A 70,983-nucleotide genomic window follows, 5' to 3' on the forward strand; every position below is an offset into this window, starting at 1 on the left:
TAGAAAGTGGGATGCCCACTGGGGTCTCTTGCACTACCTGCCTTGTCCTCCTTGTCTGTTTGGCAGCCTGCAGTCCCTCTCTGCCCACACTCTCTCAAGCTGCGGGGTGACCACCTCCTGAAACGCGCTACATACATATCTCTCAGCCTCGTGAGTGCAGCTCAGTGACACCAGCTGCTCCTTGAGTTTCAAGATTTGGCGCTTGAGTTTTTGCATTTGGTGCCACTTTCTGCACATGTACCTGGAGTTCCCACATGGTACAGGATGTGCATTCGACGGGTGTAAGCAGCCCTGCCATGCTTCAAATTATTTACTGCACTAAAATTAGAAGTTAAATAAACAATAAAATGGTTATAAATAAGACGAACCAACAAGTAACCACCTACTGACTGCTGGTATTTCAACTTCTACTTGGATAGACTTAAATGTTGGAGAAAAAATAAAAATGAGAGAAAAGAAAATAAAGTAAGAAAATACCCACCAGATACTTACTGACTTGGTCCCTGTGCCTTGCCGCTCTCCCCTCTTGCGCTGTTTGTCACTCTGAAGTCTCGCCAAGCCAATCACCTACCTGCTTCCCTCTTATGTCGCACGTCGATTTTTTTTTTTCCAATCACGTGCTGTGCTGTTGGAGATGTGGAGATGTGCTCTGCTGCTGCGTTTCTGCCAGTGGTTCCCGTGCTCTTTTTAAACTCCTCTCCTTTGCTGTGCTCTGCTGCCGTGTCTCTGCCGGTGGTTCCCGCATTCTTTTTAAACTCCTCTCTCCTGATGTCATATTTAGATGTATTGCGCTTGAGGGTGTAATTCATTTGTGCCCTAAATTTTGTAATCTTTTAATCCATGGATTTGAGATGTGCCCAGATTTCTCTCATTTCTGGGTACTAGTATGGAGGAAATGCCAAGCTTGAATTTACACAGTCAAGATTAATGCACATGCAAAGCAGAAATAGCTTTCACAGGATTAAAGTTCCAGTGTAAATCCCCCGTCCCCCAATGAGTTGAATGCTGCGCTGAAGCTCAGGTCATCATTGTGTTTATAATTGAGATGTTTCAATTGACCACCTCCTGTCCCGTGCTATGTACAATATACTTTGTGTAAGTTGATTTTTTTTTTGTGTGGGATTTTTTTTTTGTCTAGGGTGGATTTAGCTGTAAGTTTTAAATGATGGATGTCAAAGCTTCAGGTGTTCTCATAACATGAGGGAAATGGTACATGGAGGCCAAGGGAGATCAGGGTCTAATCAGGGCGAATCAAAATGAGCTAGAATCTCCTGAGGAATCGATAACTAACTATGTTGCAGCCTAAATTTTTCAAGAGAAACAAAAACTTGAAAATTGTTATGACCGTGAATCCAAGCTTTGGGTCTTCCTTACAACATATCTAATCTTAATATTTTAATGATGTTAAGAAATACAATGTAGGAATTCAAATATTTTCCATATCCGTAGGAATCCTGTTGCCACCATTTATTTGAGTAGACAATATTTATCCTTCACATGAAGATGGTGTGTACACATGATAGAAAAGATTAAGTAAATGGGTCTTAAACTTCTGAACCCATTGCTCTATTTCCTTCTCTATCATATTTGACTTTATGTAAGTTTAACATGCCAGGGTTTAACACCTCTGCTCTGGGTGTTCCTGTGGGTTTTTCATGGAGAGGAACGAGACAGAGTGGTGCAATACCCATGGAGAAAGTGAGTGCAAGCACTTGTTTAATTTTTTTTTAGGTGTAGTAATTATGTTCTGCCACTTGAGGGAACTCTGAACATGTGTATAGTTCACTCGAAACACTGGACAGTTGCAGGACATTACTCATGTATATAATGTTTCTGTTTTGCTAATTCCTGATGAGGGGTAATCTTAGTTTTCTAGTATACTTATTTTAAGCAAGATTAATGCTCTGTAAGATGACTGAAGTCATTCACTATAGCTCATAAGTTATTTACATTTCAGGGTTTTATCCCCCCCCCTTGCAATCTATGGTAAGAACTTTTAGAAAGAGTAATGTACTTTTAGATTTGGTTTCTGGTCATTTAACTTTGCGCTGTACATATTAAATGGAGTTGTTTTTGTTAAAGTGTAAAGGAGGTGCAGCTAGAAATGTGGGCTAATTAGTAGCAAATTTATTTTTGTTTTGAAATACTTTCTATTTAATCTCCATAATAGAGCCAGTCCCACTTCACTAGCACCGATCACCATGAGTTGGAATGAAGGATACAGTGGCCTCCTTTATTGCATCTGTCACTGTACCTCATCCTGCTATGGAAATGAGATCAGGCAGACAAGAATTGCTTTTCTTATTCAGTACATTCCCATTCAAAATGGTGGTACTGATAGATTTTAAAAAAGTACCCTGGATGTGGGTGACACTGAGGCTGATTTTATTGCTCATCCCTAGTTTCTCTGAGCAAGTGATGGTGGACAGCCTTAGTGAACTGCTACAATATTTGTGGTGACTACTTCCACAATGTTGCTAGCTAGGAAAATTCCAGGAATTTGTCCCGGCGTTGATCAAGGGTGGCAAGAGTGATACAGTACTAACAATTCACTTTATATTTGAGAGTATAATGATGGTTGGATTGTGATATCAAAAGTTGTAAAGTATGTAATGCCTGCCACTTTGATAAATTTACTGTGACTTATAACCATTTTCTATATTAGAATTTTCCACTTCCATTAATTCCAATTTATCATTACTTTCCCTGGTTGATTTTTTAATTTATCTTCCTCAAACTTCTGCACATTGCCTTTGTATGTCTTTGTTTGAATAACTATAGAGTAAACACTGTAATGCCATCGCTCTCCTTTCTTCCCCTCAGATTTGCATTGGTGCAGACACACACAGTGGAATTCAACCAATTGGCAATGGCCAATTCAGATGGCTCTGAAGCCATGCTAAATCGAGTTATGACAAAAGATAACATTGGGGTAGCAGTGCTCTTAGAGGTCAACAAGGATCTTTTTGGAGGTACATTTTTACATTCTTAAAGCTGAAAGTGAAAACAAATGAATTGACATTTTTTTGGTATGATTTAAAACATCTGGTTGAGAAAAAGTAAAATACTTTTGCTAGCCTACTGATTTTGTTTTAAGCTTAATTTTCTGGGTTTTTTTCGTCTTCCCACTTACTTGAGAGCTTTTATTATACTTGTGTATGGTGCATATAAAAGGCAAGTTTATGTACTTGCATTTCTTCCCCTCTTTACTTTCCTCCAGTCCATTCCCATTAAAGGATGGATTGTTGGCCTCTTTTCAGAAAATTGGCTGGATGTGAGCCAGTGTGGCCTGTAGTGACTTATTGTTTATTTTTCTTACAGAATATGCTACCGCTTGATATTGGTTATCATTGAGCACATTGTTGTATATTAACGTCTGTGTGAGACCATGTACACATTGATCTCCAATTGTCTTGGAGCCCCTTGCCATTGAGCCGAGGCCGTGTGGCAGCTGGCATGCACCAACCACCTCACGTTAAACAAAACACGCGCAGACATCTTCCATTCACCAAAATGAAGCTTGGGACTGGCACATCAGGACCTTTATGGAAAACCCCAATGGCAACAGTCCTGAGAACCGCACCGCCATTGTAGCTCAGGAACTCTAGTGCTTCGACATCAACATTGCCACCCTAAGTGAGACCTGATGAGCAAGAGAGGTTTAACTGAAGGAGCAAGGTGGCAGATGCACCTTTTTCTGGAAGGGTCTCCCAGAAGAGGGACAACGCCTCCATGGGGTGGGCTTCGCAATCAGAATGAGCTTGTGTGACATCTCTCCACTCCCCCCTGTGGGATAAGCGAGTGCCTCGTGACTGCCGGCTCACCCTAACTGAAACCAGCATGCTACAGTCATCTGTGTATGCAGTGTTAATCTTGAGGCAACAGGTAAGGCCAAGGAGGGACTCTATTCCGACCTTGAGCAATCCTGAGCCCAAGTCTCAGCAGACGACAGACTGATTCTCCTCGGAGACGTCAGTGCCAGAGTCCAGAAGGATGCAAATCTCTGGAAGGGGGTGATTGGCAAGGAAAGAAAACTCCAACTGATTCCTCCTGACAAAATGCCTTGAGCATGCCCTTGTTATAACTAACACCCTGTTCCACCAGCAGTCCAAACACTGGCACCTCTCGACTACGTCATCTAGCGAGGGACCGCAGAGATGTCTGTGACGGGTACTGACGACTGCTGGACAGACTACCATCTCCATCAGCCTAGCTCCCAAGGAGTGGAAGCAACAAAGGCAATGCGCAAGGAAATTAACATTGAAGACCACAAAGATCCTGCTAAAGTGACCCTTCTCAGTCAGCACCTTACCGCTAACCTCCAACCACCAGGAGCTGCTGTGTGCCCTTAGTGCCTGGTTGACTCTAGAGACCACCATAACAAGCACCTGCAAAAGAGGTCTTTGGCTTCTCCACCAGGAAGCATTGTGACTGGTTTGATGAGAACAACCAAGAAATACAGGATCTAATCGAGCATAAGTGCAGGCTGGAAACATCACACACACAAAGTCAAGCAACAATCCTCAAGGCTCCTGAACACAAGAACATAAGCCTCTCAAGCCTGCCCTGCCATTCAATAAGATGGTGGCTGATCTGCCCCAGACCTCAACTCTTTTTTTCATGCCAGCTCCTCATAGCCCTCATCTGCCTGATATTTCAAAAATCTATCCACCTCCTCTTTAATTACTTTAAGTGATCTAGCCTCCACAACTCTCTGGGGTAGAGAATTCCAGACATTCACTACCCTCAGAGAAAAAATTCCTTTGCATCTCAGTTTTAAATGAGTGTCCCCTTATTCTGTAACTATGTCCCCTAGTTCGAGATTCCCCCACTCGTGGAAACATCTTCTCAACATCTACCCTGTCAAGCCCCCTCAGAATCTTATATGTTTCAATAAGATCACCCCTCTTTCTTCTAAACCCTCCTAACCTGTTTACCCATTCTTAATAAGTCAAGCCCTTCATCCCAGGAATCAGCCTCTAATGTCAGTATATCCTTTCTTAAATATGGTGACCAAAACTGTACACAGTACTCCAGGTGCTGCCTCACCAACAGCCTGTATAGTTGTTCTTGAGACTTCCCTGTTTTTAAACTCCAATCCACTAGCAATAAAGGCCAAATTTCCATTTGCCTTCTCAATTACTTGCTGCACCTGCATGCTAACATTTTGTGTTTCATGCACAAGAACGGGCAGTGGTGCAGCTTAAAACCCAGGATATTAAAAACAAATGGTAGGTGGAAAGAGCACAAGAGATCCAGCAACTTGCAGACACCAAGGACATTTTACGGTTTCTTCAACGCTGTCAAAGCGATCTATGGTCCAAGCAGTCAAGGGCCCACCCCGCTGAGAGCAAAGCATGGAGGAGAACTCGGCAAGGACATGGAGGCAGTTGGTGCTCGCTGGAGAGAACATTTTGAAGAATTTCTCAACTGTGACTCTGTCTTCGACTTGAATGTCCTCGTCTCCATCCCGTAACACCCTGTCTGGCTCTGTCTCTGTGCTACCCCAGCTTGGAGCGAGGTCGAAAAAGCTATTCAACAGCTAAAGAACAAGACCTCTGGAGCAGACAGAATATCTGCCAAACTCCTGAAACACGGCAGAGATACATTCCTGGCACGACTGCACAACATCTGATCCTTCATCTGGGATGAGGAGTGTTTGCCAGGGGACTTCAGGAATGCTATGATTGTGACAGTATTCAAGAAGAGAGACGAGACCGATTTGCAGCAACTACAGAGGAATCTACCTGTTGACTGCCACAGGGAGGATCATTGCAAGGATCCTCCTCAGTTGGCTCCTCCCAGTGGCTGAAGAGTTCCTGGAGTCGCAGCATTGGTTTTTCCCATTGGAGCGACACCACTGACATGATCTTCACTGCACTGCAAATCCAAGATAAATGCAGCGAACGATGCCAAACGCTGAAAATTGCCTTTTTTCGACCTCATAAATGCCTTTTGACTCTTTAAGCTGCAAAGGCATATGGAGCAATCTGCTCAAGATTGGCTGCCCTCAAAAGTTTGCCACCTTCCTCCGTCTACTCCACGATGACATACAGTGATCCTCACCAACGGAGGCACCGCAGACCCCATCTCAGTCAAGACTGAGGTCAAACAAAGTTGTTTCATTGCACCAACCTTCTCCATTTTCCTCACTGCAATGCTACACCTCACTACCAGCAAACTATCCGCAGATAATCTTCAGAGCTGATGGGAAAATGTTCAACCTATGCTGTCTTCAATCCAAAACCAAAATCACTCCAACCTCAGTTGTCAAGCTTCAGTATGCAGATGATGCTTGTGTGTGTGCTCAATGTGAAACTGAACTTCAGATCATTGTTGATTCCTTCTCATAAGCTTTGGAGAAGATGGCTCTTTCACTAAATGTTTGGAAAATGAAGGTTCTCTTTCAACCAGCTCCCACAGCACAACACCTCTCCCATCAATCAAGATTAATGGCGACATCCTGGAAAACGTCTTGGGAGCCTTCTCTCAGCGAAGGCAGACATGGACGACAAGGTTCATCTTTGCCTCCAATATGCCTGCTCAACCTTCAGTCAACTGAGTAAGAGGGTTTTTGAGGATCAGGATCTCAAACCCTAGATTAACATCATGGTTTACCAGGCAGCAGTAATCCCTGCGCTATATGCTTCGGAGACTTGGACAACCTACAGCAGGCATCTCAAAGCACTGGAGAAGTATCACTAAAGGTGCCTCTGCAATATCATCCAAATCTGGTGACAAGAAAGGTGGTCCAACAGCAGCATCCTCTCCCAAGCTAACCTCCCCAGCATCGGGGTGCTAATCACCCAAAACCAAATCCGCTGGCCGGGACATGTCGTTCGCATGCCTGACGCTAGACTCTGAAGCAGCTGTTCTACTCAGCACCTGGTTGTGGCAGGAGACTCCCAGGAGGATGGAGGAAACTCCTTAGATGTGTCGGAGGAAGCGCACAAACCTCCAAACTACTCATCTACCTGACCCTTCTAGCACCACTGGCCCCTCGTGTCGCAGAGTCCGCAGATCACACATTGGACTTACCAGCCACCTCCAAACCCATCAAACTGGAGTGGAAGCAAGTCCTCCTCGATCCCAAGGGACTGCCTAAGGAGGGTATTGTAGATGCTTCAGAATGACCGATTCCAAATTAAAAATAGGATTCTCTTAACAAGCTGGTCATTCCCTTTTGTTCCCCTCTGTAAAACAGAAAAGTGTGTGCGTGCGTGCGTGTTCCAAAGTAATCATCATGTTCAAGATTATAGTCTGGTTAGCATTGTGGGAGGCGAGGTTAACCAGAAGTGGGGTACATGGCCATGGGTTGCTTTTGTATTTACAAGGGATGCTTTTGTTCTTCAATGTAGGGCTTCCCAAATTATAATGCCAACCAGGGAAAATTGGCAGCATCCTCTGCTAAGCACTATCCTAAGGGTAGTTCAAAAACTATAATGTACCAATTATCATTGTGCCATTTGGATTGGAGCTTAAGGTACCACGTAGGAATGATGTATGTGTTTGTGTGTATGTATGTATGTAGGTACATGCACAAGATGACCTCTGGGTTAGAGACTGACATTTGTTATGAGCATTAATAAAGTGTGTTCTATTCATGATAGAATGAAGATGGTACAGCTAGATTTTCATAACATGCGTGTAACTGATCTGAAAAAGAGGTTGAGATTTGTATTGCCTAATGCTTATACATAACACTATTTGATCTAACCAGTGTATAGGAAGTTAATTTCAAGAGCCCTATGAGAAGATCTTTTGCACAATTTCCAGCCCATTTCTCAACAATTTTCCTTGGTTCTCTTTTGCTGCGGTCACTTAGATGTTCAGGAGTTTTTCTGGCGGATCCAGTTCCCCGCCACCCCACACCCTCCCCCCACCACTGTCTCCCGCCACCCCAACAGACGCAATGGTGTTTCAGTGGTTCTTCCATGCGAATCACCCATATCATGATTTTTGTAGGAAGAGGAGAAGCATCATTGGAAGGATGAAAAAACGGTCAGCCTGAACCAGAAGTGCCCGATGGTCTTCTGCTAGTACACTCATATCACATTTACTGGTGCAGACACGATGGGCTAAATGGCCTCCTTCTGTGCTATGATGATTCTGTGATTTACAAACCCAGACCCAAATAACTAGGCTGCAATTCATAATCTAGGCTGTAAAAGATTTGGCGTATCCTGCCAAGTGACTTGCAGCCAAACTTGTCTACAGGCACAGTGATTGTGAAGGTCATGACAATCAATGACTGCTGTGCCTTGGATCTGAGTCAGAAGGTCACTGGTTCAAGTCCCACAGCAGAGACTTGAACAAGTAATCCAAGCTAACACTTCAGCATCATACTGAAGGAGTACAGTACAGTCAGAGGTGCTGTTCCCTCAGATGAGACATTAAACTGAGGCCCCAGACTATCCTCTCAGATGGATGTAAAAGATCCCAAAGAAGAACAAGAGAGTTTTCCTGGTGTCCTGACCGATATTTGTTCCTCAATCAACACCTGAAAGATAATCTGATCATTTATTTCATTGCTGTTTGTGGGACTTTGCTGTTTGCAAATTGACTTGTGTTTCTGACAGTACAACAGTAACTACACTTCAAAATTGTTTTGTTGACTAAAGTGTTTTGGGATGCCCTTAGGTTGCAAAAGGCCCTACACAAATGCAAGTTTGTTTGTTCTTTCAATTGATACATACATTAAAAGCATCATCCCTTTCAGGTGTGAAGACACTCCATGGAATAGAAAAACAGCTAATTTTGGTGGCCAATGCACACATGCACTGGGACCCTGAGTATTCTGATGTGAAGCTCATCCAAACCATGATGATTATCTCTGAACTCAAAACTATTCTTGAGAAGTCAGTTGCATCTCTTAGGCCAAGTTGCCCTTCTGCAGACCCTAACTGCATCCCCTTGGTGCTGTGTGCAGATCTCAATTCACTGCCAGATTCAGGTAAGACCTTCAAGGATGAGATACAATGACTAGTACCTGTACTGTGAATGTGAATTTTGAAAGGACATGTGTACAAATTTTATTAGGATTAGGTCTACTGTTTGTTCCTCATAGTTGAAATATGCATCCTTAACAAGTCCAGTTCAATTTAGTACAAGTGTTTGTTGCCTCTAATTGACTAAGTGCCTTTAGGGAAAAGAAAACTAATCCAAATGGAATTACAGGTAATGTGTTCAATCGACTACAATATAATTAGATACAGCGTTATTTTAAGAAGCGCTTTATGCAGTTCATGTTAAATTGCTGTGTGTATACGACGTCACACAGTACAGAGGCTATTGTAATACAAGTTGCAAACCAAATTTGCTGGCATCTCCAATCTGTCAACTACACATTTTGTGGTAACTGATTAGCAATAGCTTAGGTACACCCCACTGACTCCATTTGTTGTATAGGTGTTGTGGAATACCTGAGCACTGGAGGTGTTGCACAGAATCACAAAGACTTCAAGGAGCTGAGGTACAACGAATGTTTAATGAACTTCAGCTGTAATGGGAAGAATGGAACTTCTGATGGCAGAATTACTCATGATTTCCAACTCAAGAGTGCTTATGAAAACAACTTGATGCCTTATACAAATTACACTTTTGACTTCAAGGTAAGTGGTAGGCTGCACTGTGGTTTCTGTTGTATTTGCTTATGGAACCTGCAGATAATGCTGACCTTTTTCACAGTTCATTGTTGGCTACAAAGATGATATTTTAACCGTTCTATTTTGATGTGTTTCTGGTAGAGCTTGTGATGGTGTAAAATGAAATTCTGTATTCCCTAATAAAAAACAAGGTGTGTGCATTTTGGGAAAAGATTATGCTCAAAATAGTATTTCTGAACTGTCATCATCTAGCTTGTTAACTAAATGGTGGGTGCACAATATACCTGCCTGCATCCTCATGTTTCAGGCCTCAAACAGCTTTCCCATGCATTAAGAACAATTGTGGTCTGAAGCATTGTTTTAATTATTCTTGTCTTTTAATATTTTTAATGCTATTCAGCTCAGAAAACTTTTAGAATTGATATTTTAGTTCATTAGACCATTTCAAATATTTTGTTTCTGTTTCTAATCTAGTTTTTTCGCACTCTTGCTATTTCCTGTATCATGTGCCGTTGGCTGGCTGAGGGTTCAGGCAGGTGGCCTGCCCAGCAACTTTGCAAATGTAACTCTAAAGCTAACATATGCAACCTATCCTGATGTTGCACCCTTCCCTGTCCCTCTCTGTTTTTCCAGATGGATAGTTCTGAGATACTTGCATGCTGATCTATTATCCATCCATCCTTCCCACGTCTGGCTGCCCTTCCCTTTTCCTCCATCGCCAGCATTTTACCATGCAACTGTATCATTTGCAAAACCTGTTCATATGCCTCATCCCAAAGCCTTGTCCAGGGTCATAACTGTACCTTTACAGGTGAGACAGCAACTTGCACATGCTAGCTTCTATCCGAACAATGAGTGCAGTGTATCAGTGTGGTGGTCTTCATTTTGGGTGACCTCCTATGCTGAATAGCTCTTCTCTATTTTGGGCATCCTCCTGACCTACCTGCGGGTCACCCCAATATCTCTCCCTCCCAATTCTACTCTGACTTGCTTTTTTGGTTTTCTACTTTATTTTAACCAAACTTAATGCAAGCTTAGTGAGCACTATTTCATCTTTCTCCATGGTACTTGGAGCCCACTGCTATCAGCATTAACTTGTATATTTCCAGCATTTTCCATTTTTATTTTAGATTTCTAACATTTGCAGTTTTTCCTAGTAAATTTGCTAATTTCACACTATGAATTGGCCCGGTGTCATCCTTTGGCATTGTGCCTTATAGCTTTGGTGCCTGCACTACTTTTGTCAAGTACTTTTGCCTCACACCTCTAACCACTAACCTCTCCTCATCAGTGAAACCTTTCCAGCTGTCCTATATTAATACTCCAATGGTCAGTTTTCCTCTCAACTTCATTCTCTCAATCATTCTAAGTAGCAAATCTATGTTTTGATGTGTGGGCCTTATCCCGGCATCCTACTATCTTGAAATTGGGACTCTTCGAAATTACATCACAGAAGGAGTCCATTTGGCACATTGTACTTGCATAACTCACCACTGTGTCCTTTTCTAACTCATTTTATTCTCAGATCATGAAACTGTAACCTTTCTTCTGAGGGTTTCTCTCCTCACTTAGTTAACCTTTTGAAACCCAAGCTGGGTGTCAGCTAAATACTATTTCCTGCTTCACCTTATCTTTTCTCTTTTCAACTTTGGTAATTTGTCGTATTGACCTGACGCTTCATTTTAGTTTCTCAGTCAAGCATGAATTACCTCTTGCTGTAGGATTAGCAACACCACCTGTAGCCCTGCTGTTTTACTTTTTTTTTTTTTGCATATTGTTGGCATATCTGACAAAGGGACCTGCTTCACGCGACGGCCAAGGCCACTGTAAGATTGTCTAGGGTTTTGAGGAAGTGATTGACCGTCCCTTCTCTCTAGTAACCACCCGACTTTTGCTTATCCCTGCAGTAGCATGGCTGAGTGATGAGAACCTCAGTGTGAAAAGATTCATCAGTGTAAATTCATGTCTCTCCATTACAGATATAACATGTCAGAGTTACAGCACCAATTCGAATTTCTGTTCTTGAAATATCTTCTCACTGATATGAGGAAGATACCGTGGTTATGATAGTTCATAGGGAGAAGCTTTATGGTAGTACACTTGTGTACATTGAGTTGATACTAATTGTAATGTACTGACCAACCCAGTTTTAAAAATCAGTTTGGTATGTACGCTACCTTTTTTTCCCCCAGTTTTTCTTACTGAGCTTGTATCGCTTGGTACTGATCCTTGCTAAAGCCACATCATTTGGTACTTTATTGTTTTGACATGTGGCTGCCAGCTCATGCAGTGATTTTATTTGGAATTGCCTTTGCATCAAGCCAGGTCTATGGAAGCAGTTATTGGGTTTTTAAAAAGAAGTTTAGGAGGCACAGATGCTGTATGGTAGTCAGTGCATTTATTTTTAGCTACCCAAAGGAGGACTACACATCCAAGTCACACTTTTTTTTGTGACTAGGCTTTACATTTTGGTTTTACAATGATACAACATAGGAGGTATAGCTAATTTTTATGAAAACCAAAAAGCTACAGAAGGATATTGTTGAGCTGTGTGAATGAGCTTAAAAAGTAACAGATGGAATGCAATGTCAGTACATATGAGATGATGCATTTTTTTGGGAAAAAAGCCTCCATTATACTGTGGTGCGGTGGAAGAGCAGAAGGATTTGATGTTGCAGGCTGGAGCTGGCGACAACTTTAACATTTCAGTTTGCTGTGCGTCACTGTATCAGGGACGCTACCGTGGCCCTGTACGGAAGCAGATGGGACTTCATTGTCTTCCCTTTAAACAGAGAGAAGCAGGAGGAGTGGGCTTATGACTTTGCCAGGATAGCGAGTTTCGCAATGGTGCAGGGAGTCATTGACTCGGCACGCGTGTAACTCTGCGGATGCCACAGTGCAAAGAGTTCCACTTCATTAACATACAGTTGGTGTACGACCATGCAGAGACTATCATGTTGGTGATTGTCTGAATGCTATCCTGGCAGCACCCACAATGCTTTTATACTGCGCTGGTCAGCCATTCCTCCCATATTTGATCCTCCACTTCGAATCAAAGGGTGGCTGCTTGGCGGCGAACTACCCTCTTTACATGTGTCTCATGACTCGCCTCTGCCATCTGACCACACGTCGACTGCACTCATACAAGAGCCATACTGTGACCTGAAACGTTGTGGAGCAAACCATCGATGGTTGTGTTGCCTGGACCACTCAGTGGGAACAAGTGGGGGAAGCTGGAAGGTATCTCCAAATTTCTAGTGGCCTGCTGCATTTTACACAACCTTGCAATCATGAGGGTGCAGCCTTGCCACTATCCCTCATAAATGGGTGTAGCCCTTGCCACCAGGCTTTCGGCGAACACCTTGGGAGGAGGAGCAGGAAGGAGGCATCCAGGATATCATCTCTCCAGACATGCTGTTCTTGACCAGCTAATCAGATTGCAGTCCTGCTAAAATCTCATCTGCTCCACACTGCTGCTCCACAAATTCCCCACCTATCCATCCCTGTGCTTTGGACCATCACAGTGTCTTGGCCAAAATACTACAATAAAAGACATCACAAATAAAAATTCCGTAACAGCTTCATCCAACAACATTTACATTTTTACATACAAAACTGAACTATTTGCACTTGTGCACTATTTCCTTAGTGCCTGTCTTTTGGGTGCCTTTGCCTGTCCTAGTGCTCCTACACAATGCTACCCAGTGGATGCAGCATGGCTGGTGGAAGGCTGTTGACTTTCAATGGTGGAGACTACAAGGCCAGCTGTGGGCCTTGAGGGCCTAGCTTCAGGATGCAGCACCCCAGCATGGCGAGCAGCAGTCTAGACTAGCTGGTTGAGAGGCATCAGCAGGGCATTATTGGGATGACATTGGTGGGAGGACAAATACCATCCTGAAAGAGGACAGCAGGTTCATGCACCACATAGCTTATATCTCTACTACCCAACCCCCCCCCCCCCCCCCCCCAGATGCTGGGGTGAATAAGTTGGAGTAGTCTCACACAACTTAAAAACTATCAAACCCACTAACCAATCACTGATTTCCAGCCAAAATCCCATCAGTCAACCATGGCAGGCACCTTGTCAGCCACTGGCCATGCATGTCCACCTGGTCCACTGGGGAAATGGTCTTGTTCCAGGAGTATGTAGATGCCAGCAGTGACCTGCCTTGAGAGTCTGGACTTCCTGAGGCATTTGTGCTTGCATGTCAAGAGAGCTGAACCTCTGCCTTTAGACCCTGTGTTGGGGCTCTCGTCTCCTTCCAGCTGGATCTCTGTGTCTATCCGCTCTGCCATGTGACTGAGGAGAAGGCAGCTGGTGCTGTTAGCGTTGCTGCTCCTCTTGTTCCTCACCAGAGGTTCAAAGTAGAGCTGCATAAGCTGCTCCCAGGCTGTGGTGAAGGCTGGCAGCAGGGAAGTGCAGCTGAAGGTGAGTGAAGTGCAAAACAGGTGAACTAACTTCCAAGAAGTTGGCAACCAACTGTCAGACACTGAAAGCACTCTGAGAATGAGTGATGTGACCTGGTCATGGCTGCAGTTCGACAGTTTCACTGATCAAAGGCTTCCCAGCCTGTTAGTTTCACTGAAGAAACTCTTCCCGCTGTGTACTCGCCTCATTGATCCTGGTTAGTTGCTGATAACTTGGGAAATAGGTCCATTGGCTGTTAAAACCAGAATTCAGGGTTAATACTGTACTCAATTGCATGTTAGAATATTAAAATGCCTTACCTAACTGCTCTATGGGGGTTTCCTGCTGGCTTTCAAACCTGCTTGGTGAAACCTGGAAGAGGGTGGGATGATGTTGGAAACCTGACCTGATGTCACTTTTTGGGGATTTAACATCCTTGCGTACACAAACCCATCCCCCCTTGCCTTTTAAAAAAAAAAAAAAAAAAAAATTCAGCCCTATTTCTTAGAACCAAGAAAACAACATTCCGAGTCTCCTGAGAGGCACTGCCATCCTACTTCGCAGGAGATAATGACTCTTGGCTATGTGTTTACAACATACCAAGCAGGGGCTTAGCCTTGTACCTAGCACAGTCAGCTCTGCCTGCTTGTATGTGTCAAGTATCAATTTTCAGCTCACTTTATGACCCTATTAACCCTTTACTAGCCTAATGCCTAGTGCTGCCTCACCACCCTAGTAACCTAATTTGCTCATCTACACGTTCCAACAGGAGCCACTGCCACTCCCCCAGGGCAATCCTAGTAATCTGCTGGAGCACAGATTGCTGGACTGCTGTGAGAGCTTGCGTGTCCTTTTTGTGCACTAGTATCCACAGCCATCATGGCAGCTGTCTGAGTCTGTTTGGTACTAAGCTGGGTTTGCATGGCATAAAACTGAGATTTCATGATCTCAGTCAGAGCTTCTATTCCAGCACTCAGATGTTGGGTGGCTACTGCCTGTGCTGCATTGGAAGCTGAGACATTTGCCATCAGACCCTGCATCATGGCTGGGTCTGCAAGGCTGTCCAGGAGTTGGCCAGCATTTCCATGTTGGAAAGGATGGGCTGCAAGCTCTGATGCTCTGTGGTAAGTTGGAGCCAGACCCCTCTATAATTTTTGAGTGACAACAGGTTCTGTGGTAGGTCTGCCAGTGCACCAAGTATCTGTGTTCAAGCTCATCAGCCTTTTCCTGTATGCTGCCCCATCGAAGACTTCATCTCAACCTTCTCTGTCAGAAGTCTTCTGCAACCTCACCATTCAGGGAGCTGGCATACGTGCTATCTTTTTTCCGCATTGTCTTGCTGCAGCCCAGTCATACCCAGTGACCCATCAGATGCTGATCTCGCCTCTATAGTTCCCTTAAAGTACCTACAGTGCCAACATCTGAGCTGATGGCTGCGAGTACCAGATCAAATGACAGTGCTTCTTCATAGATGTCTACCCTTGTTCTCTTCACTGATCTTGAGGCCACACTGACTGACCAGGCAGCAGTTCTTGGATATCTGAAAGCATAAATGCATAAGGGAAGCAGGGGTGGATGCAAAAGCAGAGGTGCATGGTTGCACCATCTGCAGCTTGTATTTCATACCAGATGGTGGGATGAGGGTGACGTGGGATTTGAGAAGGTACATAAGGCAGAAACATATCATCTTGGATGGTTTCAACGGCTTACGTGACTGCCGTACCAATAATTTGGAGCATTGTCTCCTCCAAGGGGCTGAGGAGATGCAGGTGTGCCTGTGGCTCACTTCTTCCTGTTATGTGCCACCTTGTCCTGAAAGGAATGGAAGAGTTATCGCCAAACATGTTAGTGTGTCAGGTGATGTGCTTGTCATAACTGAATAGCTTGGAAGTAAGTGGAAGCTAAGATATAGGTCTAAGGCTTGCAGCAGTGCTAAGTGTCTGAGGGTGAGATGGAGCATATTAATGTTAAGCATGAGACCTGATTGCTGATGGTTGATGTGATAGGGGTGTGGTGCATATGAGTGGTGTATGAGGTTGGTGGTACATTGGGTAGGAGATGGCATTTGAAGATGCAGTCACTGACTTTAACCACTCGTGTGAGGTCATTGAACGTTTTCTGGCACTACACCTAGGTCTTCAGGGCCAGACTCCTTGCATTGACCTCTAAGGCTACCTGCTGCCATTCCCTTCACAGTGTATGCCTGGAGGGCCTACTGGCCCACTGAGGAAGCATGATCCCTCTCCTCCTTTCCATCTTATGGACTAAGGTCACTGGGTGAATTCCACCTCCTCAAATAGTGCCGTAGGATCTTTTGCATCCTTTTAAGTGGGCATATGGGTTTGGTTTAGCATCTTATTTGAAAGATGGCACTCCAGCAGTGCCATACTCCCTCAGCACTGCATTGACATTTCAGCTTGGGTTATGCGCTACAGTCTCGTGAATGGGTCTGGAAGCAAAATGCTCTCAAATATAGGAGTGTTAGCAATGGCTAGGTAGGACTCATGCCATTTAAATTGCTCTGATTAGGTTCAATGTTCATTCTGATTCCATGCTGTTAAACAAAGATACTGCAGATTAGGCTTTATCCACTGATGATTGCTGTAGTAGTGCATGGTTAACATTCAGCATAATCCCACGTGGTGAATTTGTAATCTCAGCTGTGTTCTCAGATCCACACTCTTTAAAGTATTACCCTATAAGGAGAGAGAAGAATGGAAACCCCATAGGTCAGGTTAACTTGGGCTGCTCTAGTAGATGTCCTAGTGGTTGACTGAAAATAAGTTACCAACCTGCCCCTTTGTCTCCCCATTTCCTTGAGCTACCTTCCAATTTTTTTCTGTTGATTATGTAACATAATGGCAACCATTATTACTGTGCATATCCTTGAGATGTTAGCAAAGTAGAAGGACGTTCAAAAAGTACAGGTTCATGTTCGACAACACTTTGTGATGCTAATCCGGTCTCCCCTTTTTTCTTTTTGTCTTCCAGGGTGTTATCGACTACATTTTCCATTCCAAGACACTAATGAACGTGTTGGGTGTTCTTGGCCCTTTGGATCCTCAGTGGCTTGTGGAAAATTCTATCACTGGATGTCCACACCCTCATATCCCTTCTGACCACTTCTCACTGTTAATACAGCTTGAACTTCAGCTTTCCTTGCCACCATTGATGAATGGTGTGCACTTACCCAGCAGGAGGTAGTGGATCCCTGTCCTGGAGGCACTGCCTGCTTTTATGGACATGTACAGTTGTAAAATCTAAGTATGAAGGAGTGAAGTATGGCCTGCAAAACCTTCTTTGTTTTTTTTAATGTATATGTTCTGTATGTTTCTCGTATTGATGTTTCACTGTTTATTTCACTGGATTGTCACTAAGGCTAGAGCAAACAAAAAAAACTTTAAAAGGTTTATTATTCAGACCTTTGGAGATACTGGAAAATCACATTCTTTACAACTCTGAAAGCATTTTATCCCATAAGGAAATGTTAAGTGTTTGTGTTTTCCTGTTGGATTGTGTACATAATCTGGCATTGAAACAGCAGCATTACATGCTTTGCCGGATGGTGCCATTGATTTCTCCTCCAAAGACTGACAGGCAAAGCACCTTCCGATGTTTGTTCTGAGCTTTGTCCCTACCTTAGTTGCCTTGGATCTATTTATACATTGTTACTGAAATTATGTTGACTTATTTCACAAGTTTGGGTGACAATTTGATGTCTCCATTTTCTATCCTTGATTTCCTTGCCTGTCTCAATCATATGTTCTTATAGTTCACTTTAACTCTTTGGTGCTTCTCTTTTCAGCTTTTGATGGCCAATCAGTAGCTTCCCTCATCTCTCTGGCCCAGTCATAGCTAAATGGAATAATCTCTGGGTGATCCTGACTAGAGAGGTAATTGAAGCCAAAGGGCCAAGGTTGGAGGGGTGGTGGGGTTCTGTCCAGCTGTGATTTGGTTTGACATTATTCTGCCTTTTTTCTTTGGAATATGGTTCATATCTGGTTTAATTAAAGAAGGGTACCCATTGCTTATTGATTTATAGAGAGAGACAAAAGCTTCAAGTTTTCCAAACTGGTTATTACAAATGTACTGCAGCTAATGGAAATGACATTGTAGAATTTAAAAATTATCCCATTGCCTTAGGAAGTGTTTTTGTAAAAAAAAAACTGCTACATGGATTGTTTTTCTTAATTGAACTGGCAGTAATGAGCTCCTTCCAGTGAGCATAGGATGGTCATGGACGTAACCCAGTGCTGCTCCATCATCAGCCAGCAGGAGGTACAATTCAATGTTGGTCTATTGATCCAGATCACATTTTCCATTCCACAATGAAATAAACATGCTGCAAGCAGTGATTTGAGGTGCATCATAAATATTTTGGGCATGACGTCAAGTAAAGCACCTAAAATGTTACGGTGTACTAAATAAGCACCATCTAATGGTCGTTAATTTTCATGTTGTGTATTCCAACAACCTACTGCACTTTATAAAGAAATGGGTTTTCAATGATGCAGTATATAGCGCATCAGTCTAATGTGCGCTCCTCCCCCGTGCATCAGTCTAATGTGCCCCCAACCACTGCCCCCTCTCGCCCCCCCCCCACCAAAAAAAAAACTGCATGTCAAGAACCCACTTGCAGGTTTGACCTTTTTGAATCAGCAGAAAAACATATCTTCTGATGTGTAAAATCTGTTTTTAGTTTAATATATAATGCTAGTATTACATCAAATAAAGTTTACAAGTGGACAAGACCTAGTTTTAGAATTTGCTAATCACCTCCTTTTGATATCTTTATGACTGGATTCTTGACTTCAAGATTGTCTGAAATCTGAAGTTTTAAGTCAGCACTTTAATTCTACAGCCTCATAACTTTTTGAAAGGATGTCGTGTTTTTTAGGACATGAATATAGAGCAAGATAAAGTTAACGAGAATGAACAAGACTGGAGGCGCCAAGTAAATTCTAAAACTTTTGTTTTGAATTCTCTTTTGGTGAAAGAATTTGAACTTTTTAGACCCTTTTAAATCCTAAGGCTTCATGTGCGTAACATTTTTGTGATGACCCCGCTTCTTAAAACATGATAACTTAGCTTCTTCCTTCATACATTTCTTTTAATAACTACAAGCAATATTAACTTCCCATACTTCACTCCCAATATTTTGTTAGATCTGTTTGTATAAAATGGAATTTAAAATTCACCTGTAATGATTGTATATGAACTACAGAGGAGCCCATTTACTGGATTTTTCGCTTTCTTTTTTATAATTGAAGAGGAAAACAGTTTTTGGGAAAGCTTACTGTTAATAGCTGCAAATTTTGTCTGCTTTCAATATAAAATGAATCAAGACACTCTGTTGCAAGAGGATGTTCATCAGGTTTTCTTTGCTTCTGTATGCATTTTTCCAGAGTTCTGATTACTGTGTACTTTAAAAAAAATATATATATATAATTGAGGGAAAGAACATTTTAAGAAAAACAATGAAATGGAGTTGACAGCAAGTTTGTCGTGTGTGTTTATCCTAATTGTTCAGGCAAAAAATAAAGAAAGCACAGTCAGATTCATGTCTGCTTCTTTTATGTTTTTGTACCTTGTTCCATAACGTGCCTCATTCGATTTGCTCAAGCAGCAACACTGCCCAAGCAAGCAGAGAAAACCTGACAGGCCTTCTCCCGGCAACTTTTAAAATTCTATACAATAAATCTGTTAAGATTTGTGAGATTTTATGTAAAAAAAAAACACTTAAAAAGAACTTAAAAACGGTTTTGTACAAGCTCTGTAATCTGTTTAACTTTGGTGTAAGGACTGTGGGACATTGGAAACCACACCATGAGTCAGGTATGGCACAATGATTTCTGAGACCAGCTTTATTTCCATCTTATTCCCAGCACGGCTTGTCTTTTGTTTTTGTGTAATGCAGGAGTGCAATCTTCGGCGACAAAGCCTGCATATGCTTAAGGTTTTTGTCACTTCTTGGGTATTGTGCATTTTGATGTAGAGAGATCCCCCTTCCTTGTTCAGTACCCTTCACTCCCTTATCAAATGTACTTACTAGCTCTCAATGGATTGAAAAGCTACTGAATTCCAGTCTTTCAAGGTTTCATATCACTCAGTGCAAAAGCATTTATGGTGGATAATGTCATTTAAAATGAAGTACGGGTCTCATGACTTAAGACAGTCACAAAAAGCAGGTTTTTGTAGTAGTAATTATATATTTCTATGAATTGTATATGGCAGAGCTTGATATTCGTTACGCTGCAGATAACCAAAAAAAATGTGCTTAGTTGAAACCATATGGCACTATCGAAATACACCATATAATCAGCTTTCAATTCATAGGTGCTTTTAAAGTTCAATAAAAAGGAGCACTCCTGAATTGACCTAATTAAATGGTGAGTTTTCCAAACCACTTCTTGGAGGTAATATCTAAGTACTGCTGACATTTTAAAATTGGATCAGACTCCAAGAACTGGTGGCATATGTTGCACTTTTGTTAATTTGATCTACATTAACTTGATTTATTTTGACATACCTTTGCTTTGCTAATCCCTAACTGAATCATTAAAAGCTTTGGTGGTTTTGTTGGCTGATTTGTAGCTTCCCTAGCTTCCCCATGGTATGAGGGAAGAGACCAAGTTCTGATGATGGAGGACAAGTGGGTTCAGCGTGTTTGCATGTTGTACATAAACTGTTTATTCTGAATTACAAGTTTTATGTTTAACTATCAGAAGGTCTGAGGAGTTGGTGAAATGATTCTAGTATAGATGTGCTCTACTCCAGACAACTGAAAAGGATGTTTATTGACAATTTGTTTTGATTTGTCTTCTGCAGTTGGACTGTATTCTGGAAAGTGGAGATGCACTTAAATTTAAAAAAGGTGAATTTGGACAGAAATTTTGGTTAAGTTTTTTTTAAAGATAAAAGCTTGGTATAGATGTTTGGAAGTGGGCAGCGGGATTTTAGAATGAACTGTAGTTAAATAAATGTTAGTTTCATAGCTTGGGGATTCTGTGCATGTTTTTAGATGTTGCGTTGTTCATTTGCAACACCAAAAATAATGAGTGATATGACTCTTTTTGAGACCAATGGTGCTTTTTTTCTGCAAAACCTTGCCTGTATTCTATTAAAGGATTATAGTTTGTAAATGTAGTAGCAATGATTTAGCTTTTTTAACATGAATCAAACATTTTTCAGCATTTGACCACCTTTATTTTTTTAACATCCTTTTAAAAAAAAAAAAATATATATATAGTTTTTGCTATTAGAAAATTATCATGGTGGTTAATAGGAAATTAAAGTGGACTGTGCTGCATCACCAGTGTCTGTATAGAACTGTTGGTCACTGGATACCATTCATTTTCCTGAACTCTGAGCAGTTGGATGTTGCATGTTGCTTTTATCTCTCTTCCCCATTTCCCCTCTTCCCCAACAATGTTTTGTATATTATTTCTTCCTGAATTCACTCTATGGGTTAAATTGTACTGGTTTAGTAAGAGTAAATTGCCTCTTACTGATGATGTGGGTGGTAATTTGCTTGCACTAAATAAGTAGTAGGAAGTTCTTGGATTTTCACCAGCTGAATTTTTTTTTTTTGTTTAGTTTTAAAGTTACTAGTCAAAAAGTGAAAACCCGTAATTTACACAAGTGACAAGTATTTTGCATTATCCAAACTGCTCTAGATTTGTGTTTTGTCTCCAGTTGTTTAACTGCAGTGGGGAATATACCAGCCAAGCCAGTAACTGTATTCACAGTCTGTCTTTGAACTTGTGGCAGCTCAGATGGGGGTGCTTCACTTGTACTACTATGTGAAAGATTTAAAAAATAAAGTATTTTTCCATATGGAGTTCGGGTACTGCTCTCAATGTATGGGGCTAAATTATGTCTGCTTGTTCCCTTGCACCTGTGTATTTTTCCTTTCCTTTGTAGGCAATAAATGGCCATTTGAAAATTGTTCTCTTGTGTTCAATGAGTTTTGTATGAAGCTGCATGAGAGAACACCATTGATGTTTCCATCTGCATCCCCCTTAAAGCTGATGAGTTAATTTTATTTCCACATTATGGGGGTAATATAACATAGTGGCTGTTATTGGACCAGTAATCCAGAGCCTGGACTAATGATCTGGAGGTAGAGTTCAAATTCCACCATGGCAGCTGGGGAATTTAAATTAATTAAGTAAATCTGGAATAAGAAGCTGGTATCAGTAATGGTGACCACGAAACTACTGGATTATTGTAAAAACCCATCTGCTTCACTAATGTCCTTTAGGAAAGGGAATCCGCCGTTTTGTTCCCGGTCTCAACTATGTAATGCCCGACCCACAGCAATGTGGTTTGCTCTTAATTGCCCTCCGAAACAGCCAATGCCCATATGCAGCAAGATCTCGACAACATCCAGGCTTGGGCTGATAAGTGACCAGTAACATTTGTGCCACAAAAGTGCTAGGCAATGACCATCTCAAACAAGAGAGAATCTAACCATCTCCTCTTGACGTTCAATGGCAGTACCATCGCTAAATCCCCCAATATCAACATCTTGGGGGTTACCATTGACCAGACACTGAACTGGACCAGCCACATAAATGCTGTGGCTACAAAAGCAGGTCAGAGGCTGGGAATTCTGCGGCGAGTAACTCGCCTATCTCCCCAATGTCTGTCCACCTCTACAAGGTACAAGTCAGGAGTGTGATGGAATACTCTCTACTTGCCTGGACGGGTGCAGCTCCAACAACACTCGAAGTTTGACACCATCCAAGGCAAAGCAATCTGCTTGATTGGCACCCCAGTCACCACTTTTAACATTCACTCCCTTCATCACCGATGCACAGTGGCAGCAGTGTGTGCCGTCTACAAGATGCACTGCAGCAACTCACCAAGGCTCCTTCAACAGCACCTTCCAAACCCACGACCTCTTCCACCCAGGACAAGGGCAGCAACTGCATGGGAACACCACCACCTGCAAGTTCCCCTCCAAGCCACACACCATCCTGACTTGGAACTATATCACAATTCATTCACTTGCTGAGTCAAATCCTGGAACTCCCTTCCTAACAGCACTGTTGGTGTACCTACACCCCAAGGACTGCAGCAGTTCAAGAAGGCAGCTCACTACCACCTTCTCAAGTAGGGATGGGCAATAAATACTAGCCTAGCCGGCGACGCCCACATCCCCCGAACAAATAAAAGAAAAATTGGCCTAGTCAGCCACCCAGTTGGATTGTAGAAAACTGTTCACAACCAGCATCTCAAGGGCTATTAGAGTTGGGCAGTAGCAGCATCCACATTTGTGAATGAATAAAAATAATTGCCATTTTATGCAAATTGTCACAAGTTATCCTATCTGGTAGTGTAAATTGGAAACTAAAATTTTCATATGTTTAGTCATCTAAGCTTCTCATCATGCTGCTGCCACTCTATTTTTGCCAGTGGGTCGGAACAAAATAGTCGCACAGAAAAATTTATTTTAATTAATCTCCAGGTACGGATAGAACATTGTCATAATCTCCGCGGAGGGGGAGGGGTGGGGGGGGGGGGGGTTGGAAATCACCTGGGGCACTGTCTCTTTTTAAAAAAAGTTATGCTTTGACTGACAATTTTCATAATGACTTGTTCTGACTTGTTTTTTCTCACCATGATTAGCAGCAGATTTTTCTTCCGTATGAGAAATAACTTCAGTTTTTAATTTATTGGTTCCCTGCACTTTGGAAAGTTGTTGAAAACCTCTGCAATTGGAGGGCTTCTATAAAAAAAAATGTCCATTCAAACTTTCTGAATGTTTTGTCGTTTTGGTCAGAGTTCTCTCTCCCACCAATCTGAGTAGAGACTGGCTGCAACTCCTATGGTTTAAAAAAAAATCTACAAGAAGTCCATCATTTAAGCTCAACGCCATGGAGATTGATGGTAAATCTCTGCTACGGCTTAGGGTAGAAAATACTGAGTGCTTGTTAGCGGAGTTATGTAATGGTGGGGAGAGGTGGCACAAAGTGGAGTGCCCCAGGGATCAGTGGAAGCATTACTGTTCGAATTTATGTTTGTGACTTGACTTGAGCTTAATACAATAACTGCAGATCACAAGATTATAGATTACACAGGATGAATTACAGTACAGAAACAGGCCATTCAATCAAACAGTTCTATTCTGGTGTTTATGCTCTACATGAGCCTCCACTTGCCCTTCTTCATCTGACTCCATCAACATATTCTTCTATTCCTTTCTTCCTCATGTGTTTATCTAGCTTCCCCTTAAATGCATCTGTGCTAGTCGCCTCAACTACTCCTTGTGGTAGCAAGTTCCACATTCTCACCACTCTAGGGTAGAGAAGTTTCTTCTGAACACGCTATTAAATTTATTAATGACTATCTTACATTTATGCCTGCTTGTTCTGGTCTCCCTTACAAGTGGAAACATCTTCTCTGCATCTTTATCTATCAAACCTCTTTCCCAATCTTGAGCTCTATCAGATTACCCCTAGCCTTCTCTTTTCTGTTCAATCCTTCATGACCAGTATAACCTCTCTGTTTTGGTATCATGTTAGTTTTTTTTGTTTGTTTTGCGCCTCATCCAGTGCTTCTATAATTTTACAATATAGAGAACAGAACAGTTCACAGTATTCCAACTGTGGTCTAACCAAGGTTCCATGCAAGTTTAACATAACTTCTTTGATTTTAAATTCTATCCCCCTAGAACCTCTGAGCTTTTTTATTGCCTTATTAACTTGCATGGCTACTTGTAGTCACGCACCTGATTTATGGAAGTGAAGTCGTTTGGTTTTGCTTGGCGTTTAGAGCAGTAATGATCTATATCCTAGTCACTTTCTAAATTCCAAGAAACATTTACCACAAACCACATTAAGCTATTGAAGTGTAAAAGATTCTTAAACCAGATGTCAAAGTAAAATGGTTAAACTTCTTTTAGAACATATATTTAAAATATGCATAGAAGGGACTTTCTGCAACACAAGTTGTCAATGCTGTACTTATTTATGGAGAAGAATAAATGGTTGAGTTTATTATTAGTGTGTAACAGCAGATTTCATTGTAACTGAACAAATTTAATAAGTAATGTATAAAACTCATGCTTATGGCTGAATCAGCAGGGCTTGTCCATCTGTCTCTTTCACTTCCTAACTGAAATTTCATTAGTTTCTGATGAAGTTTACCTTGCTTTCTATGGCAGGTTGTTGATTTAATGTCTTGACAGTTGATGAACAAGTTGTAGTTTTTTTAGGCGCTCTTGTTATAACTCTAGTGCTTCAGCAACACTTCTGCACCATTAAAAAAATATCTTTGAAGAAGAATCCACACCTGAAACATTAACTTGTCTATTCTCTCCAAGTATGGTGTCTGACCTGCTGCATGTTTCTGGAAATTTCTGTTTTTGTTTCAGATTTCCAGCCTCTGTAGTATTTTGTTTTCATATAGATTTGTTGTTTTACAATGTCCACATACTTGGTTAAATCATTGCTTTCTCATATGATAGTCCCAAAATGTAGAATTGGGTTGATTCCCAGAGGCTCCAATTTTCCTTTATTTTGGAGTAGATGTTCTTTTTGTCTCCTGTGTCAATGTATCTTGGCATGGTTGAATATACTTGCAAGATATTGTGTACACTGAGGGCTTCTTTCATGTACTAGGTGGTATTGCTGGATTAGGCCACTGTCATTTGTAGAGTGTTGAGTAGAAATGCTTCATATTCCTTCTCATACTTGTCTCTCCCTCTCTTTCATAGATAATGTAAAAGATCTTTAAATTTTGATGCCCTGTATCAAGTAAACTGACTGAGGATAAATTCTGCAACCTCTGAATTATTCTAACTACTGTGAAATCTTGTTCCAAAAACTCAACGTGCAATGAATTTTGTCCTAGGTTCCATCAAAGTAAAATATAGGAAGTCAGAACATGATTATGGGACTTTCCATAAAGTGCCTTTCCAAACTCGAGGTGCCAAAATGCTTCGCGGTCAAAGAAGTACTTTTGTTTTATAATTGTAGTCATTGTTGTAATGTCAGAAACATTAGTTTATCGTTTTGGTTTAGTTGTATTTGGATATTTTACATCCAAACTATTGGCTCCCCCTCACATTCCCCCCACCCTCAACCCCCCACCATAAGGATAACCTGTTAAATATTCTTCAGTTCAAATTACGGTTGAGTGGTTGTGCTGTTTTGGAGCACTGCGTGAGTTGGAGGGAGAGTGGGGTAATTTCCCTTCATTTTGCTGAGTTCTTGATTTTACTCTTGGCACTGTGAGGAGGTGCTGAGTGCGGACTGCTCCAGTGTAGTATTGGAAGAGGCCTGAGAGCAGATGACCTATCTGCCCCTTGTTCTCAAGGGAATGGCCTCTGGAAAACGAGTACCATATCCATGATAGTGAGTATATATCGGTGTCCCGCTTTTGTTTTCGGTAATGGTCCTACAGAGTCTATCAACACCCTGCTAAATGGTTCCCCAAAAACTGGTTTGGGAATTAGAATTGCCGGTTTTATGGCAGGTTGCGGTTTTCCCACAATTTGACATGTATGGCAGATTTTTACAAAACTGCACCACATCCTTGGAAAGACCTGGCCAGTAAAAATGTCAACCTATGTGTGATTGGGTCTTCTAGATCCCCACATGTCCCTCTATAGGAACTTCATGTGTTATCCTTAATATTACCCGGCGATACTTGGGTGGTACCGCTATCTGGTGAACAACCGTCCATTCTTTGTTCGCAGGTCTGTGAGGAGGTCTCCACTTCCTCATCGGAATCTCATTTTTAATACAGTTGCCTTCCAGAACTCCCTTTGCCTCGGCTTCAGTTAGAACCAACTGTGCCACTTTAACTCTGGATCGGTTTGCTGAGCCTTGATCAGAGAAGACTTACTGAACATTTCCTTCGGATTTTCCAAATCCCCAAAGAAAGTTTCAGATATTTGGCTATCTGTCTGTGGTGCCAACTTTACCTCCGACAATGGAACTTGTTTAGCCATTGCTTGGAACACTACACGTGAAGGAAAAATTCTTCAACCTTTTCCTGCAACTGTTCTGTCTCTTTAACTTCACTTGGTTTTTCCGTGGCTACTGGAGAAACTACTACCGTTGCTCTGGCCAAGTCATTCCCCAGGAGTAGGCCAACTCCGCCTACAGGCAAACTATGGACAACTCATATAGTTACCATTCCAGACATTAGGTCACAGTCTATGTACACACAATACAAAGGTATTGGTATGTAGTCCCCGCCAATACCATTCACGAAAACCTTGGCATTGAGTGTGCTGTCTGGTGGAAAAATTATGCCCTTCCCCAGTCAAAGAGTTTGGGTGGCTCCTGTATCCTTAAGTATAACTATAGGTTTACCTGCCTCATTTGAGGGGTAAGGAGTTATTTTCCTTTTGATCAGAATTCCCTATAACTCTCAGGTATCTTATTTATATTCCTCACACTCACAGCGGTTTTTGTACTGGGCCTTGCAGCTGCAGTCAGAGATACAGCCTGATAGTCAGGGACCCTTTCTCTACATTTGCTTTGTGTACGCCAATAAGTCCCATGGGTTTACCCCGCAACTTGCAGTATTCTGCACAAAGGTATCCCACTTAGGACCTCCCTTTCACCTTCAGCATCTTCCTTTCTGGCCTGAGGAGGGGATCCCAGGATGTTCCCAGCTGACCCTTCTCGTCTCTGGCTACGTGTCTTCCTTTCACCGTCCCACCTTCTATCCTTCTCTGGTTTGTGGGGGTGACAGACAAAGGGTTTAGGCTTATACACAAGCTCGTAATCATCGATTTCCGCTGCCTGTCTGGCTATTGAAACTTTCTGGTTCTCTACATGAGTTCTTACTAACGGAGGGAGTGAATTTTTAAATTCTTCCAGGGGAATTAGTTCCCTAAGGTTCCCATAAGTGGCCTCTACCTTTAGTGCCCAAATCCAATGATCAAAGTTAATTTGCTTTACTCTCTCAAATTCTTTACAAGGCTATCTCCGGAGGTTCTGAAATTTCTGCCTGTAAGCTTCAGTGACCAACTCATACGTAGTGGGAATAGCCACCTCATAATCTGCAGAAGCCTCCTCAGAAAGCTTAGCATAAACTTCATTAGCTCTGCCCATCAACCTGCTTTGCATATGCGATGTTCTGCTTTCCTTCAGCCACTTCATCTGTCTATCTTTTCAAAAGAAATGAAAAATGCCTCTAAGTCCCTTTCCTCAAATTTCAGGAGGGCTTGTACAAATTTAAACAGCTCCCCATTGGGTGCTGGGCTGGAGACAGATCTTTCCCCACCCGAATTTTCATTGGGGTCAAGGGCATCCTTTTTTTTCCTCTAGTTCCAGCCTTCTAATCTGGTATTCCCTTTCTCTCTCCTTTTCCACTCTCTTGTCCTTTCTCTCTCCTGCTGCTGTGCTTGCTGCCTTTGAAATTGTCGTTCAGTTTTTTAAATTTCTTCTTCCTGTTCAAGCCCAAGTTTTTTTCATTTTCAATTGCAACTGAATCCTAGCTAATTCAACTGAACTGCCATCTGGATTGCTTTTTTCTTCCAATTTCAAATGCTATGCTATTAGTTCAATTATGTCTGCTTTCTTAGCTCCTGGCTTTAAGTCGAACCCTAATTTTTCTGCAATGCTATTAGCTTAACCTTGGCGAATTTTCTCAAATTACTCAGGAAAAAGTCCTCCTCCTTCAGAATGGTCGTAGCAACTGAGAAATCCATTCTGGTAATGCAAACTTTACTCCAATGCACAAGAAGCCTGGTTTTGTCTTTTCCTATTTTCAATTAGTACTACCCCACTTACAATTGCACGTCGTCGGCATTGGGTCATCCCAGATGAGCCCCTAATTATATGTTCTGACCAAGGTGGGAGGAGTGCACTGTCTTTTCTAGTTCCACTTCTCCACAGGTCACAACATCTATTTAAATGTTTACCTAGTTACCGATACGGTCAATCATAGACTCTACTCTTTAGAGAGAGATACAGCACTGAAACAGGCCCTTCGGCCCACCGAGTCTGTGCCAACCAACAACCACCCGTTCATACTAATCCTACATTAATCCCATATTCCCTACCACATCCCCACCATTCTCCTACCACCTACCTACAGTAGGGGCAATTTACAATGGCCAATTTACCTATCAACCTGCAAGTCTTTGGCTGCGGGAGGAAACTGGAGCACCCGGAGGAAACCCACGCGGTCACAGGAAGAACTTGCAAACTCTGCACAGGCAGTACCCAGAATCGAACACAGGTCGCTGGAGCTGTGAGGCTGCGGTGCTAACCACTGTGCCGTCCCATATCTTTATCCCAGAATCAAATACACCAACCAGGTTTGTTTAATAAACAACAAAATTGTCAGTTCATTATAAAACATGAAGCAACGCATTAACACACAGTGAAATATGTAAGTTCCCTTTTACCTTAGCCGCACCCCGCCCCCCCCCCCCCCCCCCCCCCACACACACACAGACAGCAAAACTGAAAAAAAGTTAACTGAACAAAGAGATTTTCTCTTTCGAGCTCTGTTATTTAAAAAATACAAATACTTGCTAATTCTTGAAGAAAAGAGAGAAGATATGGAAAGATGTCAGTTGTCCCTTTTTGGTTTGGTGTCCCAAATACACGTAGATGGCTGTCGCTGGGATCTCTCCAGAACAATTCTTTTCAGGTGATGTCGAAGATCAGTTTGGTGGGCTTTTCAGGAGAAATGCAGCATCAGCTTCTCTATTTCTTACACTTGATTCTCAGGAAGTTCTCAAAGAGATAGAAGAGGGTGCTGATGGTGACAGCTGGTTGGCTGGTTTTCACCAACTGCCTGCAAAACAGTTCACGCCCCAACACACTGTCCGAAGCAAAACCCAAAATAATATCTCAAGAGTCGAGCCTCCTGACCCCTATAAATCTTGACTTGTCACTTCTCTGTAAACGTCCTCCAAGTCAAAAAAACCCTGCTCAGTATGTATCTGAAGACAGATGACTTCCAGTAAATGTTGTTTTCAAACAAGACCTCTGTGTCCTTTCAATGACCCCAGTGGAAAAAATCCATGGAATCCTTATTCAGTTTTCCCAAATAAAACAATGTCCATAAGTCTAATATACGAGTCCTCAAAAAAAAAAATAGAAGCACCGTCATAATCTCTAACATCTTTCAGTCCGAATGAAAGTTTGTCAATCTGGATTGTTAAATATGCTTCTGTCTCCACAGATGCTGCCTAACCTATTGAGTGTTTTCCAGGATTCTGTTTTTATTTCAGGTTCCCAACATCTGCAGTATTTTTGTATTTGCTCCAAAATAAATAGATTCAGGATTGTGTGTGTGAATGCACAAAGTATTCAGAATAAAATTGGAGAATTAGAAGCTTGCATAACTATGGAGGGTTAAGATATAGTGGCTAGATTTATAAAAGACTGGTAATGTAATATAGTTATAACATTTTCAGGAGAGATGGGGAATGAAATGGAAGGATAGGGTGGTAGTCTTTTAAAATAATTCTTCCACTTGGATGTTAGGATGTCCTCAACAGCAACTTGCATTTATATAGAACCTTTTAATGTAATAACGTGTCCCAAGATGTTTCACAGGAGCATTAGGAAACAAAATTTGACATCGAGCCACATAAAGCGATATTAGGATAGATGATCCAAAATTTGGCCAAAGAGGTAAATTTTAAGGAGCATTTGAAAGGAGGAGCAGGAGGCAGAGAGGCTTGGAAGGGGATTTCAGAGCCTAGGTAGCTGAAGGTGGTGAAGAGATGAAAATCTGAGATATGCAAGATGCTTGCACAATATTCTGGAATTGGAGGAATGCAGAGATCTTGGAGGGTTATAGGGCAGGACGAGGTTACAAAAATGGAAAGAACAAGGCCATAGAGATATTTGGAAGCGAGGATGATAATTTTAAAATGGAGACGTCAGACTGGGAGATCAATGTAGGTCAAGTAGCACAAGGGTAATGGGTGAACGTGGCTTGTGGGATGCTGTCATTGGAATAGTGAAATCTAGAGGTAACGGGCATGGTTGAGGATTTCAGCAGCAGATGAGCTGAGGTAGGGGCAAAAGCGGGCAATGTAGAGGTGAAAGTCAACAGTCTTTATGATGGAGAACATATGTGGTTGGAAGCACAGCCCAGGGTCTAATAGGATGCCAAATTTTTGCATGGTCTGGTTCAGTCTCAGACGGTGGCCAGGATGGAGTCAGTGGCTAGGGAACAGAGGTTGTGGTAACAACCAAAGACAATGACTTCAGTTTACACAGTATTTAATTGGAGGTAACTTCTGCTCATGCAATACTGGACGTTGGGACAAGCATTGTGATAAATTCGAGGCAGTGGTGTGTTAGAGCTGGGTTTCATCACGTACTTGTGGAACCTGAAGTGTTCAGCGAAGGGGCTAAAGTTAGATCCTTGAGGAACCCCAGAGGTAATTTAGTAAGGAGCAAAGCTATTGCAGATGATTTTCTGGCTATGACTGGATAGACAGGACTGGAACCAGGCAAGATCTCCCTCAATGGTGTCATGTCAAAGGCTGCAGATAGATTGAGAAGGATGAGGAAGGATAGTTTACCACGATCACCATGTTATAGGATGTCATTTGAACTTTGGAACGGGCTGTTTTAGTACTGTGGCAGGGGTGGAAACCTGATTGGACGGGCTCACGTCGAGTTGCCATCAATAGTTGCCTCAGAATTCTTATGAATATGAAGGGAAATTGTACAATTCTTGGTGTACATCCAGGCTACCAATCAGTGATATTGAGATGGAGGAAGATATCTGCAGGTAACTTTGCCTTGCTGTTCTTGTATATATTCCAATGATATTGGCTGATTTTAACTTTCCCAAGGTAGATTGGAATAAAAGTAATGCATCGGGGGAACTGATTTTAGAATGTATCCAGTGTGGCTTCCTAGATCACTATGCTTCTGGTTGAACAAGGAAAGAAGCAGCATTTGATTAGGTTCTGAGAAATGATTGGGGCAACTAACTACTAATGTCAGAGTAGCAGAACAATTGTGAAATAGTGACCACTATGTAGTTTGGTTCAATGTAATAACAGAGAAGGATAATGTAAGAGTGAAAGAGAAGTGGGCTGGTCCAGGAATCTCAAAGTTCAATGCGATAAGTAGGAATTTGCCAGTGAAAAGTCTTCAAATTTAGGTGAATAGAGTGCAAAATAAAAAACTCAACTAAATCTTAAAAGGAAGGCAATCTATGGTGAACAATACTAATGACAATAAATAAAAGCAAAATACTTGCAGATGCTGGAAATCTGAAATACAGAAAGTGCTGGAAATACTCAGCAGGTCAGGCAGCATCTGTGGAGAGAGAAGCAGATTTAATATTTCAGGTCTGTGAACTCCCATCAGAACTGGCAAAGGTTAGAAAAGGATTAGATTTTAAGCAACTGAAGTAGGGCGGGGGGAGGGGTGGTGGCGCAGTTGGTGGGGAGCAACCCTGTCCACCATCAAAAACAGGCATAAAAACAAGAAATGCTGGAACCACTCAGCAGGTCTGGAAGCATCTGTGAAAAGAGAAGCAGAGTTAACGTTTCGGGTCAGTGACCCTTCTTCGGAACATTTCTTGTTTTTATTTCAGATTTCCAGCATCCGCAGTATTTTGCTTTTATCAAAAACAGGCACATGGTTAAAAAAGAAAAGAAAATATTAAGGAAAATATAAAAATATAAAAAAAATGCCAGTCATGCTCTGAAATTGTTTAATTCAAGGTTGAGTTCGTGAGGCTGTGGAGTGCCTAATCGAAAGATCAGGTGCTGCTCCTTGACAGAAATGTGGGCATGAGAGCAGGGGTGGGGTGGGGTGGGGTGGGCGAGGGTGTTGAAATGATTAGCAACCGGAAGCTTGGTGTCATACTTTCGGGTTGAGCAGAGGCGTTCTGCAAAGCGGTCACTCAATGTGCCTTTGGTCTCCCCAATGTAGAGACGACCACATTGTGAGCAGCAAATACAGTATACTAAATTGAAGGAAGTACAAGTAAATCACTGCTTCACCTGGAAGGAGTATTTGGGGCCTTGGATGGTGAGGAGCGAGGCGATAACAGGGCAGGTATTACACCTCCTGCAATTGCATGGGAAGGTCCTGTGGGAAGGGGACGAAATGTCGGGAGTGATGGAGGAGTGGGCAAGGGTGTTGCAGAGGGAACGATCACTTCGGAAGATGTGTTTGGTAGTGGCATCACGCTGGAGGTGGCGGAAATGGCAGAGGATGATCCTGTGGATGTGGAGGCTGGTGGGGTGGTGTAGACCCAGTAAAACACATACAGTAAAAACATATAACAACTTAGTTAAAACAAAGGGCTATTTACACATAATTACACTGTATGTCGAAACATAGGGGGGTTGGGTAGAAAGGGGAACAGCAAAGATGCTAGTAGACTCAGTGTCCTTGCACGTACCAAATAAAGGTGTCGCTATGGACATGGGATATGATTAGACTCACAGTAGACAATGAGAAACTGTAAAGAAATGAACCAGGTTCTCACTGAGCCAAATAAGGAATTATCATTATGTTATTATACCAGACCCCTATGAGTAAGTAAAAGGGGAGGGTCTTGGAAACAAGATTTAACCCCTGACTGAAATGGGGGAAAACACGAGAACCATGGGGAAGAACACTCAAGAAGATACCCTGAGCCAAAGGCTCAGAACAGAACAGCAGCCGCAAGTCCGAGACTGATCATCTCGTGCCTTGACGGGTAGTATACTGTGCAAGTAGTGAGAGCTTGTACTTAATGATTTAGTGTGTGAATAAAATATTGATATACCTTTCACCAATCAGCTTCCGTAGATTCTTTAAGAGTAAGTGCAGATTAGGCACATCAGTGGAAAGTGAGGACGAGGAACCCTGTCGTGGTTCTAGGAGGGAGGGGAAGGGTGAGGGCCGAAGTCCAGAAAATAGGTCGGACAAGGTTGAGGGCCCTGTCAACTACCGTGGGGGGGAAATACTTGGTTGAGGAAAAAGGAAGACTTGTCATAAGCGCTGTTGTGAAAGGTTGCATCATCAGAACAAATGTGTTGGAGACAGAGAAAGTGGGGGAATGGGATGGAGTCCTTACAGGAAACAAGGTGTGAGGAAGTGTAGTCAAGGTAGCTGCGGGAGTCGGTGGGCTTATAATGAATATTAGTAGATAGCCTATCCCCAGTGAAGTCGTGGATTGGAAGGGAAGTGAACTGTCAGAGATAGACCATGTAAAGGTGAGAGAAAGGTGGAAATTGGAAGCAAAGTTTGTGAAGTTTTCCAGTTTGAGGCGAAAGCAGGAAGCGGCACCGATATAGTCATCAATATACAGGAAAAAGAGGTGAGGGAGGGGGCCGGAGTAGGACTGGAGCAAGGAATGTTTGACATATCCCACAAAAAGACAGGCATAACTAGGACCCAGGTGGGTATCCCTAGCAGCACCTTTTATTTGAAGGAAGTGAGTGGAGTTGAAGGAGAAGTTGTTCAATGCGAGAACAAGTTCAGCCAGGTGGAGGAGGGTGGTGGTGGATGTGGACTGGTTGGGCCTTTGTTCAAGCAAGAAACGGAGAGCCCTCAGACCGTCCTGGTGGGGTTGGAGGTGTAGAGAGATTGGACGTCCATAGTGAAGAGGAGGAGGTTAGGGCCAGGAAACATGAAATTGTCGAAATGACGTAGGGTGTCAGAAGAGTCACGGATGTAGGTAGGAAGAGAATGGACCAGGGGAGTCAAGATAGGAAGAAATAAGTTCAGTGGGACAGGAACAGGCTGAAATGATGGGTCTACTGGGACGGTCCTGTTTGTGGGTTTTGGGAAGGAGGTAGAAGCAGGCTGTCCAGGGTTGCAGGACTATGAGGTTGGAAGCTGTAGAGGGAAGATCTCCAGAGGAAATGAGATCAGTGACAGTCCTGGAGACAGTGGCTTGATGTTCGGTGGTGGGGTCATGGTCCGGGGGAGGTAGGTAGAAGTGTTTGAGAGTTGGCACACAGCCTCTGCAAGGTAGAGGTTGGTATGCCAGACAACAACAGCGCCAGCCTTGTCAGTAGGTTTGATCACAATGTTGGGGTTAGCCCTGAGAGAACGGAGTGCAGCAAGTTCGGAGGGAGAGAGGTTAGAGTGAGCGAGGGGAGCAGAGAAATTGAGATGGCCAATGTCACGCCGACAGTTCTCAATGAAAAGATCAAGAGTGGGTAACAGGCTAGAGGGAGGGGTCCAGGTGGAGGGAGAATACTGGAGACGGGTGAAAGAGTCCACTAGTCAGGGGGTGGACTCCTGGTCAAAGAAGTAAGCCCGGAGGTGAAGACAATGGACGAAAAGTTCAACGTCATGCTGAACGCGAAATTCATTGGTGGGGGATAGAATGGAGTCTTTTGTTAATACTAATGACAAAGATGGAAAATATAGAAAATATAGTAGGATGTCTGGAAAAATGCTAACATAATATGAATGGAAATAATTTCAATGAAAAAAAACTCAAGGTAGATTAGTCAGTGGGCCCTGATGGCATGTACACAAAGAAAGAAGTTAGGAAATAGCAAAGGCACTGACCACAATACTTTAATTCTTCAATATGGAAATTAGTTACTGTCCAATCTAATGGCATAATGTAATCTCCTTGTATAAGAGAGGGAGGAACAAATTGGATAGCTATCGATCACTATATTCACATTAAGCAAGTCTCTGGCAGCAGTTTATTTTTTGAAAATTTATTCCAGTGTCCAAGCAAATAATGCAAAATAGATTAGATCTAGAATTCCTACAATTAAATATTTAGCTGGTTTTAGAAAATCAATATAAAGCATGTAAAGTTGCAAACCATTTATACATGTAACAATAATGAGAGGCAGATTCATTTCTTTTGGATGTTTGTGGAATGTAGAAAAATCAAATTAAATTCCCTTTGTATGTTGCACTGTCAATTTATTGCCTCAAAAATATTTTGACACATTAAACCTTGTGCCCCAGAAGCAATAAATAATATTAAAGATTATTGGCACTTGTTAAAAGGGGTTATGCTGTGATATTGGTTAGAATGTAAGCTCGTGAAAGAGTAGCAAACAATCTTGAAATGGCACAAGTTGTCACAGTAAATCTTAAACAGCAAAAGCTTGGCTCCTAGTGAACAGGAGAATTTTCTGTTGTAGGGACATGTCATTTATCCAGTCGATGACTCCTCTGTGATGATTCCATTAGTTTTTTCTGCTCTAGAAAATATAAAAACAAATATAATGTTTGTTGCAATAGATAGAAAATTCACGTGATTTAAACCATAAACTACATATTGAAGTCTGCTGGATAAGCAATGCCATTGGAGACAGGAAAATATATATAAATATTATACTCTTGGAAGATGAATGAGAAAGTTCTAAGTTAATAGAAAAACAAAATTAAAAGCGCAGTAGATGTGGCCCATGTGGATTTTCAGAAGGCATTCGATATGGTGTTTGCTTTATATAAAAATTCAGGCACATAATACAAGAAGAAATGTTGCAGCATGGTTAGAAAGCTAGTGATGGACAGGGTTTGGGTTCATTAGTGTTGCTCAGATTGGAAAGGGTTAGAAGTGTTGTAACCCAGTAATTAATTTTGGATCCAGTTTTATTCTTGATAAAAATTGATGATGCTTACTTGAGCATAGGGAGCATGATTTCAAAACTTGCTGATGAAACAAACAGTGAAGACTGTAAAGGACGGAGGTTAGAGCAATAGGCAGATTGGTGACAGATACAATTTAATGTGACGTAATACATTCTGGGGTGAAAAGTGGGGTATATACAATGGACAGATCCTGAAGCTTGTGAAGGAAGAGAAACCAAATAATGAATTCTTTGAAAGCATGTGCAGGTATATCAATCCATAAAACATGCCAAAGATTTGTAAATGGGGCCATACAGTACATAAATAAATAACTTATCAAAGCCAGTGATTAGGCCTCAGTTCAAGTAGTGTGTTCAGTTTTGGGCAGATATTACAGAAAGCCATAAAGAACATGCACCATAGATTCACTGGATTGGTGCTAAGGATGGGAAACTAAAATTATGACGAGAAAATTGAAATAGTGGAGCTATTTCCAGTGGAATGGGAAAAGCTGAGATTTTTTCACAATTATGGGGAGGTTTGATAGGATGAGTAAGGACAGATTATTATCTCTGGTTGAGGAGTCAGTAAGCAGGATTATCAATTCAAAATTGTCATTTGAGGGAGGTTCGGAAAGAGGGCTGTTAGAGCATTGAATTCTTTGCCGCAGAGAGTGTTTGACTGAGAGGCCATGACATGTTTCAAGGGAAGGTTGACTACATATTTGAAACGAAGAAAAATACAAAGCCAAGTGGAGAGAACTGGGCAGTGAGATTTATTTTGGGTTGCTCTGGCAAAAAAGATACTACAAGCTGAATTTTAACCTTAAAAAAAGGCAGGTTTGGGTCAGGTGGGGGTTAATGTCTGAAAAGTCTGTTTCCTGACCTAAACCTGCCTCCAAACTGCCCATTTCTGGCTTTAACTAAGGCTGGAAGTTGGACAGCTAGATAGCCCAGTCCAAGGAGAAGAGTTGGAATTTTAAATGTGATAATGAGGCTGCAAACCTCATTGTCATTCAGATTTTCAGCTTTAACTCTGGTTGGCTGGGTTTCCCAAACGCAAGGGAAACCTGGCAACTTCAGAGGTGAGGACTTGGTGGATTTGGTAGGTAAGTGCCTTCACACCTACCGACTGGATCCAGGTGCCTGCCTGAGAAGCCTCACTATTGGACACCCCCACTGATCCTGATCCTCCCCTCCCTCCCCACCCCTGGGGCCTTTGATCCCACCATCAAACCCTTGATTTTCACCCTGCCAAAATCTTGATTTTCTCCTCTCTCCCCCACCCCTCCCCAACACTTGCTTTTATAAACAAATTACTCTTTGTAGTGATTTGCATTTTGTGTGTACGTTCCCTCGAATCAGATATTGTGGATCAATAATACTCAACTGTTGAATTATTCATACATGCACATGCTTGTCTGTGTCTCCAACTAGGGCTGATATTATAGTTCAATAATATCCCAGTCAGCTGAATTATTCATGTGTACCTGTCATTAGGTGAGTAGAATAAATCTTTTACTGTTTATGGAAGGAAACAGCATTCTTGACCCATCGTACTTTGGGGTTGACGCAGACCTTTTTCCCATGCTTCAAGGTAATTCTGTAACACATAAGTAGACATTCTTCTAGTTGAACCATTAGAAATAAAATCGAAAAGCTCCTGCAGGTGAATTCACCATCCTAATATAAATAGGTAGTGACGCAGCAACTGAAGGATGTCTGCAGAACTGGAGTCAGTCAGCAGTGACTGACTGATTTTAGTATCTTGGGTATATCAAATTAAGAAGGCTGGACATTTAAGTATAATGCATATTAAGATGCAGGGGCTCCAAAACATGTCTTTTTCCACACAAAATCATGCTGTACAATGATCTAAAGTTTAAGACAAATTCTAAGAAAAATTCTTTGTGGCTGCAAAAGAAGTTTTCCAACACATAAGAGCATAGGAAATAGGAGCAGGACTAGACCATATGGCCCCTCAGGTCTGATCTTCTGCATCAACTCTATTTTCCCATCCAGTCCCCATATCCCTTCATTTCCTGAGACACTTAAAATCTGTCTATCTCAGCCTTAAATATATTCAATGATGGAGCATCCACAGCCTTCTGGGGTAGACAATTCCAAAGATTCACAACCCTCTGAGTGAAGAAATTTCTCCTCATCTCAGTCCTAAATGGTCGATCTCCTTATCCTGGAACTATGCCCCTGTGTTCTAGATTCCCCAGTTGGGGGAAACAACCTCTCAGTGTCTACCCCGTCAAGCCCCTTCAGAATCTTATACATTTTGATGAGATCACCTTTCATGCTTCTGAACTGCAGAGTATGGGCATAATTTATGTATCATAGGACAACACTCTCATCCCCGGATCCAATCTAGTGAAGTACCATGGCCAATATATCCGTCCTTAAACAGAGGCCAAAACTGCACACAGTACTCCTGGTCTGGTCTCACTAAAGCTTTAGACAACTGTAGCAAGTCTTCTTTATTCTTGTCCTCCAATCCCCTTGCAAAAAAAAGCAAACATGCCATTTGCCTTCCTAACTGCTTGCTGTACTTGCATGCTAACTTTGTGTTCCTTGTACCAGTGTACCCAAGTGTCTCTGAACAGCAACATTTAGAAGTTTCACACATTTAAAAATATTCTGCTTTTCTATTCTTCCTACCAAAGTGAATAACCTTACACTTCCCCACATTATACTCCATCTGGCATCTTGTTGCCCACTCGCTTAACCTGTCTATATCACTTTGCAGCCTCTTTGCGTCCTCTTCACAGCTTACATTCCCATCCAGCTTCGTATCATCAGCAAACTTGGATTCTTTACTCTCAGTCTCTTCGTCTAAGTCATTAGTATAGATTGTAAATAGCTGAGGCCCCCAGCACTGACCCTTGCGGCATTCCACGAGTTACTTGTCAACTTGAAAATGCCCTGTTTATCCCTACTCTTTGCTTCCTTTAACCAATCCTCTATATATGCTAATATATTATCCCAACTCCATGAGCTCTTATCTTCCATATTAACCGTTTGTGTGGCACCTTATCGAACGCCTTTTGGAAATCCAAGTATACTACATCTACTGGGTCCCTTTTTTCTACCCTACTAATTACATCCTCAAAAGACTGATTAGGGAAGTTGTGTTTCATAAAACCTTGTTCTCTTTGTCTGATCATACTATGATTTTCAAAGTGTTTTGTTAAGACTTCCTTAATAACAAATTCCAGCATTTTCCTGATGACTGATGTTAGGCTAACGGGCTTGTAGTTCGCTTCATTCTCTCTCCCCGTTTGCTTGCATAACGGTGTTACATGTGTTAATTTTCAATTGACTGGGACGGTTCTAGAATCTTAAGGAATTTTGGAAAATCATAACCAGCGCATCTTTTATCTCTGTAGCTACCTCTTTTAGAATCCTAGGATGCAGGTCATCAGGTCCTGGGGATTTGTCGAATTTTAGTCCCTTAAGTTTCTACAATACTTGTTCTCTGCTGATATTAATTGCTTTAGGTTCATCACTCTTCTTAGCCCCTTAGTTACCAGGTATTTCTTGTACATAATTTATGTTTGCTACTGTGAAAACAGATACAACGGACTGAATTTCACCACAGAGGCAGGAAACAGGAGCCAGGTCTGTTTTTGGGTCAGGAACCTACCTCTGGTGGGAAACAGTTTAAAGTTCAGATTTTCACTGGGTGAACCCTTAATTGACAGAGATGGGTTTCCTGTCCACTTAGAGCTATTGGAGCAGAAATGGAGGTATGTCAGATGAAGTTTGGGACTCATTTAGATGCCCCATAGCAGCCATCACTGAGGCTGCTGGTTGGCCTGAGGGACAGATCTGTAGTTTGTGCAAACGCCTTCCACTGCACCAGAGGGAAGTGAGATGTCATAGGGGAGATGGAGACCTGGCAGTAGGGGCAAGCCAGCCCCTTGCATCATTAATGCCGACCTGGATCTAAAGCTGGAGACCATGGGGGAGAGGAGGGAGGTCCTCTTCCTGGAGGGTGGCAGGAGGCGGCCACCTTGTCATGCCTTATGGGTACCTCTCTGTTCATTGTCATCTACCTCCAACTCCTGTTCCTCTCTTACCTCCTGCTCCTCCCCTGATGAGCTGTCTCCTTCCAGGGCCTCACCATCCTCCAGATCTACATCTCTCTGCAGGGCCATGGTATGGAGAGTGCAGAAGATCATCACAATGAGACCCTTGCAGAAGGGTTCTGGAGGGCCTCACCTGACTAGTCCAGGCACTGGAATCGCATCTTCAGAAACAGGATGGCCTACCCAATGGTTGTCCCACTGAGCAGGTGGCATTGGTTGTATAATCGCTATTTGGGGCTCCTGTAGAGGAGTCAGTAGCCATATCTTCAAGGGATTTCCCTCATCCCCTGGGATCCATCCACGCATTTTGGGGGTTGGAGTGAAGATCTGGCAGAGGATGAAGTAGTCATGGCAGCTGCCAGGAAAGCGAACGCACACACAGGAAGCTCTTTTGTGGTCATAGACTAAGGATGCTAAGGGAGTGGAAGCCCTTCCTGTTGATAGATCTCACTGGCTGGTTGCTGGGTGCCTTGACTACCACATGGATGCAATTGATGATGCCCTGCACCTGGAGGAATCCAGCGATAGAGGTGAATCCCAATGCCCTCTGTCCCTGCAAGGCCATGTCTGTCATTAAATGAACGTGCTGTCCAGCTCTGGCAAAGAGGGCATCAGTGACCAACGAGATGCAGTGGTGTGCAACCATTTTTGAGATGCCTCTTAAGTCCATAGCTGATCCTTGGAAGGAGCAGAAGCAGTGACTTTGATGGCTACTGGCAAGGCATGGTGACCAGTGCTGTAATGTGCGAGGTCTTGGCGATGAGGGCACTGATGTCTGTGACCATCTACCTGGAGAGTCACAGTCTCCTTTGGCACTGATTCTTTGTCATCTCCAGGTAGCTTTGTCTTTGGTGGCCAATCCTGTGTGCAGGGCTTGGCCTCCGTGTCCTTCCTACCATTCTTTCCTCTCCCTTTCCCCCCTGATTCTGAGTTTCTGCACTTCATACAAAAGGTATTGCCATTCATAGCTACTGCGCCTAAAATCTGACATTCGTGCCCCCATTGCCAACTGCTCCCTTCCTTCTGGGAAGGTGGCTGCCCAAATGTCCTTGGCAGCTTTGCCCCCTGCTCTTCTACCCCACAATTCCAGGGAGTGGGTGCTGACTCCGTTCAAAGTCTGGGTCCTGAATGCCCACTCTCTCTGCCACCTGCGCAGTGCCAAGGACATCCTCTTACCAAATGCCCAGTCTCCCTTTGCCCCGCAGACCCTCTTATGGGGCCTGGATGATGCCCTGGGCCTGACATGACTGGCTTCCCACTCTTTACCACCTGCCATCAGCTTGTCAGTTTCGGAAGGCACTGGTAAACTGTCTGCCTCTTTAAAAATTGAAAGGTTAGCCTCTGACAAGCTCTTAATGAGCTTTTAAACTGTGTTAATTGGCCTCAATTGGAGGGAGATTGGGATTCCTGTCTCTCCCACCGCACTGCTTATTATTGCCGATGCCAGGATCGGTGCCTTGAAATTAGTATGCCGCCTGGTGCCGCTATTTTCAGGGGGGCCTCTGCCTCCATTCCCATCTTTGTCAGGTCCCGAAAACTCAGCCCAAAATATTTGTTCGACTTCTCTGCCGTTTTCTCATTCCCCATGATAATTTCTCCTGCTCTGTTTCTAAGGGACCAATGTTTAGCTACTCTCCTCCTTTGTACTTGTTAAAGTTCTTACAATTTGTTTTATATCCCCGGCTAGTCAACTCTCATATTCTATTATTTTCCCTTTTAATTAACTTTTTGGTTGCCCTATGCTGGTTTCTAAAACTCCCAATCCTCAGGCTTACTTCTATTCTTTGCAACATTATAAGCCTCTTTTAATCTAATACTATCCTTACCTTCCCTAGTAAGCCACAGTTGGATCTTTCTCAGAGCTTTTGTTTTCAAATGGTGTCCATTTTTGTTGAATGTTTTGAATTGTTTCTTTAAATGTTTCCTACTATTTGTTTACTGCCATAAATTTTAGACTATTTACCCAATCAACCTTAGCCAGCCCTCCCCTCATACTGGTATAATTGGCTTTGTTTTTAAGTTTATGATTGTTGTTTGGGACAGGAGAATGTTGCTTTCAAATGTAATATGGAATTCAATTGTATTATGATCACTTTTCCCCAAAGGATCTTTTCCTATGAGATTACTAATTATCCTGCCTCATTACATATTACTAGGTCTAAAATAGCTTGATTTCTAGTTGGTTCCACAACATATTGTTCCAGGAAACTGTCACGAAGGCATTCAACAAGATCATATTCCAGACTGCCTTTGCTATAGACAAAGAATACAGAAGACAACTGCAAGGACATTCATCTTATAAATGCCTTGGGGGTGCAACACTAGCAGTTATGCTGGAATTGTGCCCGCTGGTTAATTTCATTGCTGACCCTGCTGAAGTTTGCGGATCAGGAGGAGAGGCCATGAGGAGTAATCTTTTAGTGGTGTGAGACTTTATCAACTACTGAAGGTACAAAAACTGCTGGTCAGAGGTTTCTGGGGCTCCCTGCCTAGGATCCCTAGGTACGTGCCATTTGTGCAAGGTGTTCATGCCTGAGAGATCTGTGTTGAGGTGGGGTACTTGTAAATCTTTACCATGGAAAAAAAATTGCCTCCCCTCATCTTCTGGGGTCCAGGACCCAATTCTAGCTAGTTTCACAGGTGGCCTCACTTCTGTCAGATGGGGTGGATGTACCCTGGGTGAGACCAGGCAGTTAGTACAAGAAGTTCTGACTGAGGTCCTGGTTGTGGGACATCTCGTCCATAGTTCTGCACCCTCTTACATCAATGGCATTGTAGGGGTAGGTGCAGGCTATCACAGAAGCTCTAGCCAACATCTAGTACCCAGTGTCTTTGTGAAGTTTGCATCTATTCTGACAGACTCCGCCCCAGTCCACGGCAACTGCTTTAAATGTCTACAATAAATGTGATTCAGATTTGACCTTTATAAGATGATCAACTGTCCATTGACATTTGTCCCCAATATGGTCCTTATTTCCTGGTTCTACTGTATGCAAATTAATTAAAAACTAACTTCAACTTTTTAAATTAAAAATTTTTTTTTTGGACTGGTAATCTAAATGCTCACTTAAATGTCGTTGCAGTTTAGGAGACATAATTTGCTTCAATACTTACACAATTTCTACTTTCCTGCAATAGGAGCCCTGGGGAAAGACATTGACATTTTGATAATTTTTTGGATGAATGAATTTAGAGATGACTTTCACACATTTGCACCTTGAGCTTGTTAAGATTCCTATAGAGAGACCTGTAAGAGGAAAGAATTACATGAGAAGACACACTAACAAGGGGGCACTCACAATGGCAAAGAAACATGAAAATATGAGTTAAATAGACATAGAATGTACATCAGTAGAAACAGGCCACTCAACCCAATTATTCCATGCTAGTGTTTATAGTCTAAGTGAGACTCCTCTCATCTCTTTTCATCTGCCTCATTTGTTTATCTAACTTTCCCTTAAATGCATGTATGCTACTCACCTCAACTACTCCTTGTGGTAATGAGTTCCACATTTTAATCAGTCTCTGGGTAAAGCAGTAATTCCTGAATTCTCTATTGGATTTATTGGTGCCTAAATTACTTATGGCCCCTAGCTTTGGACACTCCCTCAAGTGGACACATTTTTCCTATATATAGCTTGATATAGACTATCTCCTTGATGTAGTCAGCATTAATATTTTATAGTAGTACCAGATTTCTGTGGCTTTGCTCTAGGGAATGAGGCCGAGGCATTGAACAGATATTTTGTATCGGTCTTCACAGTGGAGGACACTAATAACATGCCAGTAATTGACAAAAAGACGAACGTAGGTGAGGACCTGGAAACAATCATTATTACGGAAGAGGTAGTGTTGGGCAAGCTAATGGAGCCAAGGATTGATAAGTCTCCTGGACCTGATGGAATGCATCCCAGGGTACTAAAGAGATGGCGGGAGAAATAGCAGGTGCACTGGTGGTAATTTTCCAAAATTCGCTGGACTCGGGGTAGTCCCAGCAGATGTGACGCCACTGTTTAAAAAGGGAGGTAGACAAAAGATGGGGAATTATAGACCGGTTAGCTTAACCTCTGTAGTGGGGAAGATGCTTGAGTCTATTATCAAGGAAGAAATAGCAGGGCATCTCGATAGAAATTGTCCCGTTGGGCAGACGCAGCATGGGTTCATGAAGGGCAGGTCATGCTTGACAAATCTTTTGGAATTCTATGAAGACATTATGAGCAAGATGGACAATGGGGACCCAGTGGATGTGGTGTACCTAGATTTCCAAAAGGCCTTCGACAAGGTGCCGCACAAGAGGCTGCTGCATAAGATAAGGAGGCATGGCGTTAGGGGTAAAGTATTAGCATGGATAGAGGATTGGTTGACTAACAGGAAGCAGAGAGTGGGGATAAATGAGTGCTATTCTGGTTGGCAATCAGTCACTAGTGGTGTGCCTCAGGGATCGGTGGTGGGACCACAATTATTTACAATTTATATAGATGATTTGGAGTTGGGGACCACGTGTAGGGTGTCAAAGTTTGAAGATGACACTAAGATGAGTGGCAGAGCAAAGTGTGCAGATGACTGTGAAACTTTGCAGAGGAACATAGATACATTGAGTGAGTGGGCAAAGGTCTGGCAGATGGAATACAATGTTAATAAATGTGAAGTTATTCATTTCGGTAGGAGTAACGGTAAAAAGGATTATTACTTGAATGGTAATAAGTTGCAGCATGCTGCTATGCAGAGCGACCTGGGTGTCCTTGTGCATGAATCGCAGAAGGTTGGTCTGCAGGTACAGCAAGTAATTAGGAAGGCAAATGGAATTTTGTCCTTCATTGCTAAAGGGATTGAGTTTAAAAGCAGAGAGGTTATGTTGCAGCTGTATAAGGTACTGGTGAGGCCGCACCTGGAGTACTGTGTGCAGTTTTGGTCTCCTTACTTGAGAAAGGGTGTACTTGCACTGGAGGTGGTGCAGAGGAGGTTCACTAGGTTGATTCCGGAGTTGAATGGGTTGGCTTATGAGGAGAGACTGAGTAGATTGGGATTATATTCCTTGGAATTCAGAAGAATGAGGGGGGATCTTATAGAAACATATAAAATTATGAAGGGAATAGATAAGATACAAGGAGAGAGGATGTTTCCACTGGCAGGTGAAGCTAGGACAAGAGGGCATAGCCTCAAGATTAGAGGGAGCAGATTTAGGACTGAATTGAGAAGGAACCTCTTCACCCAGAGGGTTGTTAATCTATGGAATTCCTTGCCCAGTGAAGTAGTTGACGCTACTTCAGTAAATGTTTTTAAAGCTAAGGTAGATATCTTTTTGAACAATAAAGGAATTAAGGGATACAGTGAGAGCGGGTAAGTGGATCTGAGTCCACGAAAAGATCAGCCATGATCTTATTGAATGGCGGAGCAGGCTCGAGGGGCCGGACGGCCTACTCCTGCTCCTAGTTCTTAGTTCTTATGTTATGTAATAGTCTTTCCCCAACAGTGATAAAATGTGTAGCTACACGTAGCTGCTCTAGTGTGTTAATTAAATCTATCACAATTTTGTAATTTTGCCATTGAGAGTGGAAAAATTGTCAGTTTTGCTTCATCCCACCTTTCATATTGACCGGCGCCGGGGGAGGAAGATTTGTAGCCATTGTGTCTTACCTAGTGCTTTCAGCACTTCTTTGTTCCTTTTCTGCAGATTCCTGTGGCTTTCAGCAGCTCTGAACATTCCTGTGTTCTTCTTTTAGTAGCTGTGCTTCTATACAGCTCTTCAACACTCAATCTCAGCTCTACTGACACCATAGGATGAGCTCACAGGACAACTGTCTTACTTGTACTGTGTCTTTATTGAACAGCCCTCTGATGGATGCCTGCAGTGAGTGCCTCATGGTAGAGGTCACATGACTACAGCAAGCCAGGAGGCACATTAGTACAATATTGCATTTTCTCTCCCAAACACAGTATTTCCAGTATTTGTATCAGATTTCGAGAATCCACTGTATTTTACTTTTGCGTTGTTGCTTAACGGGCCTTGGCCTCATTTAGAACATTAGACACCATCTTATCACATTCCTGCTTCATAGCTGTTCGTGCCTCATCCCATCCGCAGACTTATTGGCTTATTTCATCGCCTGCTGCTTTCTGTTTTTTTAGTGGCTTTTTTCAATATGTAAATTTCCTTCAAGAAAAATTACCTCTGAGGCACTCAACACTTCATTGTTTACGCAGTTTCTAAGTGTTTAATTAAAAAATAATCCTTAAGCCAAATTTATTCTTTACTATTTTACAGTTGTGAATACACAGGCACATGATATGCAAGATATACCAGTTAAAGTGGAAATGTGCCCTAAGATTCCAGGATTTGAGAAAGTGGAAAGCCTGATCCCTGCATAGGGACACAACCATGTTAGGGTGGAGCCTGGTTACTGGTTGGGAAACATGGATGGATTTTCTATCTCCACCCAACTGTTAGTGGAGCTCTTGGGAATTCTATCTATTATACCCTCAGTAGGCCTCTATTATACCCTCAGTAGGCCTCAGCAGAACCAACACAAACCAAGAGCTTTCAGGCCTTAAAAATGCCCCAAACCTTTCCTAGATTAACTTAATCAACTTGGAGCTTGTTCTCCATACATTTCAAATATTCCTCTATTCCAAGCAACTATCAAGGTCCCTTTTAAAAAGGAATTATAAACAATATTTTGTGGCTGTCCTGAACTGTAGCCATCCTCTTTTGTAAAAGAGTTTTTTCTACCACAGGAAGGAACCTTTTTTGTCAGCGGAGAGGGGAAACTTTCATTCCATCAATCAGATTTCAATTTAGGAGAAATATCAATTGTGTACTTACTGAACCACCTAGCCCCCCAACATTGGACACCATGTGGCCCAGTTGAGAACCTGGAATCTACTGGCTGGCTGTTATATATTATATTATCTGTAAAGAGCTAGGAACTAATTGTTATGTGTACGTGTACCAGGGGGCCACATTCATGGCTACACTGGAGAGTCATATGATATAAAACACTACACTGCTCTAGGGCAGTCCTTTACCAGGCAGCATGGACACTGAATGAAATAAAAAGCTCCAGCGCCTTTCCAAGTCTAAAGTGTGATTATTTATAACTTATGCTGTTATAACTTCCTGCTGTTGGCAGGAGATAAACGATGAATATAAAAGCAAAACACTGCAGATGCTGGAAATCAGTAAGTGCTGGAAATACTCAGCAGGACTGGCAGGGTTCTGATGAAAGGTCACAGACCTGAAACGTTAATTCTGCTTCTCTCTCCACAGATGCTGCCAGACCTGCTGAGATAAAGGATTACATTTGTTTAATAGCTGGGAGCTGAGTGAAGACAACAGAAACCCAGACAAAATTTGTGAAAAATTCAACACCCGCCTCCAGCCAAAATCAAATCATCAGATCTATCGATATGCATTTCAGGGCTTCAGACAGGAATTAGGTGAGCCTATTGGCAATTTCATAACAAAATTGAAAAATGCAGCCAGAAAATGTAAATTTAAGGACACAGATGAAGGCTGATAGATCAGCTAATTTGGGGTTCTGCACACCCTGAAGTACAAAAAGCTCTAATTGGAAAAGACAAGCTCACAATATTGCAGGCTGTTGACACTGTCAGAGCACACAAAGCTCTGGGCAGACAGATGAAGACACTGATGGCCCAAACAGCTAGACTTCAGTTAAGCCAAGAGAAAAACAGTAGGATTGATGCAGTGAGACAGCAACAAAACAACGCACACCAGACAGAGAGAAAGACATGCAGGAGCTGCGGATGACCACATGAATTCACAGACAGGAGGAAATATCCCTATATGGATCAATTAGCAAAGCTTGCGGAAAGGCCAATCACTGGGAAAAGATGTGCAGAACAAAGGAAGAAGGTGGTAGATGAGTCAGAGATAGAGCAACAGGGCAAGTGAGCAGGAAAAGAAACCAAAACATCCATACCCTGGAAGGTGACAATGAGTTGAGAATACGATAGACATAAGAACAATACAACTGCATGAAATGTCTGGATGTGACAGTTCCCAGAGAAAAGAAATTCACACAACCATCAGTAAGAGGGTGAGAAATAAGCCCACAATGATCAACCTGAAGGTACCACGTAAAGTAACAATAGAACTAAATGGAAAGCTTGAAAGAGTGCTCCAAGCGATGGAAGAAATGAAGGTGACCACCAGAATCAGAGCCTACAGATTGGGTAAATTTCATCATGGTGAGAGAGAAGCCAAATGGGCCGCTAAGAATTTGCCTGGATCCCAAAGATCTTAAGCAAGCAATAAAGAGGAATCATTACCCTATTCCAACACTGAAAGAGATCACATAAGCACTTTCAGGGGCAAAATCTTTCAGCAAGTTTGATGCCAGAAACAGCTACTGGAACATACAAATTAGGAGCAGGAGTAGGCCATTCGGCCCCTTGAGCCTGCCCGCCATTCGATAAGACCATGATTGATCTGATTGCGGCCTCAACTCTACTTTACTGTCTATCTGCTACGTGAAGCTTGACCAGGAATCTCTGATGTTGACAACTTTCAACACATCCCTTGGACGGTACAAATTCCTGTGTCTACCTTTTGGCCTTAAAATGAGCCAGGATGTGTTCCAGCATAAAGTAGATGAGGCATACCGAGGATGTAAAGGAACAGTCAGCATAGCTGATCATATCCAGATATATGGTGTTGACAGAAAAGATCATGACTACCATCTACATGAAGCCATGGAGAGAACAAAGAAAGCTGGAATCAAGCTAAATGCAAACAAATACACTATGAAAGAGAGAGAATGCCAGTCCTTCAGAATGGTGTACACACCTGATGGAGGCAAGCTGGGTCCTGAAAGAATCTTATTTCTAACTTATGGGAACCAGGTGACATAACATTGGCAAATCTAAAACATGGGGGCACAGTCTCAAGATAAGGGGACGATCATTTAGGACTGAGATGAGGAGAAATTTCTTCACTCAAAGGGTTGTAAATCTTTGGAGTTCTCTACACCAGAGTGAAGTGGATGCCCCATCATTGAATGCATTTAAGGCTGGGATGGACAGATTTTTGGTCTGTCATGGAATCAAGGGATAGGGGGAGTGGGCAGGAAAATGGAGTTAATGCCCCAGATCAGCCATGATCATACTGAATGGCGGAGCAGGCTTGACAGGCCATATAGTTTTCTCCTGCTCCTATTTCTTGTGTTTTTATGTTTTTAAATTGGTACATGTCACAAAGTGTATTAGGCACTTGGACTTTTTATTGCATATCTAGTTATTTGGAATAGATACTGGAGATTGTGTTTCTCCACGCTTTACATCCCCTCTCTGTCTCTCTACCACTCTTTTCCCTTTCTCTCTTGTTCTACCTCTCCCTCAATTCGATACCAGAGTCAGCTGAATGTGGTTAAAAGCAATTTTCATTTCTCGTGCCACTGAAGTGATTTCATTAACAACAAAGCAGATTTTTAGAAAATAGATATTTACCACCAAACCAGAAGTCACAGACATTAAATAATCAGCTTTACAATTTTTTTCATGCTTCCTGCATGTTTAGAGGCATAAAATATTGTGCTGAGCAAAATCAATACAAATTATAATGCCTTTTGGAAACTGATTCAACCTAGCAGGCTGTACAATTATTAAGAATGCAGACTTTTCTAATAGATTAAAGGGTTGGACTATATAATTAAAGCCACAAACATAAAAATGTTATAACTTGCATCTATTGTTTTCATCAAATATCCTTCCAGTTGGACGCATTGGCCCTGGTTTTCCTCTCCCACGACCATTGCGTTAAATAGATGTAACACAAACTTGACTGAATCTGGTTTATTTTCTGGGTTCAGATGCAATAAATAAAGAGTGAGAGCACTGAGCAGCGCTGGTGTCTGAGAATTGATACTCAGTGAGTGCTGGAAAGTTGAGCGATGAAATTCAGGTCTGCTGGTTACTAACACACACAGCAAAAATGCAGGATTTCTAGCCCCCGCCTGGGCCAGAAATGGAGGCGTCAGGCACAAAACATAGGGCTGCTGGCTGACGTTTCAGTTCCCTGGCTCCATCCTGTCTCCAGGTCATAGTCTGGGCAGAAGGGTGGGAGGTGGTGTTCAGCAGCAGGAGCATCTGCCTGCAAGCAGTGGGTAGCCAATTTAAGTAATTAAAGGACTATTGAGGCCTGTTGCTGGAGGCCGGCTGGAATTTTCCAGTCGGCCTCCAGATCCCCACAGACAGCGGCGGACAGTTTAACTCCCTGGAGGTGGCGTCCCAGTGCAGACCATGAGCCAGCGTTTCAGGCAAGCTTAGACACCCTCTCTCCCTGTGTGGGTTCATCTGCAGCTGCAGGCCGCCCTGTAGAGGGGCTCCCCTCCAGCACAGTGATGGCTTGGCTGCAAAAGCCATTTTTTATTTTAAATTTGAAAAAGTTGGAGAGAGTGTGCATCCATTTTGGGGCGCTTTCTCTCTCACTTACCTGCCATGGCATCCTGCTGCTGCTTTCAAGCTAGAGAGCATCCTATTGGCTCTCCAGCTTTGACAGCCCACTCACTTTCCTTAATTGGATGGTAAGACCACCTTCTGGCCATTGATTGGCCAATTCAGGAAAAATAATGGAGTTACTGTTTCCCACACATTGCGGGATTCTGACCCCCATTTGAGCCTGATGATGGGACCCACAGGGACCCACACTGAAGCTCACAGGAAAATTCTGCCCATGGTCATCTTCGTTGGAGATCTTGAGATATTGCTGTCAGCTCTTGTGTAAATCTGCAGGGACTGACTGGCAACTTCTGTGAGACTCTTTCTCTCCAGATGCCAGGTAGCGACACAGTACAAAACATGGGAAGCATCACACTGGCACCAGTTTACTCACAAAATATAAATGCTCCTGCCTATTTCAGACAGACCTTCCTGTCCACATTGGCCATGACCCAGGAATCAAGTACAAAGGGGACATTTGACATTTCTATCAATTACTTCTCTGCCGAACGCTCTGGAAACAGGTGCCTATGGAACATTTAGCCAAAAAGTTACTCTTTTTATAGAGTCATATTTAAATTCAAGACTTGCTATGTAGAGCTTTCTTTCTTACTTGATTGGTACACCCTTAGAGGATTTCCCTTCTCCAACTTAGGAATTTCTCTACTGTTCTTGTTTTTGCATTTCTGTCTCAGTTACTTAAAAATAAAAGTTAAACTGTCCTCAGCTATCAGAATATAATTATAAAATAAACAAGCAAAGCAAAATTCAAAATGTAAAGTTTCACTTGCAGCACATCGAAGAGCAACGGTCTGCTAATAATGGAGTTGAACATGCATTTTGGGCACTGAGTCGTTATGTTGTGCTACAATTGCCAGACAATTAGACCAGTTGTCAGGCTATATCAAATTTATTTGACTTAAAGTGATTGTAAATAATCCAACTCAAGTCCTGATCATAATCACTAAAACGTCTGTGAAAATCAAGAGCGCAGTTGAATTTTTCCTAGATCACCGCACCACCCCTCCCACACAAAGGTTTAATGCACAGGCTCCTTGTCTTTGCAGTTTTCTAATTTTAACATTTTGCTCTGAGAAACTTACACGTTTTGAGGCTTTAAACAATCGAGAATAGACTAATTTCCTATTATTTGAAGATGTGTCCTCTATCAACTTTATCGTAAAAATAATGTGCATCAAAAGATCTTACCATGAGTGGCCAAGAAGATCACAATTGTACCCAAGAGCAAAAGTATTATATGGATCTTCATCGTTCAGTGCCTTTGGGTCTCGTCTAACTTCCAGTTACAACAATTAGAAGCCTTCAGTGTGTTAGTTTGGCATACTCGTGTCTTGTATTTAATAGGAAGATTTGGGGAAGTTACAAAAAAAATGTCTGAACCTCAAGAACTGCGTCATCACATTCAAACTGATGTTGAATTCTGAAATTTGATGTGCAATTTCTGCTTAAAACACCTTTGATGTGTGGATGGATTTCTTCCTTTCATTTCTGCTTTTTAAACTGCAATGCATCTCAATGATTGTGATGCACTTTGCCTTGTGTAATAACAATATACATTAAGATTTATTGCATTGTATTATGTTGCCTAATCTTGGAAACTGTGGCATAGTGTTTTAACCATGGAGCGGAGTGAACTCCCCCTTGTCCACAGCTAGTTACTGGCTTAGTACAAAGAGGGGGAACTCAGTCCTTTCTTTAACTATCAATTTACTTTATTCACCTTGTTGTACAATGTAACAATATGGCTTATACACTTAGTTAGACAAAAACATACAACTCCCCTGAGTTATACAGTTATTAACAAAACTAGCTAGATTTCATAAGCACACCCGCTAGGTTCCTCTGACCTTTCCCTGTCCTAGTCACAGAATACAAAGGATATTACCCGAAAAAGGGAGCGTTAACGCTGGCCAGGCGTTCTCTTTCTCTCTCTCTCTCTCTCTCTCTCTCTCTCTCTCTCTCTCTCTCTCTCTCTCTCTCTCTTCTACGTTGTCGCTGCGTCGCTCACGCAGGGTCTTCCGCTTCCACAATGGTTGATCTCCGGAGTTTTCGCTGGCTCTGTGCCCAAAAAGCTCTATTCTTATCCTGTTGCTTATCTCTCCAAATCTGAGCTGTGTCTTTCCGGTTGGCTTAAGCTTGATCACCTCGTTCACAGCTTCTCTTAATTGGCCCAGGCCCAAAGACCCTGGTATCACACCGTGTCCAAATAAGGCCCTTTTCCTGTGTCCTGTTCTTTGTCTTGTCCCATAAAGTAATTAGTTCAAACTGGTTTTTACCAGCACGGGCCAGTGTCCGAGCTCCAGGTTACTACAGGCCAAACAATCCCAGCAGTTTGTAACTGATTCTGTGTTTCTTGCAGCCCCTGGCCAACAAATGGCGCAGTGGTTAGCACCGTAGCCTCACAGCACCAGCGACCCGGGTTCAATTCTGGGTACTGCCTCTGTGGAGTTTGCAAGTTCTCCCTGTGTCTGTGTGGGTTTACGCCGGGTACTCCGGTTTCCTGCCACAAGCCAAAAGACTTGCAGGTTGGTAGGCAAATTGGCCATTGTAAATTGCTTCTAGTATAGGTAGGTGGTAGGGAAATATAGGGACAGATGGGGATGTGGTAGGAATATGGGATTAGAGTAGGATTAGTATAAATGGGTGGTTGATGGTCGACACAGACTCGGTGGGCTGAAGGGCCTGTTTCAGTGCTGTATCTCTAAATAAATAAATAAACCCATTGAGATATTGGTACACTGAAGATTAACAAATTCATATGGTGTTATTTTGTTTACAAATTTTACATTAAAGCAGTGGACAGAGTAATTGAATAGAAATGTATGAAGTTTTTGTGCATTAATATGGCACTCCATAATTTCTAGGCTTTATGGCATTGACCCACTATCCAATTTTCCAGCTGCCTGTTGTCCACCTATGCTTTTTCTACAACACAGCAAAGATTGTCGATTCATCCAGGAGTGTGGTATGTAATGAATGACTAATAGCATAAAAACTCTTAAATAAAGATCATTGTGCTTACTACTTTTAATTTGTGTTCCATAGAAATAAAAATTTAACTGTAAAATTCCAAATAATGAAGCACTTTTTAAGTGTTCTTCTCAAAATTCACCCAAACATTTATGAGAATTGCAAGACCGGCTTTCAGCTCAAAGGTCAATAAATTAAAACTGCTTAAGCATGGAGGACTAAAAATTAATCATTCCGAACTACTTAGTTCTATTATTGTGCATTGATTGCATTTTTATTCATTTTTTACTCTGAAATAAATGTTGTGTGACGCTATTTCTAAGAAAATATAATAAGTTTGAATTTCATCACTTTACTTTGAATTAGGTATTGCCATTTGGGAAGATATGTCATTGCTGACCTCTGCTTTACAACATTGATTACAGATTTATTAGGCTAGTAACTACAGTTGATGCTTTAATGGGCAAACACTAGAAAAGAGAAGGCTGAGGGGTAACCTAATAAAGGTCTTTTAAAATTATAAAAGATTTTTGATGGCATGGATGTAGAAAAGATGTTCCCACTTGTGGTGAATGTAAATCTAGGGGTCATAAATACAACATAGTCACTAATAAATCCAATAAAGAAACTTCTTTACTCAGAAAGTGGTTAGATAATGGGACTTGATACCACATGGAGTAGTTGAGACGAGAGCATAGATGCCTTTAAGAGAAGCTAGGTAAGTAGATGAGGGAGAAAGGATTAGAAGGATATGCAGATAAAGTTAGATGAAGTAGAAAGAGAGGAGGCTCATGTGAAGCATAAACACCGACACAGACCTTATAAGCCAAATGGCCTGTTTCTCTGTTGTATCGTCTATGTAACACCCAACACATTCAAATGAGATTCCTCAATCTGTCGCTTTAATGCAGGAATTAACCCATTTATAGCAGGCAAATGAATGCCAGAAGAATGTGTTAACTGTTCATCAGGTAGGATTATTGACAGTCATTTCTGGTCTATAATGTCTATTAACCTACTGATATGAAAAATGAAAATAGCCTTTGGCAAACAATTTGTCAGTTCCGAAGAAGGGTCACTGACCCGAAACGTTAACTCTGCTTCTCTTTCCACAGATGCTGCCAGACCTGCTGAGTGGTTCCAGCATTTCTTGTTTTTATTTGGTAAACAATGTTGGAATGTATGAATAGGAAGAAGATGGTATCTGCTTTAAGGCCTGGACATACTGAAGTTCTATTGATCAAGTTTCTGGTTTAATTTTTTTTCCATCTGAGCACTACCAAGAAAACAAATTTTCAGCACTTAGGTTGTTTAAATAGACCAAATCAAACAAAAGGAAGAGGCCTTTACAAAATCATGAGGAACATGTTTTCACTTAACTAGTTTTCGTGATGAACCTAATAAATATAGTTCCCATTCTAATGAGGCTTCTGGATTTCTCCTTTTAGATGGTATTAATAAGTAGGGTTTAGGCTGTGATATGAAAAGTAAAAATGACCTTTGGTAAATAAAGTAATAATTAAGTAGATAATTAAAAAGCATTAAGGATGGCAGGGCAGGTGATGTGTCACGGCAGCAGCATGTGGGAGCTCCTGGATGCCAATGTGATCCAGGGCAAACATGTCTGCAGTGTTTGCGGTTCGAAGAGCTTCGGCTCAGAGTCATTGAACTGGAGTCTGAGCTGCAGACCCTACAACACGCCAGGGAAGGGAAAGTTACCTGGACTTTGTGCCAGGAGGGGGTCACACCCCTTAGAATAGGGTCTTCTGATTTGGTCAGTGGTCAGGGACAGGAGAGTGTGGCTGCAGCTGAGGCAGGTAAGGGGGTCCAGAGGGCAGGAGTGCAGGAGCCTCAGCCTTTGCGATTGTCCAACAGGTTTGAAGTTCTTTCAGCTTGTTTGAATGAGAGTGGGGCTGCAGGGTGGATGAGCAACCTGACCATGGCAGCATAGTACAGGAAGCCATTCAAGTGGAGGGAGAAAAAAGGAATGTAGTGCTAGTAGGGGACAGCATAGTTAGGGGGATTGACACGGTTCTCTGCTGTAAAGAGAGAGGGTCCAGACAGCTGTGTTGCCTGCCCAGTGCCAGGGTTCGGGACATCTGCTCAGGGCTGGAGAGGAACTTACAGTGGGAAGGGAGGATCCAGTCGTTGTGGGCCATGTAGGTACCAACGACATAGCAGGACAAGGAAAGAGGTTCTGCATAGTCAGTATGGGGAACTAGGTGCCAAATTAAGAAGCAGAACCTCAAAGATAATAATCTCTGGATTATTACCTGAGCCATGGGCAAAGAAGATTAGAGAAATTAATGCGTGGCTTAAAAACTGGTGTGGTTGAAGTGGATTCCAGCTCATAGGGCACTGGCACCAGTACTGGGGAAAGTGGTGGTTGTACCGTTGGGACAGTCTACACCTGAACCATGCTGGGACCAGTGTTCTAGTGAGCGGCATAACTAGGGAAGTAGAGAGGGTTTTAAACTGAATAGTGGGGGCAAAGGATCAAATTTGGGAAGATATGGTAAATCAAGGAGTAGAGACAAGGCATGAGAGAAAGGTATTAATATGGGAAATGATAAACAGACTGTGACAGGAAGGGACAGAGAGTACAAATCTAAGGGTAAATCAACAAATAAGGCTAGAAAAAACAAAAATAATAAAAGGACAAAACTAAAGGCTCTGTATCTGAATGCACGTAGCATTCAAAACAAAACAGATGAACTGAGAGCACAAATAGAAATAAATAAGTATGATCCGATAGCCATTACAGAGACATGGCTGCAGTACAAGATAGACCGGGACCTGAATATTGAAGGGTACATGGCATTTAGGAAGGACAGGAAGCTAGGAAAATGTGGAGGGGTAGCTCTGTTAATTAATGATGGTATCAGCGCAATAGATAGGGATGACCGAAGTTCAGGAGTCCAGGATGTAGAAGCAGTTTGGGAGTTTGGGTAGAGATGAGAAATCATAAAGGCAAGAAGTCACTTGTGGGAGTGATGTACAGGCCACCTAACATTAATCACACTGTAGGATGGGGTATAAAGGAAGAAATAATGGCAGCTTGTCAGAAAGGTACAGTGATAATTATGGGGGATTTTGACCGACATATAGACTGGAAAAATCAGATGGGCAGAGGTAGCCTAGATGAGGAGTACATAGAATGTTTTTGGGATAATTTCTTGGAACAACACATTCTGGAGCAAACCAGAGAGCAGGCTATACGAGACCTGGTATTGTGCAATGAGATAGGATTAATTAATGACCTCATAGTTAAGGTGCCTCTAGGTAGCAGCGATCATAATCTGATTGATTTTGCATTCAGTTGAGGGAGAGAAGAGTGGGTCCAAGACCAGTATTTTAAACTTAAATAAGGGCAATTATGAGGGCATGAAAGCAGAGCTAGCAAAAGTGAACTGGCAAAGTAGGTTAAGGTATAGGTTAATAGAGATGTTGTGGCAGACATTTAAGGGGATATTTCAGAATCAAAGTGATTGATGACAACGGTACATCATCAGGATGCGCCGCGGTGCGCACATGCGCACACGGTCTCAGGCCCTCTGCGCATGCGCTGCGGTCCGGCTTGCCAGGACCAGTTTGCGCATGCGCAGATGACGTCATCGCCTAACGTCATCTTCCTCGGGGAACACGCCAGGTTGGCCTCTGCGTATGCGCAAACTGGTCCTGGCAAGCCGGACCACAGCGCATGCGCAGAGGGCCTGAGACCGTGTGCGCATGTGTGTCAATCTTCCGAAAGCTTCGGCGCGAGTTTTTGAAAATGGAAGGAGGAGAGGTTTCGTCGGGCATTTTATCTCAATTATTTAGTCATTTTGGACATTTGCTTCATTTTTATTAGACAGAGGAGATTGTTCCAAGGTAAGTTGCTCTGAAAATATTTACATTGTCTGGGGCACCGCATGTGCTCCAGTCCCTGTTGTTAAGTTGGTCTGAAAACATTTCAAGGGAGGAAAGGAGGGGGAAAAGGAGGAAAGGGAGGGGAGGGAAGGAGGAAGGGAAGGGGGGGGAGCGGCGGAGCGGCAGAGGAGTGCCTTTTTCTGTGCATGCGCCATAAACACAAGGACTGGCTGATGAGATGGAGCCAATTAATTTGCCCAACAATTGCCCGGAAGCACCTTCGGATGGAGGTGGCCATGCGCTGGACATCAGTTGCGTGCCACAATCCATGGATCCTGAGCGTTTCACCCCCTGGCCTAATGATCTGATGGACCATACATACGCCTGCCTGTTCAAAGCTCCACTTCCCCCACCTGCGGTACCCTCTCCTTGCTGCTCAGTTACACAGTCACCTGTTCCTGCACCCATCTAAGCAGTGCACATGGACACACAGCTACCTGTTCCTGCACCCATCCGAGCAGTGCACGTGGACACACAGCCACATGTTTCCCCATCCGCCCTTGAAACAACCATGCAGAGCCTTGTGAGACTCCGCAATTGCCAGCTGCTGCCTGTCAAGCAGAGAAGGCGTCCAAAGGGGTCAAGCACTTGGGGAACATTCAGCAAGAAGCGACTGAGCACTAAAAGAAACAAGCATGCCGTGTCCAGTGGTAGCAGAAATGTGAATGCTCTTGCTGCGTACACAACTGGTCAGGTGGGAGTGCAGCCACATCATTCTCCATCCTCAGTGTTGCTTTAAGGCAAAGGTAGGTAAGAGTGAAAGAAATGGAAGATGATGCTGATAGTAGTAGGCAGGATTAAATGGGAATGGATCGGAAGACGCACGAGTAGCATAACCACTAGCAGGGAACAGCTGGGCTCAATGGCCTGCTTTATGTTCATAGTCCAAAAGAAATGTGCTTCTTTTTCCAGCACCCTCACATCATTCATGTTTTCCCTGAGAGCAGCATTGAACCATCACGAGGTAGGGGCAGTTACATCATCCTGACTCCTACAGCTGAGGTGGGTGCTAAGTGATTCATTGGCCTATACTGCAGAGCATAAAGCATGCGCAACAGTAATTTCATTGCAGGGAGGGAAGCTCTGACACTGATGTTCTTTCATTATTTCCTTTCATGTAAAATGTGCCCTTGAGAAAACAATCCTTGACACTTAAGGACGGCATTCCAGCAAAGGAGGCAGTGCAGGAGATGACGCAAGGATATGATGATTCCTGCATCTGAGGTGGGTAATAAGTGCTTCATTGGCGACGTTATCAATTGGTGCCTTCACTGCAGAACTTAAAAAGGTGTGCACAACAGTAATTTCAGTGGATGAAGGGAGGCAAGCTCTGACTCTGATTTGCTTTTCTTCTTTTCATGTAAAACATGCCGTCGAGAAAACAATCCTCGAGACTTAAGGTCAGCATTCAAGCAACGAAGGCAACTGGATCATGCTGCGGAGCTCGTCACGATGTGGAAAGGAACATTGCATTTATGGATGAATTGGGAATGCACATTGGGTTGCGCTTGGGGAACATTCACCAAGAATAGACTGAGCTCAGACTCTTGTGACTTTGCCTTCTTCACATGGACAATACAGTAGTGGAATAGAGAGCCAAGCGTTTATTCACCACAAGACTCTCCAGGAACAATCTCTTTAGCTGTGCATAGCAGAGACTCGGCCTGTCTGTCTAACGGGAATGCTGGACACAACACTCATGTATCCATGCACAGCAGTTCCTCGGATACTTAATGAACTTAATAAAACTTTTCAATAATTAAACCCAGAATTGTTGAGGTTTTGTTTTGCATGCTATTTCCCCAACTTTGCAACTGCACTTCAGATATTCAACTATGGTGGGGGGGGGGGTAGAGGGAGGGGTGGGTGAAGAGGGGGAGGGGTGGGGAGTGCGGGGAGGGGTGGGGAGAGGGAGCATGCAAAATGCAGGGACCAAACAGTTGCAATGCCTGAAGTACTGAGGAGAAGTAGAGAAAGCAACTGGGTAGGGGAGAAAGCAACTGGATTGGGCATCCGCAGCTGGAGGGAACGGCTGAATGGAGAGGGCCGGAAGCGAGAGGCCGTAGAGAGCCGCGGGGAGCGAACGTGCGAAGACCTTGGTGTCACCGGGTCCAGGGACTGGCCAGTAAGTCTTTTGCTGTTGTGTTTATGGCGCATGCACAGAAAAAGGCACTCCTCTTCCGTTCCGCTGCTCCCCCCCACCCCACTCTCTCCCCTTCCTCCCTCTCCCTCCCCTCCTCCCCCTCCCTTTCCCCCTCCCCCCTCCCTCTCCCTCTTTCTTCCCCCGCTCCCTCTCCCTCTTTCTCCCTCCCGGGCACCGCTACCGCTGGTCTCCCCGCGCTGCTCTCCCCGGCCCCCGCGCTGCTCTCCCCGGCCCGCTCCACACTCTCACTCCGGCCATTGTATTCTGCCACGTGTTTGTTAGGTTTCATCTCTGTGATTCTTTGAGCAGCGCCATCTTTAGACCTGGCAGCTGCTACAGTCGCAAGCTGTGACGTTTTCGTGGCACATGCTGTATTTGTGCATGTGCCAAAACAGCGCCACCTACCGATCGCGTTGTCAACAATTGCGATCTTTCAGAATACACAGAATAGATACATTCCAACGAGAAAGAAGAATTCCAAGGGGAGAACCCACCATCCATGCTTAACTAATACAGTTAAAGATAGTATCAAACTTGAAGAAAATGCCTATAATTGCAAAAAGATGGGAGGCAGGTCAGAAGATTGGACAGTATATAAAAAGCAGCAAAGAATGACTAAACGATTGATAAGGAAGGTAAAATTAGAGTACGAGAGAAAGCTAGCTAGAAATATAAAGACAGATGGTAAGAAGTTTCTATAGATATTTTAAAAAGAAAAGAGTTAGCAAAGTGAGCGTTGTTCAATAGAAATTGAGTCTGGGGTATTAATAATGGATAATGTGGAGATTGAAGATGAATTGAACAGATATTTTGCATTGGTCTTCATTATTGAGGGTGCAAGTAACATCCCAGTATTACCTCTAAGTCAAGAAATGGAAGGGAGGGAGGAACTCAAGAAAATTACAATAACGAAGGGAAGTGGTACTGAACAAATTATTGGAGCTGCGGGCTGTCAAATCCCCTGGTCCTGATGGACTTCATCCCAGGGTGTTTAAAGAAGTGGCTAGTGAGATAGTTGATGCGTTAGTTTTAATTTTCCAAAATTCCCTAGATTCGGGGAAGCTTCCGTTAGATTGGAAAATAGTGAATGTAACTCCTTTATTCAAAAAGGGAGGGAGACAGAAAGCAGGAAACTACAGGCCAGTTAGCTTAACATCTGTCTTAGGGAAAATGTTAGAAGCTATTATTAACAACGATATAGCAGGGCATTTAGAAAAATTCAAGGTAATCCGGCAGAGTCAACATGGTTTCGTGAAAGGGAGATCCTGTTTAACCAATTTATTGGAGTTCTTTGAGGGAGCTACATGTGCTGTGGATAAAGGGTAACCGGTGGATGTATTGTACTTAGATTTCCAGAAGGCATTTGATAAGGTGCCACATCAAACGTTATTGCAGAAAATAAAAGCTCATGGTGTAGAGGGTAACATATTGGCATGGATATAAGATTGGCTAGCTAACAGGAAACAGAAAGTAGGTATAAATGGGTCATTTTCTGGTTCGCAAGATGTAACGGGTAGTGTGCCACAGGAATCTGTGCAGGGGCCTCAACTTTGTACAATTTATATATATGACTCAGATGAAGGGACCGAAGGTATGTTTGCTAAATTTGCTGATGACACAAAGATAGGTAGGAAAGTAACCTGTGAAGAGGACATAAGGGGCTTCAAAGGGATATAGATAGGTTAAGTGAGTGGGCAAAGACCTGGCAAATTGAATATAATGTGGGAAAGTGCGAAATTGTCCACTTTGGCAGGAAGAATGAAAAAGAAGCATATTATCTAAATGGTGAGAGATTGCAGAGCTCTGAGATGTAGAGGGATCTGGGTGTCCTAGTGCATGAATCACAAAAGGTTAGTATGCAGGTACAGCACGTAATTAGGAAAGCTAATAGAATTTTATCGTGAAGGGAATTGAATACAAAAGTAGGGAGGTTATGCTTCAGCTATACAGGGCATTGATGAGACCACATCTGGAGTACTGTGTACAGTACTGATCTCCTTATTTAAGGAAGGATGTAAATGCGTTGGAGGCAGTACAGAGAATGTTTACTTACTAGATTAATACCTGGAATGGGCGGGCTGTCTTATGAGGAAAGATTGGATAGGCTAGGTTTGTATTTGCTGGAATTTAGAAGAGTAAGAGCCAACTTGATTGAAACATGCAAGATCCTGAGGGGTCTTGACAGGGCGGATGTGGAAAGGATGTTTCCCCTTGTGGGAGAATCTAGAACTAGGCATCATTGTTTAAAAATAAGGGGTCGCCCATTTAAGACAGAGATGAGGAGAAATGTTTTCTCTCAGAGGGTCGTGAGTCTTTGGAATTCTCTTCCTCAAAAGGCAGTGGAAGCAGAGTCTTTGAATATTTTTAAGGCAGAGGTAGATAGATTCTTGATAAGCAAGGGGGTGAAAGGTTATCAGGGGTAGGTGGAAATGTGGAGTAATCAGTTCAGCCATGAACTTATTGAATGGAAGAGCAGGCTCAAGGGGCCAAGTCGCCTACTCCTGCTCCTAATTCGTATGGTTGTATGATATGAAAAGTAATAATGACCTTTGGTAAATATTTCACTGCTAAACTAATCTCTGCTTTATGACATAAACCATTCAATAGACGGAGGAGAACTTCCTCCAGTAAGATTGGGCCATTTTGGCATCATCAAGCAGGAGTCATCTCATTAGTGGATCACCTTTTCCTTATTCTCAAAAGCCTGGGGATGCTTATGGAGCAACTCCTCTAACGGATACTTTTAAAAAATCAAATTATTGTTCTTTGGGCAGAGCTTTGTGCATCGAAGAAGGAACAATTTTCCGAATCAACCTTTAGAAAATCACTGGTTCGGCCTCAGCTGGAGTATTGGTACAATTCTGGGCACCACACGTTAGGAGGAATATCAAAGCCTTGGAGAGGGTACGGAAGAGGCTTACCAGGATGAGACCAAGGATGAGGGTCTTCAGTAATGTGGAGAGATTGGAGCAAATTGGGATTGTTCTCCTTAGAGCAAAGAAGGTTACAGAGAAGTATTCAAATTGAGTGGTGTTACAAAACAAGATGGACCCTTTCCTGGGGCTATTTAAAGGACCACTCAAGATGTTGCAGCTGAGGTATATTTTACTTGCTAGTGCTCAGGCAAAGTTGATGGAATGACTGTGTCGAATTGCTCAAGGTGTTTGAAGGATTTTGCTGACCAAAGAGAGGCTGAGAAAATTATTTAGCCTTTCATAAGTATAGTGGCAGTAGTTACAGCCACATGCTCTGCATCATGAACAAGAGAGGGGCACCTGACTGGATAACTCCGTGGAGAGCCAACATGGACTCGATGGTCCAAATGGCCTCCTTCTGTGCCGTAAATGACTATGACTCTTTTGTGAGGAGGGAAGGTGAAGGAGGGCTCTCCATAGAAGTCCTTACCCTTCTCAGGTCTTCTGAGCTCACCACTTCTACCTTGGGGTGAGCTAGGAGCAGTGCCTCAGGAGTCTTTGCTTCACTAAGGAGGTGATGATGGAGTTGTCACCTCCTTCACGAAAAAGACCTGGAGCCTTAAACCAGGATGAGGATGGCCCTCCCGGTGGCTGTGAAGCTCACCGTCGCTCATTCCTTCTTGCAGCTGGCTCCTTCCAGGCAGCAGTATGCGACATTAGCAACATTGGCAACAGTTTGTCATCCATAGGCACTCTACAGGAGGAAAGGGGACTTCATTCTCTTCTCCTCGAGGAGGGAAGACCAGCATGAGAGGGTACTTGGATTCAGGCTTCCCAATGGTTCACAGCACCATCAACTGCCTGCACGTAGTTCTGTGGGTTCTTCACAGCAAAGGGGAATGATACTGCAACTGCAAGGGCTACCACTCAGCAAATGTACATTGGTGAGCAACCATACTAAAAAAGTTCTTATCTTTGAATGCTCACCATCTTGGCAGTGTCCACAATACTTTCATCATTTTACGGTTTGCACTACCCACGGCATTCGGGCCTCTAAGACAGACAAAAGGATGGCTGCTGAGTGACAAGGGATACCCCCTCCACAGATGATTCATGTGAGATCTAAGGACCTTCAAGAGAGCCATGGGGCCATAAGCACCACCATGGGGCAAGCCATCTGTGTGCTTAAGAAGAGATTTTGCTGCCTAGGTCACTTGGAGAGTGTGCTGGGGGTGGGGGAAACCACTGCAGTACACTGCTACCCCAGTGGCTGCAGCATGGCTGCTGGAAGGCTGCTGACTTTCACTGGGAGAAACTGCAGATAGCCCTTGGAGGACACCTTTGTGTAGCTGGGGCCTTGAGGGCCAGCTTCGGACTGGACCACCTCAGCACATGTGGCACCAGTCTGGGCTGGCTGTTTGACAGGTAATAGCAAAGGCAGTGGCAGAGTGGCAGGGACTGGAGGACAAATGCTGTCATCCTGAGAGAAGACAGTAGGTTTGTGTTCCACTGAGCCACTGCCACGGGGCAGCACTTCAGCACTCCTCATTATCTGCTGGAACAGATTGCTGGACTGGTGTGAAATCTGCATATCCTGTCGAGCACTGTGATCCCCATCCATGATGTCTGAGCCTGGATGGCAGCAGCCAGGGATCTCATAACCTTAGTCTGAGCTTCCACTATAGAACTGAGACATTGGGAGGCCTCAACCAGTGCTACTGTGGAAACTGAAAAAACAGCAGCCAGCAGACTCTCCATCATAGGTCAGACAGGTAGTGCTGCCATGGAATTGCAAACAAGCTGACTTACCCCCTGTCCTGCCTGTAGCCCACTCATGCCCAGTGACTCACCTTGTGCAGATCCTGACTCTGAACTAGCCTCTAAGGTACGCACTGGTGGTTGCAAGTGCTAGGCTGAGTGACAGTGCTGCTTCTTTCAGACTATCTTCTTCCTCTTGCCCTTCCACTTGCTCCTGCCGGGGCACAGCCAGCAGATCCTAGCTATCTGAAAACACAAAATCATAAGGGGAGGGTAAGGGTTGGTAGGTGGGGCGGAAATCAGGAAGTCCAAGGTCGTTCCATCTGTGGTTTCCATTTTCATGGCACCTTTCAGAATGAGGGTGAGGTGTTAGTGGAGAAGTTGCATAAGACAGCAACTTACTGTCATCCAGGGTGGCCTCCACTGCCCCAAATGCCACTAGCATTGCTACCTGTAATTTGAAGGACTATCTGCATGCTGCAGTGATGTATTTGTCCTGTTCCTCCTTCAGTCCTCTGGCTTTCGCTCCTGTTGTCTGTGATCTTGTCCTGTGGGAGAGAAGGTAGAATGTCATTGACTGTGTGTCAGTGTGTTTGGGCGATGCCTGCCATAACTGAATAGCTGGAGCTATGTGGAGGCGGTGAGAGGTTTGTGTACAGCTGGTATGCTTTGGAGGTGTTGTTTGAGGTGGTTAGTGATGAGTCCTGTGTGTTAGGGTGTGGTGATGGGGATGTGATGCATTGAGCAATGTGAGAAGTGTGTGTTGGATGTGAGGTGTGTTGTTCTGATGCATTCACTCACCTTGACCACCTGAGTGATGTCATTAATCTACTTTCGGTGCTGCTGCCAGGTCTGTGGGTGCCACACTCTGGGTACTTACTACCCTCTGCACATGCTCCCACTCCCTTTGCAGGGTCACTCTGAAAGGCTTATTGCCACCTATCAGAAACATGGCTTGCTTCCAGGTGTCAACCTCTTGATAGATTGTGCCCATGGCAGCATTGCTCAGTCTGGGAGCCCTCTCCTTCCCTTGCTGTGACAAAAGCAATTAACCAGCAGCCTGCAGTGCATTGTTTTATCTTCCCAGTTATAGGTACTGCAACTTTATATAGAGGAGGCTGTCTGGAACACAACTCCCTGGAGTGTGCAGAGGACACCTGCACAGAAATGGACACCAGGCCTGTGCGGGGGGTGGGGGTGGGGGGGGCAGGGCGCACCTTCCCATGTCACGAACCGCAGCCCCTGTGCCTGAAAAGTGGGGCAATTGACTAATGAAAATCTGTGCAGGGCATGCTGACCTCTGTTCCTGAATTCCTGCTTCCATTACACTAGGCACTGTGTTGGGAGCATTCATTTATAAAATTTGCTTCTTCCTGGTTGGGGCATTTGTATCCCCAGTAGTCACTTGTTCCACATTTGTGACAATCTGTTGAAACCTCATTGGATGTGGCTGCTCCTTACATAATTGACATATGGAAAAGCAATCCCTGTTCTAGTCTGTGGCTGACGTACTTCTTCTGTGCAGCAGCCATGCTCTTTGAGAAGGGTTCCTTGCTTCCTGCAGTAAACTTTGATATTATTGTTACTATTCAGTCTTCTCCCAATGCTCTGACTCTCATGAACCAATATTTAGAAGTTGTGCATGCAGTTAATGGAATGATTCTGAAACAATTATCTAGCTTACATTGAATGCGGTAACATATCTGGCATATCTAACATATTGGCCATTATAATGAAAGAGGAGGAACAATCAGGGATAGACAGAAGGAGAGGGAAGGCAGCAAATGAGAAGGATGCAACCTTCAATATATTACCACCCAGCCATTCCAAGTAGCCATGGGAAATCTGTGTAATAATCGTCGAGGTTGCAGTCCCAACATGTAGTGATCAGAAGACTGCACTCTTCAGGAGAGCTAGGAAGGGTTCATCCAGTTTGATAGTGTGATGTAGCCATACCATTTGGTGTTGCGTGGATTCCCAGACTGCAGGGTGCAATGGATAGAAGCATATTGCTTTTCAAGTACCTTCAAATAGCCCCTTCAAATTCCCTGAACAGAAGTGGGTTCTACATGTTGAATGTTCAGATTTTGTGTGGCCAAATGCAAACAAATAATCTTACATTAGCACAAAATTACCTGCATGGTGCCATGATGTATTTCTCCTTGGGAATTCTGATCATTCTGACTCTTCGGAACATAGGACTTAGGAGCAGACCATTCGGCCCTTTAAGCCTGCTCCGCCATTTGATAAGATGATGGCTGATCTGGTTGTGGTCTCAAATCCACTTTCCTGTCTGTCCCCCATAACCCTTGACATCCCCTGTCTATTGTTACGACCAGGTGGTGGGATGTGGATGTTTTCTCCTGTTCAACTCCCCACCTGACCACCGCAAGTGTACTTGTATTAGAGTTTCGCCCCTTTGTGTTTTATTTTTCGAACAAGACAGCGACAGGTTTGCTTATGGGTTTTAAAAAAACAGAAGGTCAATTGTTTATTGATCAATGCTCCCTCGCTCACTCTCACACATATTGTCCTGATGAGTGTAAGATGAAAAGCTTCTACAACATGTCTCTATGTACAAAAATATCCTTCCTATCTTGGTGTCATCAAAAAATTTAGCTACTGTACATTCGGTCCATTCATCCAAGTCATTGATATCGATTGTAAATAGTTGAGGCTCCAGTACTGATCCCTGTGGCACTTCACTCGTTACAGCTTGCCAACCTGAAAAAGCCACATTTATCCCTACTCTGCTTCCTGTTAGCTAACCAGTCCTTTATCCATGCTAATGTAATCCCCCTACATCATGTGCTCTTATCTTGTACAGTAACCTTTGATGTGGCACCTTACCAAATGCCTTTTGGAAATCTAAGTACATCACATCTACAGGTTCCTCTTTATTACACTTTGCTTGTTACTTCCTCAAAGAACTCTAATAAATTAGCTAACCACAATTTTCCTTTCTCAAAACCATGTTGACTCTGTCTGATCCCATTATGATTTTCTAAGTATCCTGCTATAACCTCCTTAATAATGGATTCTAATAGATACCAGAATCTAAGGAATTTTGGAAGATCATAGCCAAAGCCTCTACGATCTCTGCAGCCACTTCTTTTAAGACACTAGGATGCAGGTCATCTGGTCCTGGGCACTTGCTAGCCTTTAGGTCTAAGTTTCCCAGTACCTTTTCCCTGGTGATGTTGATTGCTTTAAGTTCCTCCTTCTCTGCACCTCTTGATTTTCAAGTATCTTTGTCAGGTTTTCTAAGCCTTCTACAGTGAAAACAGACACAAAATATCTGTTCAACACCTCTGCCATTTCCTTGTTTTCCATAATCAATTCCCCAGACTCTCACACAACAGGACCAACTCTAGCTTTAGTTACTCTGTTCCTCTTTAAATACTTGTAGAAACTAAAAAAATAAATTACCAGCTAGTTTTCTCTCATTCTCTACTTTCGCTTTCTTAATTTTTAAAAAAGTCATCCTTTGCTGATTCTTAAAATCTGTCCAATCTTCTGACCGACCACTGATCTTTGCAGATTTGTATTGCGTTTCTTTCAATTTGATACTATCCTCAACTTCCTTATTTAGCCACAGATGATCCATCCTTCTCAAAGAATCTTTGTTTCTCACTGGGATAAATCTTTGCTGAGAGTTATTAAATATCTCCTTAAAGGTCTGCCACTGCATCTCTACTGTCCTACCTAGTTTCCCAGTTCACTTGAGCTAGCTCTGCCTTCATACCTTTATTTAGCTTTAAAACACTAATCTTAGGCCCACACTTCTCTCTCTCAAACTGAATGCAAAATTCTATGATGTTGTGCTTTCTGCTGCCTGGAGGCTCCTTTACCATGAGGTTATTGATTAATCCTATCTCATTGTACATTACAGGTCTAGAATAACCTGCTCACTCATTGGCGCTAGAAGGTACTTCTCTAAGAAATTGTCCTGAGTACACTCTATGAACTCATTTTCCAGGCTACATTTGTCAATCTGATTTGCCCAATCTACATGTAGATTAAAATCACCCATGACTATTGCGATACCTTTCTTACACACCCCATTTATTTCCTCCTGTGTACTCTGTCCTACAGGGTAGCAACTGTTAGAGGACCTATAAACTACTCCCACCAGTGCCCTCTTACCTTTCCCATTTCTTATCTTTACCCAAACTAATATCACATCTTTCCGAAAAAGGGTCTGGATGCAAAATTGGCTGGCCCACAGAAGACAGAGGGTGGTAGTAGATGGAAAGTATTCAGCATGGAGCTCGGTGACCAGTGGTGTTCTGCAGGGATCTGTTCTGGGACCTCTGCTCTTTGTGGTTTTTATAAATGACTTGGATGAGGAAGTGGAAGGCTGGGTTAGCAAGTTTGCTGATGACACGAAGGTTGCTGGAGTTGTGGATAGTGTGGAAGGCTGTTGTAGGTTGCAACGGGGCATTGACAGGATGCAGAGGAGGGCTGAGAAGTGGCAGATGGAGTTCAACCTGGAAAAGTGTGAAGTGATTCATTTTGGGAGGTCGAATTTGAATGCAGAATACAGGCTTAAAGACAGGATTCTTGGCAGTGTGGAGGAACAGAGGGATCTTGGGGTCCATGTCCATAGATCGCTCAAAGTTGCCACCCAAGTTGATAGGGTTGTTAAGAAGGGGTATGGTGTGTTGGCTTTCATTAACAGGGGGATTGAGTTTAAGAGCCGCGAGGTTATGCTGCAGCTCTATAAGGCCCTGGTTCGACCACACTTGGAATATTGTGTTCAGTTCTGGTCGCCTCATTATAGGAAGGATGTGGAAGCTTTAGAGAGGGTTCAGAGGAGATTTACCAGGATGCTGCCTGGACTGGAGGGCATGTCTTATGAAGAAAGACTGCGGGAGCTAGGGCTTTTCTCATTGGAGCGAAGAAGGATGAGAGGTGACTTGATAGAGGGGTACAAGATGATGAGAGGCATAGATAGAGTGGATAGCCAGAGAGTTTTTCCCAGGGTGGAAAGGGCTATCACCAGGGGGCATAATTTTAAGGTGATTGGAGGAATGTTTCGGGGAGATGTCAGAGGTAGGTTCTTTACACAGAGAGTGGTGGGTGCGTGGAATGCGCTGCCAGCGGTGGTAGTAGAAGCAGATACATTAGGGACATTTAAGCGACTCTTGGATAGGTACATGGATGATAGCAGAATGAAGGGTATGTAGTTAGTTTGATCTTAGAGTAGGTTAAAGGTTCGGCACAACATCGTGGGCCGAAGTGCCTGTACTGTGCTGTACTGTTCTATGTTCTAAGGGTCACTGACCCGAAACGTTAACTCTGCTTCTCTTTCCACAGAAGCTGCCAGACCTGCTGAGTGGTTCCAGCATTTCTTGTTTTTATTTCAGATTTCCAGCATCCGCAGTATTTTGCCTTTATTATAATATTACATCTTGCTCTTCCGAGTTAAAGTCATCTCTTGCTATTATACTAATGACATCCTTAATTGACAAAGCTACCTTACCACCTTTTCCTAGCTTCCTGTCTTTTTGAAATGTTGAATACCCTTCAGGTCCCAGGCTTGGTCACCTTGCAACCATGTCTCTCTAATGGCGATCAGGTCATACGTTTTATTTCTATATGTGCGAACAATTCATTAATTCATTTTGTTATGAATGCTGCACACATTCAGATACAGAGCCTTTAACTTTTTTTTAAACCATTTCTGCAATCTTTGGCCTTGTCTGCTGGTGCAGTCTTACATTTGTACATTCCGTCCTTTCCTGCCACACTCTGGTTATCATTATCCAAATCGCTATCCTGCTCTGTTACCTCATTTTTTCCCTTTGATTTATCACATCTCTTCTCATGATCCCTTTCGCCCGCTATTTAGTTGAAAGCCCTCTCTACTGCCCGAGTTAAATGACTCGCCAGAACACATGGTTCAGGTGAAGACCGTCCCAGTGGTACAGCTCTCACCTACCCCAGTACTGGTGCCAGTGTCCAATGAATCAAAACCCATTTCTCCCACACCAATCTTCGAGCCACACATTCACCTCTCTAATCTTATTTACCCTATGCCAATTTGTTCATGGCTCAGATAATAATCCAAGAGATTATTACTTTTGAAGTTCTGCTTTATAATTTAGCCACTAGCTGCTCATACTCCCTATGAAGAACCTCTTTCCTAGTCCTATCTATGTTGTTGATACCCATGTGGACCATGGAAACTGAATCCTC

The 70,983-nt window shown here is 43.0% G+C and overlaps 2 protein-coding genes across 4 annotated transcripts in view; one reads left to right on the top strand and one right to left on the bottom strand.

The window, feature by feature from the left end:
• cnot6l (CCR4-NOT transcription complex, subunit 6-like) overlaps positions 1–21,958 on the top strand; it is a 121,814-nt gene extending 99,856 nt beyond the window's left edge. For all 3 annotated transcript variants that reach the window (XM_068039193.1, XM_068039184.1, XM_068039204.1), the window contains 4 exons: positions 2,824–2,972; positions 8,720–8,953; positions 9,409–9,611; positions 17,005–21,958. In XM_068039193.1, the coding sequence (XP_067895294.1) occupies positions 2,824–2,972; positions 8,720–8,953; positions 9,409–9,611; positions 17,005–17,217 (799 nt within the window). In that variant the 3' untranslated portion in view covers positions 17,218–21,958. The remainder of the gene's footprint in view (positions 1–2,823; positions 2,973–8,719; positions 8,954–9,408; positions 9,612–17,004) is intronic.
• A 13,598-nt stretch (positions 21,959–35,556) lies between these two features.
• LOC137351108 (interleukin-8-like) lies at positions 35,557–52,425 on the bottom strand. Its single transcript, XM_068015748.1, has 4 exons — positions 52,276–52,425; positions 43,723–43,855; positions 38,002–38,114; positions 35,557–36,139 (listed from the first exon to the last, which is right to left on the bottom strand). The coding sequence occupies exons 1-3, from the start codon at positions 52,334–52,336 to the stop codon at positions 38,030–38,032; spliced, it is 279 nt and encodes a 92-aa protein (XP_067871849.1). The 5' UTR covers positions 52,337–52,425; the 3' UTR covers positions 35,557–36,139; positions 38,002–38,029.
• Positions 52,426–70,983: the final 18,558 nt, after the last annotated feature.

The sequence above is a fragment of the Heterodontus francisci genome, chromosome 1, assembly GCF_036365525.1.
Source record: "Heterodontus francisci isolate sHetFra1 chromosome 1, sHetFra1.hap1, whole genome shotgun sequence".
NCBI classification, from domain to species: domain Eukaryota; kingdom Metazoa; phylum Chordata; class Chondrichthyes; order Heterodontiformes; family Heterodontidae; genus Heterodontus; species Heterodontus francisci.

Coding starts and splice junctions, on each gene's coding strand:
- LOC137351108 (XM_068015748.1), bottom strand. CDS start 52,336: ATGAAGATCCATATAATACTTTTGCTCTTGGGTACAATTGTGATCTTC. Junction 43,856..52,275: donor GATCTTCTTGGCCACTCATG/GTAAGATCTTTT, acceptor TTCCTCTTACAG/GTCTCTCTATAGGAATCTTA. Junction 38,115..43,722: donor TGCAGGAAAGTAGAAATTGT/GTAAGTATTGAA, acceptor TATGTGTTACAG/AATTACCTTGAAGCATGGGA.